The sequence below is a fragment of the Triticum aestivum genome, chromosome 5A (genome assembly GCF_018294505.1).
Source record: "Triticum aestivum cultivar Chinese Spring chromosome 5A, IWGSC CS RefSeq v2.1, whole genome shotgun sequence".
NCBI classification, from domain to species: Eukaryota; Viridiplantae; Streptophyta; class Magnoliopsida; order Poales; family Poaceae; genus Triticum; species Triticum aestivum.
This window is the reverse complement of record NC_057806.1, coordinates 468,640,079-468,712,167: the sequence shown is the minus strand read 5'-3', so window position 1 is coordinate 468,712,167 and position 72,089 is coordinate 468,640,079.

The window sequence follows — 72,089 nt, the reverse complement described above, 5'->3', positions numbered from 1 at the left end:
AGAACTACTCCCTCCTTGTCATGGAGAGCACCAGAATGATGAAGATGGCCACCGGAGAGGGATTGCCCCCTCCGGCAGGGTGCCGAAACGGGTCTAGATTGGCTTTCGGTGGCTACGGAGGCTTCTGGCAGCGGAACTCCCGATCTATTGTGCTCTCGGATGTTTTTAGGGTACGTGGGTATATATGGGTGAAAGAGATACGTCAGGGGAGCCACGAGGGGCCCACGAGGGTGGAGGGCGCGCCCCCTACCTCGTGGCTCCCTCGTTTCTTTCCTGACATGCACTCCAAGTCCATCAAGTTGCTTTCCTTCCAAAAATAAGTTCCGTGAAGTTTCAGGTCAATTGGACTCTGTTTGATTTTCCTTTTCTTCGATACTCTAAAACAAGGAAAAAACAGAAACTGGCACTAGGCTCTGGGTTAATAGGTTAGTCCCAAAAATAATATAAAAGTGCATAATAAAGCCCATAAACATCCAAAGTTGATAATATAATAGCATGGAACAATCAAAAATTATAGATACGTTGGAGATGTATCAGACACTATCCTTGTGTTCAAAATCTCCTATGGAGTATTCGAAGGAAGAACCCGCCTTGCAATGCCGAAGAAAAATCTACGTGCTGGACTCATCATCATTGAAAGCCTAGTTTAGGGGCTACTGAGGGAGTCCTGGATTAGGGGGTCTCTGGACAGCCGGACTATATCCTTTGGCCGGACTGTTGGACTATGAACATACAAGATTGAAGACTTCGTCCCATGTCCGGATGGGACTCTTCTTGGCGTGGAAGGCAAGCTTGGCAATACGGATATGTAGATCTCCTCCCTTGTAACCGACTTTATGTAACCCTAGCCCCCTCCGGTGTATATATAAACCGGAGGGTTTAGTCCATAGGACAATAGACAATCATACCATAGGCTAGCTTCTAGGGCTTAGCCTCTTCGATATCGTGGTAGATCAACTCTTGTAATACTCATATCATCAAGATCAATCAAGCAGGACATAGGGTATTACCTCCATCGAGAGAGCCCGAACCTGGGTAAACATTGTGTCCCCTGCCTCATGTTACCATCCACCTTAGACGCACAGTTCGGGACCCCCTACCCGAGATCCGCCGGTTTTGACACCGACAACGGGGCAACACCGCCGGCCACCTCTCCGAGCAGAGCCGCCGGACCAGCAGCCAAGCCATGGCCACCGCGACTCGCTCAAGCCCCCTCTGTTTGCCGCTTGGATGCTGCCAAGCCGTGGAGCCATCGTCGTTCCTCCTTTGCCGCCTGGATTCGGTGCCCTTCGTCCGTGCTCGCCGGAGTCGCGCCAACTTTCCCTGCATTGCGTGTGCGTTGACCGCGTCTCTCTATGTCTACATTGCGTTTGCTCCCTCCAAACTCCTCCCTTTACCTTCATGTGTTTTACATTCCGCTGCTATACTCTTAGACTTGCATGTGTAGGTTGATTACTTGACTAGTGCTAAGTTGCTAAAATCTGCCAAGACTTAAAATTGGGAAAAGGCTAGATTTTTATTTGGTCAAGTAGTCTAATCACCCCCTAGACATACTTTCGATCCTACAAGTGGTATCAGAGCTTTGATCTCCATTTGCCTTGATTTCCATAGCGTTTGGTGATCACAACCTTGGTTTCACAACCTAGGAGAGTATGGAGTCTAGTGAGGGGAAATTACTACCGTAGAGGTCCTTACTTTGATGGTACTAATTTTGCTAGTTGGAAGCATAAGATGAAAATCCATATTCTTGGACATAACCCTGTCGTTTGGGCTATTGTGTGTATTGGCATGCAAGGTGAATTCTTTGATGGGAGAGAACCAAACCGTGAAGATACCGCAGAAGAGTTGAAGATGCTGCAATACAATGCTCAAGCTTGCGATATCCTCTTCAATGGATTGTGCCCCGAAGAATTCAACAAAATCAGCTGTCTTGAGAATGCAAAGTAAATTTGGGATACTTTGATTGATATGCATGAAGGTACCGACTCCGTCAAGGAATCCAAATTGGATGTGCTTCAAAGTCAACTTGACAAGTTCAAAATGAAGGATGGTGAAGGTGTCGCTGAAATGTACTCTAGGCTTGCTCTCATCACAAATGAGATTGCCGGCTTAGGAAGTGAAGAGATGACCGATAGATTCATCATCAAGAAGATCCTAAGAGCCTTGAATGGAAAATATGATACCATGTGTACATTGATTTAAATGATGCCCAATTACAAAGATCTCAAGCCAACGGAAGTCATTGGAAGAATTGTTGCTCGTGAGATGTCACTCAAGGATAAGGAAGAGCTTCACAACAAGTCAAGTGGTGCTTACAAAAGCCTTATGTGATGCTCCTACATCATCAAGTGAGAAACAAGCCTTCAATGAAGAATTGAGCCTAATGGTGAAGAACTTCAACAAGTTCTACAAGAGTAGAAGCAAGGAAAGAAGTTCCAAGTCAAGGTCCTACAATGACAAAAGATCTTCAAGCCGTGAACGTAATTTTTACAATTGTGGAAGACCCGGACACTACTCTAATGAGTGTATGGCTCCCTACAAATGAAGAGAAGATTCACCCAAAAGGAGTAGTAGAAGAGAAGAATCACCACCTAGAGAGAGAAGGAGTAGAGATGACTATTATGAACGAAGAACAGCACGGAGAAGCAAGGATTTGGGAAGGAAGGACAAATCATCAAGGAGCTACACAAAATGAAGACATCAAGCTCATGTTGGTGAATGGGTATCCGGCTCCGACTCCGATAATCACTCTGAGAGAAGTTATCACTCCGACTCCGAATATACTCAAGATGAAGGTGTTGCCGGTCTAGCACTTGTGTCAACCAACTCCTACGACATATTTGACTCACCAAATGAAGGAATTGGAAGATGCTTCATGGCTAAAGGCCCAAAGGTATCACACTGTAACACCCCAAGACCGATTCTCCAGATGCCTTCCTTTTATCTCGTTGTCGTTGTGTGTTTGAACTATTTGTTGCCATGATCGGATGAGTGCCATTGTCATATTTTGCTTCTTGCATCATGTTCATCATTTGGTTATATTACATTGCCATGCCCATCGTTGTCATGTTGCATTTGTGCCTCTTGTCATTTTGCATTATCATAATCATCATGTGCATTGTCATATTCATGCATGTTACATTGTTGGATGCTCCATGTATGATCATGCATCATCACCTCCTCCTTCCTTCTTCTTTCTTTCATTTTGGCAAGTGGCCTTTTCCCCTCCTCCATAAATGCTCATTCTTTTCCTGATGCTAGTTCACCATGCCTAAACCCTCTCTGTCAATTTTCAGCTCATTTGAAGATGTTTTGGTTGGGTTCAAAAATGCGTCAAGTTTGAATTTAATTCAAACTTGGATTATTTTTCTACCTCTAAAAATTGCTAGAGCAATTTATTCAAATAGTGCATAAAACCAGGAGTTCATAGATATGTTTATATCTCTCGTATTCCTTCCCATAACCCCTGGCATTTCTCTTAAATTCTGTTTATTTTGTTTATTTGAATAAACAAAAATTTAAAGAGAAGAGAATGGCTTACCTGGAGCCCAGCCGAGGCCCAGCTCCCGCGCAGCGCCGCAGCCCACCATCGCCCCCTGGTAATTTCCACCTCCACGCAGCACAATTTCACCCTGGGCCCGCCTGTCAACCTCTCTCCCCTCACCTTTTGTTCCTTGTCTCGGTTGCTCTCTTTCTCACAGTAAAAGAGAGAGGCAGCATGCGCAAGGCCACCGTGGCCACCCCAGCACCCATGCTTCCCCTATAAATCCACCCCGTGTCTCCCTAGGGTTTCCCCTTCCTCTTCCCTTCCTGCTCCGCCCCGCCAGCTAGGTAAGGGTAGCTCCACCTCGGCCCATCGCCGCCGCCTGACGCCATGGCCGGCTCGTGCTCAAGCTTTCCTCCGGCGTAGCAAGCTTGTCGCCGACCCCTTCTTCCTCCACGCGCATCGAGACACCGCCACGACCCCGTTCCCACTGCGATGCAAGGCCGGGGACGCCAAGTCCATCGGTGTCTCCCTCCCCTGCTTCCTCTGCTTCATGGAACCGAGGACGCTGCCCCGATCAGCGCATCTTCTCGACGTCCCAGGCCACCGTCGACCTCTTAAAAACTCAAGCAGCACCCCCTCGGTGAGCAGCCGCTCCTCCCATCCCCTCTCTGATTCGTTTCCATCGCTGTAGTCCTCTTCCCGAGCAAGCTGACGTCATGTCCGCCATGGACGAGCTCCTGGAGCTCGCGCCGCTTGTGTACGCGTGCTCACACACACGCATCACAACCTATCGCCTTATACATTCCATCCAGGGAGCAGCAGCTCCATGCCGCTCCTTGACATGGTCGGCCCTTGCTTCCCGAGCACGTCGGAAGGCAAGTCCGGTGAGGTGACTCTGCCTCCTCTATTTCTTTGCACGCACGTGTGTCCTTTGCACACATGCTGCCCCTTTGCTGCCACACCTCCACGCACACGCATATGCACGCCCGCATGCCCGCAGCGCCCGCTTGTCTCACCCAGTACCTGCACGTACATCTCCGAGGCAACCATGCCATGGTCGCGAGTTCGCCAGTCTCCAACACCACGCCACCCCTTGCTGCATGCCCGTGCACGCCCCACCGCAGCCTCCCTCGAAGGATTCTGTAGCCCCGCTGGTCCTTTGTGACCACAGCAGCTGTTGATGTTGGCTCCCATCATCGGCGAGTCACCGTCCGTGCGTACGCTTCAGTTTTGGTCCTGGTCGTGATGCGTACATGGTATTTCTCCATCGGTCTCCCTTTGCACCATAAGCACACAGCTAGCTCAGTGGCTAGCACAGCCACTATCCATTCGAGGGGTCTGGGGTTCGGATCCCAGCAGCACCCATTTTGGTTTATTTTTCTTGTTATTTTGCACACCCACGTCTGCTTCGGGCTAGCTCTACTGCTGGGCTTGCCCAGTGCGTTGCATTCAGCCCGGATATATTTTTTTCCCTACTGACGATTTTTCCTAATATCCAGTGCATGCATAATTACATCAATTTGCCACTATTATGCAATGTTAATAACTAAAGATCCATGCATCCAAATAAAATATGTCATATATGCATCTTGCTCAGATTTTCATGTACTTTTATTATTTGCAACTTTCATCCATGGTTAAAAATGTTTAAACTTGTTGTTTGCATTAATTTGTGTGCATGTCATATTAAAATGGTTTATTTCATAACTAAATAATCGTAGCTCGGAAGTAAATAAACATTATATGTAAATGGGGTACAAAAATGCATAGTTTAACTTGGTGCACTTTATTTTCCTATTTAACAACTCTAAATTTGTGTAATAGGCAGAACAGTACCAAATTCGCAAACATGCATATGGGGATTTTCTGGAATTATTGTTTGATATTTCCAGCCTCATTTAAACTTGCCTAGATAGTTAGTTTACTTATGCTTCTCCTCTTGCCATGTTTAATAAAATTTAATATTGATGACTACTTAACCGAGCGAGAACTAAATAAGTCATGTGGTGTTTATAGTATTGTTTGTGCACTTTGCCATGCCATGCCTCTTTAAACCGGACATGCATCATACTTGGTTGTGCATCGTGCCATGTTTATGTAATGGTTGTTCACCATGATGTTTGCTCCTTTCCAGTGTTGCTTCTTCATGTTAGTTCCAGTAACATTGCGTTTGTGAGGATCCGTTCGACCACGCCCGTTTGTCTTCTTCATGGACTCGTTCTTCTTCCTTGCGGGGTCTCAGGCAAGATGACCATACCCTTGAAATCACTTCTATATTTGCTTGCTAGTTGTTCGTTCTATCGCTATGTCGCGCTACCTACCACTTGTTATATCATGTCTCCCATATTGCCATGTCAAGCCTCTAACCCACCTTCCTAGCAAACCGTTGTTTGGCTATGTTACCGCTTTTGCTCAGCCCCTCTTATAGCGTTGCTAGTTGCAGGTGAAGCTGAAGTTTGTTCCATGTTCGAACATGGATATGTTGGGATATCACAATATCTCTTATTTTAATTAATGCATCTATATACTTGGTAAAGGGTGGAAGGCTCGGCCTTATGCCTGGTTTTTGGTTCCACTCTTGCCGCCCTAGTTTCCGTCATACCAGTGTTATGTTCCTTGATTTTGCGTTCCTTACGCGGTTGCGTGTTATGGGAACCCCTTGACAGTTCACTTTGAATAAAACTCCTCCAGCAACGCCCACCCCTGGTTTTACATTTTCCTAACAACCTATAACCTTCCCTTGGGTTTTCCCGAGCCAGTGCTCCTCTGTGTGTTGGTCCGAACCGAGCCGCCTGCGGGGCCATCTCGGGGAAACTCGAGGGTTGGTTTTACTCATAGCCTGTCTCATCCGGTGTTGCCCTGAGAAAGAGATACGTGCGACTCCTATCGGGATTTGTCGGCACATCGGGTGGCTTTGCTGGTCTTGTTTTACCATTGTCAAAATGTCTTGTAACCGGGATTCTGAGACTGATCGGGCCTTCCCGGGAGAAGGAATATCCTTCATTGACCGTGAGAGCTTGTGATGGGCTAAGTTGGGACACCCCTGCAGGGTATAAACTTTCGAGAGTTGTGCCCGCGCTTATGTGGCAGATGGGAATTTGTTAATATCCGGTTGTAGAGAACTTGACATGTGACTTAATTAAAATGCATCAACCGCGTGTGTAGTCGTGATGGTCTCTTTTTGGCGGAGTCCGGGAAGGGAACACGGTTTTGGAGTTATGTTTGAACGTAAGTAGCTTCAGGATCACTTCTTGATCACTTCTAGTTTCTCGACCGTTGTGTTGCTTCTCTTCTCGCTCTCTTTTGCGTATGTTAGCCACCATATATGCTTAGTGCTTGCTGCAGCTCCACCTCACTACCCCTTTCCTACCCATAAGCTTAAATTGTCTTTATCGCACGGGTGTGAGATTGCTGTGTCCTCGTGACTCACAGATACTTCCAAACAGATGTAGGTGCCGATGATGCCAGTACAAGGGACGCTACCGAACTCAAATGGGAGTTCGACGAGGATTCAGGCCATTCCTATGTTTCTTTTCCGGATGATCAGTAGAGGAGCCCAGTTGGGACGATCGGGGATCTAGCATGTGGGGTTGTCTTCTTTTATTTTGGTTCCGTAGTCGGACCTTGATTGTATTCTGGATGATGTATGTTTAACTTGTTATTTGTGTGAGGTGGCGATTGTAAGCCAACTCTTTATCCCTTTCTCATTCAGTACTTGGGATTGTGTGAAGATTACCCCACTTGCGACTAAACCACCATGCGGTTATGCCTCTAAGTCGTGCATCAACACATGGGAGATATAGCCGCATTGTGGGTGTTACAAGTTGGTAATCAGAGCCATCCCTGACTTAGGAGCCCCCTGCTTGATTGAATCGCTGATGTTGTTGAGTCTAGAACAAAATGTTTTGAGTCTTAGGATTATATATATCGGAGAGTATGATTCTTTTTACTCCTCAATCCCTTCGTCGCTCTAGTGAGGCCTCATGATGTAGAAGTTTTGACTTTTCTCTCCTCAAATTTCACGAATTTTTTTAGGATCACGCAGGTATCTTGGAATCGTTCCGATAGTCTTGTGACGAGAACATTGTTCTTGGTGCCTCCTGACATTTAGCGGTTGTGGCAGTGTCTCGGGGAGTTGAGCTCTGAGGTGTTGTCGTCACAATTTTATTGTTGCAGTTCTGGAATACCTGAGTTCACCGACATCGAAAATCTATTTTATGCAGTTGTTGGTGAGATAACCTCGACGCCACCCAGTACTGGGGCGGGAGTTCGGGAGTATTGCCATAACTCATATAACGGATGCTTTTCGAAGGTTGAGGTACATGATTTCCGAAGGTTTCTTGGTTATGTGTTGAAGGATGGATACAACTGGATGTAGGGATTGTTAGTTTGGGTGAGATATTATGCTTCCCATGTATCCCCAACACCTGATTGCATAACCAGAAAGTTTCGGGAGTTCATAAGTGGGAATTCAAGTAGCTCCTAGAATATCTTTCCAACAGACACACGATATGATATGGGATCTATCATATGTTTGTTTCCGGTTTATTCTGCAAGCCAAATCCTTTGTTTTGTTTTGAGTTTTGGTATTCGAGTTGCTTCAATGTCAAGTGTTGATTCCATACCTCGCCTAAGTGGTGTTCTCACACTTCTATGTGAATACCAATCCTTCTTGATTATCGAGTTTGTCATCTCAATTTCTTCTCAACCGGTGTGCTCCTCTTCAAGTGGATCCGGTCATTTTTGACATCTGCAAGATCAACTCTAAGTCTTCTCAATGTTGTTTGTTTCATCCATCCCAAGTTGCCTTTGTTTTCCCGCCGTCCCACCCTTTTTCTTCAAGGACTCAGATTTCTTAATCAAGTACCCTTTTATTCATGTGAAGTCTCTTCATTCTTTTCAATCAATGTTCTTACCCGGTGTTTCTCATGAAGATGCTCTACTAGTCCATCATTCTTCTTCATTTTCTTTTCCGCTGTATTCAATTCAAGCTTTGGTATTGAGCATAGTCCTTTCATTTGTACAATGCTTTCTCATGCCGGTGCACCTCATAATCATTCCCCGCTTGCTAATCAATTGTTCCGGAGTGCTGATATGAGCAACAGAACCAGTATCAAATACCCAGGCGCTACTACGAGCATTAGTAAGGTACACATCAATAACATGTATATCAAATATACCTTTGTTCACTTTGCCATCCTTCTTATCCGCCAAATACTTGGGAAAGTTCCGCTTCCAGTGACCAGTCCCTTTGTAGTAGAAGCACTCAGTTTCAAGCTTGGGTCCAGACTTGGGCTTCTTTCGGGGAGTGACAACTTGCTTGTGAAGGAAATATGCCCTAGAGGCAATAATAATGTTATTATTTTATTTCCTTATATCATGATAAATGTTTATTATTCATGCTAGAATTGTATTATCCGGAAACATAATACTTGTGTGAATACATAGACAAACCAAACGTCACTAGTATGCCTCTACTTGTCTAGCTCGTTAATCGAAGATGGTTATGTTTCCTAACCATAGACATGTGTTGTCATTGGATTAATGGGATCACATCATTAGGAGAATGATATGATTGACATGACCCATTCCATTAGCTTAGCACCCGATCATTTAGTATGTTGCTATTGCTTTCTTCATGACTTATAAATGTTCATATAACTATGAGATTATGCAACTCCCGTTTGTCGGAGGAACACTTTGTGTGCTACCAAATGTCACAACGTAACTGGGTGATTATAAAGGAGCTCTACAGGTGTCTCCAAAGGTACATGTTGGGTTGGCGTATTTCGAGATTAGGATTTGTCACTCCGATTGTAGGAGAGGTATCTCTGGGCCCTCTCGGTAATGCACATCACATAAGCCTTGCAATCATTACAACTAATGAGTTAGTTGCAAGATGATGTATTACGAAACAAGTAAAGAGACTTGCCGGTAACGAGATTGAACTAGGTATTGAGATACCAACGATCAAATCTCGGGCAAGTAACATACCGATGACAAAGGGAACAACGTATGTTGTTATGCGGCCTGACCGATAAAGATCTTCGTATAATATGTGGGAGCCAATATGAGCATCTAGGTTCCGCTATTGGTTATTGATCGGAGACGTGTCTCGGTCATGTCTACATTGTTCTCGAACCCGTAGGGTCCGCACGCTTAAGGTTTTGATGACAGTTATATTATGAGTTTATGCATTTTGATGTACCGAAGTTTGTTCGGAGTCCCGGATGTGATCACGGACATGACGAGGAGTCTCGAAATGGTCAAGACATAAAGATTGATATATTGGAAGCCTATATTTGGATATCAGAAGTGTTCCGAGTGAAATCGGGATTTTACCGGAGTACCGGGAGGTTACCGGAACCCCCCAGGAGGTATATGGGCCTTAGTGGGCTTTAGAGGAAGAGAGGAGAGGTGGCCAGGGCTGGGCCGCACGCCCCTCCCCCTTAGTCCGAATAGGACAAGGAGAGGAGGGCGGCGCCCCCCCCCTTCCTTCTCTCTCTCCTCTTTCCCCCTCCCGAACCCTATTCCAACTAGGAAAGGGGGGAATCCTACTCCCGGTGGGAGTAGGACTCCTCCTAGCGCGCCCTCCTCCTGGCCGGCCGCACCTCCCCCTGCTCCTTTATATACGGGGGCAGGGGGCACCCCTAGACACACAAGTTTATCCACGTGATCATATTCTTAGCCGTGTGCAGTGCCCCCTTCCACCATAATCCTCGATAATATTGTAGCGGTGCTTAGGCGAAGCCCTGCGACGGTAGTACATCAAGATCATCACCACGCCGTCGTGCTAACGAAACTCTTCCTCGACACTTTGCTGGATCGTAGTCCAGGGATCGTCATCGAGCTGAACGTGTGCTAGAACTCGGAGGTGCCGTAGTTTCGGTGCTTGATCGGTTGGGCCGTGAAGACGTACGACTACATCAACCGCGTTGTGCTAACGCTTCCGCTGTCGATCTACAAGGGTACGTAGATCACACTCTCCCCTCTCGTTGCTATGCATCACCATGATCTTGCGTGTGCGTAGGAATTTTTTTGAAATTACTACATTCCCCAACAACTTGCCATTCTTTTTGAAGTTCCCCTTCTTTCCCTTGCCCTTTTTCTTGAAACTAGTGATCTTGTTAACCATCAACACTTGCTGCTCTTTCTTGATTTCTACCTCCACAGCTTTGAGAAGAGCAAAGAGCTCAGGAATTGTCTTATCCATCCCTTGCATATTATAGTTCATCACACTATGAAAAAAGACACATCCATGACATTTTGGGCCGAACGAAAAAAATTCTGTCATACATATGACACTTCTATGACGATAAATGTGACAAAACCCGGTATCATCATAGATGTGGTGGGCCCCTACTTCTATGACAAAAAATCATGACAGAAAATGGGCTTTTCATCCTGGGCGGGCCGGAGACGCAGCTGCATGACATTCTTTGGGCCATCCATGACAGAAAAAACCGTGGTAGAAGCGAGGGCGAGGAAAATTTCGGGGAGTTCCCGGTTACGGTGGGAGGTCGGGGGCCGAGCGATGCGTGTTTCTCTCATACACGTATGCGCGTGTGTGCAAGGCGTTGGCTCTAACTGAACCCGAGCGAGGCGTTGGGCTCTAACTGAACCCAAGCGATTGCACTGCAGGCTACGCGTTACTGAACCCGAGCGATCGATCGATGGCTGTTAACTGAACCTGATCGAGCGATTCCTTTGCTACTGCTGCTAACTGAAGCCGATCGATGCTGCCTCTGGGATGAACAGTGAGCATTGCGGGGGTTTTTGGATGAACAGTGAGTGGTGGCATTGCCTCTGGATGAACAGGACCCCATGGTGTGGAGGGCTGGATGAATAGTAGACGATGGAGGGGTGCCTGTGGAGGGGTGGTTGAACAGGACCCAGTGGTGTGGAGGGCTGGATGAACAGTAGACGGTGGAGGGGTGGTTGAACAGTAGCCAGTGGAGTAACGCGTGGTGGAGGCTGGATGAACAGGAGCCGGTGGAGGCTGGAGGAGGTCGACGGTGGAGATGAACAGTATCCTGTGGAGTCCCGTTTTGCGGTACGCCATACCCCTCCCGATGAACAGGACCCCCGTTTCGACCATAGGAGGTCTGTTTCGTCCGTTTTGCGGTATGCCACACCCCTCCCGATCAACAGGACCCCCGTTTCGACCGTAGGAGGTCTGTTTCCTCCGTTTTGTGGTACGCCACACCCCTCCCGATCAACATGACCCCCGTTTCGACCGTAGGAGGTCCGTTTCCTCCATTCTACGGTACGCCAGGCCTCGTTTCCATCGCCTGTTCCGCCCAAGCCCTCCCGATGAACACGACCACGCATTCCATTCTGACCCAACCGGTTGGCTCCCACGCGTTCTGTTGCCTCCCGATGAACACGACGCATTCTGTTGCCTCCCGATGAACACGACGCATTCCGTTGCCTCCCCACGATCACAACACATTCCGTTGCCTCCCCATGAACATGACGCATCCGTTGCCTCCCCATGAACACGACGACGACGCTATTTCTCTGTTCTGACCCAGCCATGTACATGAGCCATGGCCGTACGTATGCGCGAGTAGGCGTTTGAGACCCTGCCCATATGTACACATACGTGGCCGTATTTCTTTCTTGCACCCTGGCCGTTGTACGTACGTGTACATGCTACATGCGTGCCTCTACATCGACCAGTATGTACGTACACCTTCGCGACCAGAATGACAATGCTACGTACGCTTCGACCAGGTGGGTCCCGACTGTCAGGCACTTCCTTGCCTGCAAAGATGTAGCTGGTGGGTCCCAGCAGTCAGGGGGGCAAATTGTTTTGTTTTTGTTTTTTTGCCCATACATACTTCCTTGCGTGCGAAGGTGTAGCTACTGGGTCCCAGCCGTCAGGGGGTGAATCGTTTTTTTTGCCCAAACGCACTTCCTTGCGTGCGAAGGTGTAGCTGGTGGGTCCCAGCAGTCGGGGGGCGAATCGTTTTTTTCGGACGCACTTCCTTGCGTGTGAAGATGTAGCTGGTGGGTCCCAGCAGTCAGGGGGGCGAATCTTTTTTTCCGGGATGCACTTCCTTGCGTGCGAAGATGTAGCTTGTGGGTCCCAGCAGTCAGGGGGCGAATCATTTTTTTCGTGAAATACGATTGCTCATCTGGTGGGTCCCCGCTATCAGGTGGAGGAATAATTATTTTGCGCATAATAAGGAGGCACTTCCTTGCGGCTGTCGTGGACCCAGCTGTCAGCCTCTCCACGTACAGTCCACGTCCGATGAAAGTCGTTCCTTGACCACGTTGACCACGCCGCGCCGAGAGCACCGGGGCGGTGGACGACGGCGAGGCCTAGGAAGGGGACGACGCGGAGCCGGGGAAGACGCGGTAGTGGATGCACACACGGAGAGGAGTACGAGGGTTCAGTGGTTCGGCTGCACTGTCGTCGCCGCAGAATAACAGGGGGTGTGGGTGAGTGGAGGGATGGCCTGGCCAGCGATGGGAGTAGTAGGGGCGGTGAGGCCTCCGCGGCAGCACAGCCGGCCACAGGAGGGAGGAGCTGGTGGCATGACATGCGCTGCTTTGGGCGGCTGGAGCAAGAAGACCAGAGGTTGAAGAAGCACGACAGCCGTTGGATGGACATCGTACGGTCACTGCAGCTAGAATCGTTTATATTGACTAAGTTGACAAAGCCCTTGGTACGTCAACTTAGTAGGCCCACAGGTCAGCTTCCGAAACTGTGCGCCCCAGATGTCAGGGGGAGGAATCATTTTTTGGGCGGGTGAAGCTAGAATATCCGAGATTGAAGAAGAAGCACGGCATCCGTTGGATGGACATCCAACGGCCACTGCTGCTAGAACCGTGTGTTGACTATAAGTTAACAAAGCCTTGCATACACGTCAACTCTATATTTTTTTAGGGGACGCGTCAACTTAGTAAGGCCAGAAGTGTGTGGCAGAGAACTTATAGCCCATTTGAGATTTGTAAGAATGTGTAGCCCATTTTTGAATTCTAATGGAATTTACTACAGCCCATTTACAGTTTGTTAAAAGTACAGTCCATTTCAACCAACCGTTCAAAACAGAATTCAATAAAATTTCCCATATTTTGATGGGATCCGAAATATTTTTATCCCGAAATTTCTAGTCAGATTAAATACAATTTCAATATAAATTTATATTACATAAAAATCCAACGAAACATTGCGCTCACAACAATTAATGAAATTAAAATTTTCAATATCCAAAAATAATATTTTATAAAGTAATCGCGTGTTTGGTGCATTTTTTTATAGTTACTGCCCACTTTTTATAATTATATCCAATTTATTATTTCTTAAAGCCCATTTTCTTGTTAAGCCTAATGCATCCCACCTAGGAAAGATTTGCAGCCCAGTGGGGCGGAGAATAACAACTTGACCTCGCCTGGGTATTCCTAAAAAAAGTATAGCTGGGCTAGCCATTTTCAGCTTGAAAAGAATTAATATCTGGGCTGGATATCTGGCCTGGGCTAGACGGGCCACAGCCCGCCTAGTTAATACCTGCAGCGATGTTTTCGTTGTTGTTCAGAGGAGAAAAATTAATATCTGGGCTAAACATCGAAAAACTCTGCCGTGCTCACAACTCAAAAACACAAATACTGCTCGAGCTGCTTGGTCCCAGCTGTCGGCCGCTTCTTGTGCAATTCTCTCGTTTATTGACTACTACATAGGTTGACAATGGTGTGGGACCGTGATGCCAGGAAACCAGGATGAAGAAAAATAAATTATAGTTATATATATAATAAGGAGGCACTTGCATACGTGAGGCTATGGACCTGGTGGGTCCCCATTGTCATCCTCTCCAAGTAAAGTCATCTCCTCGCCCGCGCGCGCTTTCCGCCCGAAACAGTAAGCGCCGCCCGCCCCGCTTCTCGATGCAGGCGATGGCTTCGCCTTCAAATGACACAAGTGCCATCCGTCTGTCCATCTGCCGCCCACATTAATGATACGCAGTTGCCGAGGCGGCTACTCTGGCGCCACACGTCCGTCCCTCCGCCCGCCCACCATTGCTATATAAACTATTGAGCCGGCCATAGCCGCAGTCATCCGCATTCGTTCCCTTTCTCCTGTCCACACCACTACTGCCCACCATGGCTTCCTCGCGCTCCAGTGCTCTTCGGGACGGGCGGACGACAGACCACAAGGAGATGGCAGCCATTGCTGCCGACCGGCTGGCCGGCAGGCAGCCGGAGGACGACGACGTCCCAATGGAGAACATGGTAGTCGATGATCCGGCGCCAACCCCCTCCTCCGCGCCATCCTCACCGGTGCATTGCACCATGACCATCAGCGAGGCCCGTGCCCAATATATAGACAGGGTGAGGCAGATGCGTGAGGAGCAGTTCCGGGAGGCGCAGGCCGATGCCTCCTACAACCACCATCTCCTCCGGGAGCACCTACAGGCGGAGGAGCAGATCGCCACGGAGCGGGCGGAGCAGGAGGCGCTGCTCGACTCGTACCGCTCTGCCCGCAAGGTCCGCCTCGAGCGCTGGCGGTACCGCATGCGGGTGGCGGAGGCTGCAGCCACCTACAAAGAGGCTAGTAAAGAGGGTGATGAAGCGGGCGAGGTGCTGTTTGGCGAGACCGAGGACGAGGCAGAGTACAATGCCGGCTCCGACGAGTCTCCGCTCCGCTGGCGTCGATGAGGCCCTGCTCCGCCGAGGCCCCGTGGCACCAACAACGGGGCAGAGGACACCGCTAGCTCCACCGAGGCCCCGCCCCGCCAACAATGAGGCAAAGGACATCGCCAGCTCAGCCGAGGCCCCACCCTGCCGGCAACATGGGGGAGGATTTCCACCGCTCCGCTGAGGCGCCGCCCACCGACAACGAGACAGAGGACATCGCTAGCTCCGCCGAGGCCCCGCCCCGCTGCCAACGAAGCCGCGCCACACAGAAAACGAGGAAGAGTAGAACACGGTAGGTCGCCGCCGCTCGGGTTCAAGTAAGGCCACCGCTGCTACCCTCCAGTTGAAGCCAAGCTAGGCGGGTTGACCATTGATGGCCGGTTAGCTTCTTGGCTGCGACGTGGAGTCGGAGAGCTGCGCTGGAGAAGAACACTGCTTCTACTTAACTGCTGGTGCAGTTGGCTGACTGACACGTGGGCCCAACAGGCCACATGTCAGTTACGCAACTGCACCTGCAGTTAAGTCACTAAAGCTTCTGTTCGGCTCAGCGGGACACAGGTGGGTAGCTTCGGTTAATTAACTATACCTCCAGCGCACCCTTTTTAGTTGAAGAATGTATGAAATGTAATGAAATCCGGCATGTTTATATGAAATCCGATCGTGTATGAATGAATTTATTTCGATTAGTTCGAATTCCTGTATCACTGGCATTGGATGAACATGCAAAACAATACGTACTAGCATTATTCCCAGGGTGATCACCTCGTTTGCAGCAGTTTCACATGTACTCCCTCCGGTCCTTTCTAGTCTGCATAAAAGTTTTGTCTGCAGTCAAAGTATCTCTACTTTGACCAATCTTATACAAAAAAGTATGCACTTTCACAATGTGCGAAGTAAAAAGGAACAGAAGGAGTACAAAGAGTTTGAGCAGATTTTTAGCATTTTTGTACATTGCAATCAAACACACAGGCCTGGCAATTCATAGAGGACATTCAAAACAATCGATGATCATGCATCTCAGCGACTTACATGTCAGAGGCAATATTTACTTCACAACTAAAGAATAAAGAAAAAAATTGATCGACGCTGCTGATAGCAAAGGGCGTCCCATTCGAAAATATCAAACGCATGTCTTGCTAAAATCAATGAGCAAAATTTTACAAGGTTGTCCCATTCCAAAATATCAAATGCCTACAATTGTGGAATGGGCAGGGTTTGCCATCAGTTCGGACATTGACATGGCACCTCGTGCTAAATAAACCAGCTGTTCTTTTTGTGCAGTTCCACCAAAATCAACCAAATTCGCGCGTAGCTTGTATGATTTTGCCCTTATATGTTGCAACGCCTTGAACTTATCGACACCTCCTTTCTTCTGGTGGAAATGAATGATTCGATGTATTCATGAACATTTTGTACAGTTCCCATTGAAATCAACCTGAGCACCTCTGTTTGCACAAATACAAAAAAGTGATTAGTATAAAGCAAATTGTACTATGAACTGACAGTTTCAACAGGCACATACATGGTCCATGTAGAGCACAATTTTAGAAAAATGGAACTCACCAGAAAGAATCCTAGAACAACATTGTACTCGCGTGGCTTATGTGGCAAGTAATTAATGAGTGGGCAGCTTCGATGGCTCTCCACCCACCCACCCACCCCTCCCACCTCCGGCCTAGGTTTTCCGGCGATCTCCTCTTCTAGCCAGTGAATTTTGCTTCTAATCCACCCATCTTCTCCGGCGGCATCTGATCTACACGTCTATACCCATTTCATATGGGTCCTTCTGGTGGATCGACGTTGGATCTGGATTTCTCGGTGGGCGCCATCTTTGAGGACAAGGTTTTCAAGCATTGTGGGAGATCTATACATTCCACGGATGGAATGGGCCATTTCATTATGGTGGTGTCTTTTAGCAGACATATATTCCATCTTAATGATGATTCTGTGGCGGCTGCTTTGGAATCAGCGATTGGGGGTTCGACAATTGAATTTTCGGTACAACTCATCCGAGACAAGGTATTCTTCTTTTTTGTCTCATGCAAGCAAGTTGGCCTATGCATTCTCCAGTTGCGATCGTTTGCATGTCCACAATTCAAATGCTATTTTCATCTTTGGGGGAATGGTGGCCCTAATTGGACTCGTGAGTTTAAGATCTGGAAAAAGGAGTGTGACGCTGAGTGGATTCTTGTGAGTCCCTCTAAGAAGCGTGCCACTTTGGGGTTGCTAGCTATGCATAGACCTCCGGCTAAATCTTCTTTAAGATCGCGTTCGTCAATCAGGAAGAATATTTCTTTCGTGACGTTCCAGCAATATCCTGCTTGCAAGGGTTATAGGTACCCTACCTCACAATCTGAGCTGGATGTGCTCTCTGAGGCCGGCTACGTCGTGAACCCCCAAGAGAAAGTGATCTTGCCCCCACCGCCGGTGACCAACCTCCAGCGGACGATGGCCACGCTGTCCATCTCTTTCGGGACGATCAACGTCCTTGCCAAGAACACCGCCGTCATATCCCGATCTGGACCCAAACATCTAATTCAAAATGAGAATCTTCCACAAGACACAATAATACGTGATCTGGTTGCATCGGATTCAGCCCAACATGGCTGCATGGCCCAACATGGTTTGAGAGCCCACAATGGATCTACTGCTCGTGGAGGGGCTGTCACGGCCCAATCTGTTACGGCCCAGCCATCTCAGGATATTTCGGATTATTCTGTGGCCACAGTTGGAATATCTGCTCAGGCTGTTATAGATGACCAACCACCGGTTTTTTCAGATAATGCTGCTGAACTTAATGATCTCATTGATGATATTCTTTCAAGGTTTGGAAATGCGAGAATTTTTTATCTATGCTGCATTTCTCCAATTCGTGCACCAGTCCAATTTGTTGCCGTAGATGCTTTTGGCTGGGACACCGAGCCAAGGGATGCTCCGATGCTGCACATTCCCCGACCTACAAATGGGTCCCGCAGGTCAATCCTACTTCCCCGGGCCGGTCAGCTGAGATTTTCTCGCCCGACGCCTCGGTTTCCCATGCAACTAGCCAAGTTGGGGCTTCGCCCAGTCCCATCACGCCTGCAACATCATCACTTCCGCCATTGCCTGCCGAGCCACCGCCCATCACACCATCGCCACCCACCTCGCCATCATCGCCCATCCTAGCCGCGCCATTATCCACCGCGGCTCCTGCGCTGCCATCAGCTTCTCCTCTGCAGACAGCAATGGCTACCTTCGCCCTTGACCCTGTGCCTTTCGTCCCGCCGGGCTTCGAGATAATCGACGATGGACCACGGCGGCTTCCGCGAACCTTCTACTCCCCTGCAGTGGCTCCTGACCATCAGCATGAGGAGTACGCCATTGCCATCGTCGAGCCCACACCTCTGCCTGAGGAAGTTGCAATCTTCAGAAATATGGTCAGTGATTTCATTGTCAATGATCTTGGCTGTGCTATTCTTTATGCCCAGCCTTGGATCCAAGGAGTTGGACTTTTCCACTTTCGTAGTCCAGTTGCTAGGCAGGCGCTGGTAAATCATCCTCCATTTCAGGTGGATATTGATCAATTTGTTAGATTTGTGCCACATGATGAGGGTATCAACTTCAGAGCTATTCAGGGTTTTCGCAGGGGTTGGGTTATGATAGTTGGCATACCCCTGGACTATAGGTGTACGCAGTACATTGCAGATGCAATCAGTACCTTTGGCCGCTTCCACCACTGGCACTAGGATGATCCGCTGCTCGTGCGTACATTGGCGTATGTCTCTTTCCCGGCAACCACTCTTGTGCCGTGTGATGTTGTTTATCGGGAGTTTGCGAACTTTGGAGGTTCACGCATTTCTTGTTCTGCTCCCATCTACATTTTCTCTGCGGATTTTGCTGATATACTGCCACCTGATGAGGATCCGATGCCCTTCGATGGCAATCCTCACCCACTCCCTGGACATCTGCAGTTTAATAACCACAATTGGGTTATGCCTGAGTTCCCTGAAATTGGTTGGGATGAACTGCCACCTCCAGCGCAGGAGAATGGCCCAAATTTCCAAGAGGCCCCTCACGATGATCTGAATATTCAGCATGAGGTTGTGGAGGAAAACCAGGTTGATGTGAACCACTCCCAGGAATCTATCATCTTGCAGGTTTTAGACGACTCTGTTAATGCTCAGCTAGTTGAAGACTTAGCTATCTTGCAACAACCAGCAGTTCAATTACACCCTCCTCTTCATGTTGGCAGAGTTCTCACAGTTTTTGGCCCTGTCTTGCCACCTGTGATGCAATGGGAGAGAGCATTCCAGAAGTTAATGTCGACTTTTTTCTCTGCTGACATCCCAAAGTGTGTGTACAGGGTTGATTTTGGAAATTTGCTGCTGTCTAAGAGCTCTTGGGATATTTGTTTTCAGGGGGCAGATGTTAGTCTCTCTTTACAGCCTCTGACGGAGCCCTCATCCTGCATTCCTCACCAGGTTTCTCCAGCTAAGAGGCCAGTTGCAAGGGCACTCTGTTTTGATGATATCTTTGAACCTGTCAGTGAGTCATTTGAGTTCTCTGCTATACCTGAAGTTACTACCAAGCGTGGCCGCAAACCTAGAGCTGTTAAGGTTGTGGTTGATACAGAGGTGCGTCACAGCGCATGCTTAAGTGCGCTACGCAATGGCTATCATAGATCTCCAAGCAGAGTTTCTTAGCAAGCTAAAACCCAGAGCTCCTTCAAGAGGCATCGAACCAGATCATCTCAGTCGGAGGAGAATCAGTCAGTGCCTCCACCAAAGCCTGTTTCTAATCTTCGGCGCATTGGGGCACGTTTGTGCATTGCTCCCGAGTTGATCTCCAAGGAAAATCTTGAGGCTGATCCTTCTACCTCCACCAGCAGCAAGGGTTCTGATGAATAGTTGCATCGGACGGCTTTATGGTCCATGGCGTACCATTTCAAATGCCATTTATCTGCTCTTATGTTTTCTGTTGGGGTCCTATCCAAACTGTTTAGTTCGTTAGTGTAGGTCATTACATGATCTACTTTTGTTGCTTTCTATTATGGTTTGTAATGAATCCGTCCGGGTTTAGAGACTGGAAGGTATTATGTTGGAACGTGCGTGGTCTTAATTCTGAAGCACGGCAGTTAGCGGTAAAACAAAAGATTGATGAAAGTGGTTGTTCAGTCGTTTGTTTGCAAGAAACGAAGTGCATGCATATTGATCATAGGTTTATTAGGAAATTCTGTCCTTGGCGCTTTGATAATTTCTCCTATGTGCCTTCGGTAGGGGCCTCGGCTGGTATGATCATCATTTGGAATTCTTCTTTCTTTGAAGGACAATTAATTGAGGCAAGACATTATGGTATTATTATGGAATTCCGTTCTAAACATACTTCTGAAGTTTGGAACGTAGTGTCAGTATATGGTCCATGCCAGGGTCCGGCCAGTGATGATTTTGTCCAATGGTTATATAACCTAAATATCAACTCTGATGATAATTGGCTGCTTTTAGGGGACTTCAATTTTATGCGGTCGTTGGAAAATCGAAACCTGCCAAGGGGTAATGTTAACGATATCTTTCTGTTTAATGAAGTGATTGGCCATCTGGGCCTCGTTGAGCTACCAATTAAAGGAAGGCAATTCACTTGGTCGAATATGCAAACTAAACCTCTACTTGAATAGATCGATTGGTTCTTTACTTCAGTTGCATGGACTACAGACCATCCAAACACGCTGGTCTTGCCCCTTGCACGCATGACTTCCGATCCTATTCCGTGTGTGGTCTCAATTGCTACTGCTATCCCAAAGGCTAAATCTTCCGTTTTGAAAACTATTGGGTTGACTTACCTGGCTTTTATGATTGTGTGGCACAGGTTTGGAACAAATCTGTGGACAGACCATCGGCTGCCCTAACCATTTCCTCTAAATTCAAGGCATTACGTTATGCACTCAAGAAATGGCACATGAATTTGTCCACAATTAAAGCACTCATTTCTGATTGCAACAAAGTAATTCTCTTCTTCGATGGTCTGGAAGAGATTAGACCTTTGTCTAGGCTAGAATTTAATTTCAGGCGAATTGTGAAATTGCATCTGGAGGGTATTTTGCACTGGCATTTGTATATTGGAAGTAGCGTTGTACTATACGCAGCATTAAAGTTGGTGAGGAAAATTTGAAGTTTTTCCATGCAATGGCCACGGAGAGGTATAGGAGAAACACAATTTCATCAATTAAAAATGTTGATGGTGAAGTTGTCTCAGATCACCAACAACTTGCGAGCATGTTTTGGTCTGATTTTAATCAATGAATGGGCAATGCAAAAGGAATTCACATGGGTTTTGACTTGGACACATTAATTCCGAGAGTTGATGGCCTTGAGGAGTTGTCCCAACCTTTTACGGATTCCGAGGTTGATGCTGTCATTAAGCACATGCCGCCGGACCGGGCCCCTGGTCCCGATGGTTTCTCTAGTCTATTCTTAAAGAGGTGCTGGCCAATCCTAAAATAGGATTTCATGCAACTGGTGAAGGAGTTTTATGAAGGAAGGTGCAGCCTGGAATGTCTTAATACTTCCCTAATTTCCCTTATACCGAAAAAACTGAGCCCTGAAGTTGTTGGAGATTTTCGGCCAATCTCACTGACCAACATGTGCTTGAAATTTTTAACTAAGTTGCTCACTAATCGTCTCCAGAACATGATCCTAAGATGCATCCACCGCAATCAGTATGGTTTTCTTTGGTCTCGTTCAATCCAAGACTGTCTAGCGTGGTGTTTTGAGTATATACACCAACGCAAGGCCTCGAAGCGCCCCATTGTCCTCTTAAAGCTGGATTTCACTAAAGCCGTCGACACAATTGAACATGACCTAATCCTCATAATTCTGCATTGTAAGGGTTTTGACTCCTGTGGACTGGTTGGATCAATTCTATCTTGTCTACTGGATCTTCTTCTGTGCTTCTCAACGGTGTGCCAGGAAAACACTTTGTCTGCAAAACGGGTGTGCGTCAGGGGATCCTCTCTCACCGTTGCTTTTTGTGATCGTGGTGGATTTATTACAATCTGTTGTCAATGAAATGTGCTCCAGGAATATTCTAACTCTGCCAATCCCAACCAACTCCAATGATTATCCGATAGTACAATATGTTGATGACACATTAATTGTTCAGCCTGCGATCGATGAACAACTCATTGCCTTCAAGGAAATGCTGGTCACTTTTGCTGAGTCCACTGGTTTGCGGGTCAACTTTACTAAATCCTCTCTCATTCCTATAAACATGTCTCATGAGGAAGGTGCTAGAGTGGCCTCTCTGCTTGGATGTGACGTCGGGACGATGTCGTTCACGTACCTAGGTTTGCCAATGGGAACTTCTAGGCCTACAATCTATGATCTTCTGCCTCTGGTCGATCGAGTTAGCGCCGTTTATCTGCCTCATCATGCTTACTAAACCAAGTGAGCCGACTGCAGCTTCTATAGTCAGTGTTGTGCTCCATGCCAATTTATTTTTTGTGCACATTATCTCTCCCGAAGGGCATTTTGCAACAGTTAGAACGAATCATGAGACAGTGTCTGTGGAGAGGCAACACAGATAATCCACGTTAATCATTGGCTGCTTGGGATTTAGTCTGTCGCCCTAACAATTTTGGGGGTTTGGGCGTTCTTAACTTGGCCATCCAAAATGAGGCCCTACTACTAAAGCATCTATTCAAGTTCTTCAATAAAATGGATGTGCCTTGGGTATCTTTAATTTGGGACACTTATTACGCAGCATCACCGCCCCAAAGCACACAGTGCTGTGGTTCATTTTGGTGGCGTGATATCATGTGCTTATATCCCAAGTTCTGCAAGCTTGCTGTTCTGCAAGTTCTTGCTGGTGACATAGTGCTTTTTTGGCTTGACCGTTGGCAGCTGGGAAATCGTGTTGTTCTCTTGCAGGACTGTTTCCCGAGGCTACATTCATTTGTGGTGGATGGTGAAATCACAGTCAAGGACTTTATCGAGCAGACCGATATTTTGGATCATTTCCATTTGCCTCTATCGCAGGAGGCCTTCTCTGAACTCACACAATTAGAGGCCTTCCTGCCTTTGATCAATATGGATGCTGAGCGCAAGGATATTTGGAAGTGGCCCTCAAAGTCTGGAGTCTTTATGTCAAAGATATATTATGACTCTTGCTTCACACACCTAATGGTTGATCCAATACTACGCTGGATTTGGAAGTGTGCATGCACGTTAAAGCTCAAAGTTTTTGGTTGGCTTCTGTTAATGCATCTCTTGAATACTAGGGATATGATGCAACGTCGGCATTGGATCATCCAGGATAACACATGCGTGTTATGCAACCTTGCACACCATGAGGATCGGGCTCATCTTTTCTTTGCTTGCAACTATAGCCAAAGGGTTTGGAACTATCTTGGGATTTCTTGGACAGTTCAACCGAACCAAACCACATATGAAATGGCACAAGCAGTTAGGAAGAATTTTGGTCTCCCTTTTTTCTCTGAGGTTGTATTCACTGCTACCTGGAATATTTGGATACAACGGAATGGGAAGATTTTCAGAAATGAGCAACCATCATTTAGAGCTTCGAGAAGAAACTTTATTCATGACATCACCCTCCTATCTCATAGGATTAAATGTAAATATAGAGATAGTTTTTTGTCTTGGATAGCTAACCTTTCTTAGCTTTTTCTTGTAAGTATCCTTCTCTCCTTTGTAAATTCTTAACTTGTAACCTATTCCCTTTTTATGTTTTAATAAAGGACTGTGAGGCTGTTGCCTTGTAGTAAATAGTCAATAAAAACATTGTACTCGCGCATCACAGCAAAAAAATGGAGATTTGTCAGTCCTTCTGAGCTGAAGTTAGTTTGGTCTTGTGGGGAGTAATGTAACCATCCTTCAACTGCTCCTTCTGATGAGAAGATAGATAGGGCTTCTTCATCCTGGCATAATCGGAACTAGTCACTTCACGTACTCCATATTCTTCTTCAGAGGAAGATGATCCTGTTGTGCAAAGACAAGAGGACTACTAAATGCTAGCATCCCTGTTTGCTCGAAAAAAGGAAAGGAAATATTTAAAAAAGCATAGATGAAACACTTCTCAAGGACAGTACCAATTTTTCATGACGGTATCTAAATAGTAGCACAACACCAATAGAGATGACAAAGCTCAATCATATGGATGAAATCAGTGGGGGAGTACCAACCTTTGTCAGGAGGCTTATTGTGTAGAGCATACAGATGAAGCACTTCTCCGGAACCATCTGTTGCTATCTACGGTGGTGGCCATGCTTACTATATACTCCTCGATTAGTTTAATGTTTCCAACATCTTCTTATGCAGTTCCACTAAAATATATGGTATCTTCAAAGAAGATCCCTGTTCAAGTAGAGATAATTACATATTACATTAAGAGTGGCATCAAATCAGTGGCAAAACAATTGCTTGTTCCAGCCATAGCAATAAATTAAGATGCAAAACTATATCATTACTTGTGTCATCACAGTTCCAGTGCTTTATTACAGAACCGGGAGTTGATTTTGTTTTTCTTCCGCTTGTTCTTCCCCTTCATCACTTGGTTCAATAACAGACAAGCTTCTCCTTCAATGTAAGATTTGGCATGTCAATTAGGGAGCACAAGTATAGTACTAAACTTAATTTTCTGATGAAAGTGGCAAAATACAGGCCAACAATTGTGAAATATACTTATCTTACCTCAATGGGATATTATCGTGCACATACAGATTGGAAGTCTTGTCTCCATTTGTGCAGTTCACTAAAATCAAGCAACATTATCGTACAAGTAGCACAACATATGAAAGCACACTGCAGAATCATGTGAAAGGAGGCTAGTACTAACCTCTCATGATGCGGAATTCAAACAACTCACAAGAAGAAGATCTGAACCAAACTCGCCTTAATGGATAGGAAGTAAGATCTCCTCTTGTGCAGTTCCACTAAGATCAAGCAATCAAGCAACGTTCTCGGTGTGACATTTTGGTTGAACTTCATAAAACACTCTTAAAACAAAAGTGTTTTGTGAAGTGCAACAAAAGGTCACAATGGCAACAAGGTGAAGTAGATAACCCTGTTTACGCAGAGGTGCAAAGGAAACAATTAGTGGTCAATAACGGTGGATGACACAGAAGCCAACAAAAAGAAGCATCTACCTTATCTAAATGGGAAAGAAAGCAAGACAGTAGCATTTCTCAAACAGTGGCATTGATTAATATTAGCATAGAGATTATGTTAACAATAAAATTCGTTAAACATGTAATTTGATTTTAACTATGGCATTGCATCAATTTTCCAGCGGCATTATTAGAGGGTGTTTGTTTATAGGGACATTTTGGTGTAGGGACTAAAAAAACTCCGTGTCAGTCCCATCTAAACCAAACAGGAGGGACTTTTAGGGACTAAAAGTGGGCATTTGGGACTAAAGAAAGAAAACCCCGAGGGAGTCTTTTTGGGACTTTTTCCAACAGTTGCCCCTGCCACGCATCACACCTTGTCTCTATTAGTTCATTACTAGGGGTAACATGGTCTTTTAGCATGTCATTTAATAACCTCTAGTCCATGTTTAGTCCCTGGAACCAAGCAGGTAGGGACTAGGGAGTTTTTAACCAAACAGGGCCTTAGATTAACAACAGCTAATGAGTTGCACGGGACAGTGGACGCACCAGCACCATTTGCATCTACCGATGTACTGTGGTCCCAGTTTTGTTATCTTTAGACACCTTTCCCTATCCGAGCGCAGCAAATCTAGTCCTGCTCAAACTCTACAACAGTGTCCCTTCCTTTCCTTTTTGAACTAGTACTTTCGCCCCTTCCTTTCCTCTTTGAACCACGTCCTAGATTTATGCGATACAACTTTCCCCACTACTTTCCCCATTCCTTTCCTCTTTGAACCATGTCCTAGATTCATGCTATACAACTTTCCCCCTTCATTTCCTCTTTGAACCACGTCCTAGATTCATGCTATATACAACTTTTCCAACTACTTTCCCCCACTCCTTTCCTCTTTGAACCACATCCTAGATTCATGGTATACATGCAGATAGAGCAATGCATGTGGAGTAAGTAAATTATACCTTAAGGTTCTTGGGGTGTGGTTCGGTGGGCGACAGGACGACGGCGAAGAAGAAGGGGTCAGAGGCCCTCCCGCGCTGCCGCTGGGTGGAAAGTGAACAGCTGCGTCGGTAGTCCCTCGCCGATAGCGACAGTGTTAAGCCTCCTTCCCTTCCCGGCTGACGGATCCTGCCGGCTCTTTGAGCAATAGTGAGGGGAGAGAGAGGCCAACGAAGTCTTGTTTAGATCTGGAGAGGGCGAGAGAGTGTGAAGAGAGCAACTACAAGCGTTGAGGCTCCAGCGGGAGAGGGCGAGAGAGTGTGAAGAGAGCAACTACAAGCGCTGAGGCTCCAGCGTGTATATATATACTAGAGAGAGAGTGTGAAGTGTGCAAACCCTAGAAAACATTTTGACCAGTCAGGCACAAATTATGCTCAAGTGTAGTTATTGAACCCAAGACCTCAAGTTTGATGAGCGAACAGGCTAACCAGCTACACATCCCTCCCGTTATGTTCAACAAGAGGGAAATAACCTTTTATACATTCCTGCATTCGTGTGACAAGCATGCCGTGTTTTGTGTGTGTGTGTGGGAGTCATTGGGATTTCAATCATAATCATGTCATGTGGCTTTGGTGGTAAGACTATCCACAGTGGTGCAGAAATAATGCAGCCTTAGTCACCTTACCTCTCACCGCGTAGTACGTTGGGTCCCACCAGTCAGAGGGTGAAACAAACAAATTAATAAGAAAAATTAAAAGCGCCAGCGGTGTATCTTACCTCACACATCTCGCTACTGCTCGGGAACACTGTCCAATTGATCCCTCTGTTTGCTCACGTACTATTTTAAGTGAATCCTTATTATAACATGCACACCAATTTTGGGCACTTGTATTCGACTTAAGTCAGTGTGCCACTGTATCTCGTATACTTACTACTCCCTCCGTCTAGGTGTAATAAGTCACGTTAGAAGGTGCAACGGGACCAAGGTTCGTGCGTGTGTGTGTGTGTGTGTGTGTGTGCGTGTTTAACAGCATGTGTGTGTTAGAGAGAGCGACAGATCGACCTACTCCTACAGAGAGATGTTGTGTAGTGTACAATTTTAGCCGTGAGAGTCGGTGCATCCTCTCGTTTCCGGGCGTGTCCGGTAGGGACATGCGGACAGCTGCCATGCCCGCTCCTGACCAGCCTGGCCCACCCAAAGCCCCTCCATCGCCCGCCCGCGCTTCCCGCCCGAAACGGTCAGCACCGCTCCACAGAATCGGTGCCGCATTCATGCCCGGGCAGAGTGGACGCGACCTCTCACTGGCGCAAGAGTGATGGTTGCTTCGTCCGTCCAACTTACTGATGGGTCTATGTGATTTGACAGTTCATTGGTCTTTATTACTGAGGTGGTAGGACTGCTGGATGTCCCACGCTTTCGGCGAAAGGAGGTACTACTACTAGATTACAATTTTCTCCATTCTTACAGCGGAGGCGTGTAAGAGCAGTGAAAACATGCAGGCTCAGTGATTACATGGCCCACCTCACACTATCACTGTGCGACACCTAACTCTTTACATAGTACTCCCTCCGTTCCTAAATATTACTAGATGAGTCCGCGCGCGTTGGCGCGGAACAGCGGCATATCTCTCTGCGCAAAATTATCGATTTCATAGAACAAAAAAACTCTATAACCGCATGAAAAATGTGGTAGCCAAACTAAATAAACTCCCATCATCATTTAGATCATCCCACATAAGGAAAAAAGATCAGCCAACTCCTACTGCATACTGGGATTATATTTTTCTTTTTGACATGTTAATGGGACTTAAAAGCTCACTTACATGCATGCTACCGGTGCATGCTTGCATACAGACATGTTGATGTGATTTAAAACCTAGTCACATGCATGTTCCACGGTATTTCTGCATGCTTGCATGTGGCTTAGTGCGGAGCCTCTCAACATCTAGATCAGACGGCTATTATGGACTGATTTACTTCATCTAACGGCTACATCAATTTGGTTGATGTGGCTCAAGGAGAGGATAGAGAATTCCTAGTAATGGGGGGTAGCTATTACTAGTAGATAAGTCTTTGTAGAGATTCCACTACATACGGAACAAAGTTAATGAATCTACACTTAAAATGCATCTATATATATCCGCATGTGGTTCATGGTGAAATATCTACAAAGACTTATATTTAGGAATGGAGGAAGTACTAGTATAGTACATACTATAATTTATCAGCGAGATAAATTTGTACAATGCTATGAAGCTTCCATCTTCTGTTACATGTATCTTGCGTCCAAGGTTGCCCGTTGTAACATTTCATCAAATACAAAGGAGACTAACATGCATGCTATTGCATCTCAATGATTGACAGATCATAGCAAATATGTACTCCCTCTATTCCAAAATAAGTGTCTCAACTTTGTGCAAACTTTAGTACAAAGTTGTACTAGTACTAAAGTTGACACTTATTTTGGAACAGAGGCAACTAAATAAAAAAATGATCCATGCAGTTCCTAGCCCTTGAACCATGAATCCTGACCAGGCTTCAATTTGCTGGCCACGTCCGAGCTTCCTAATAAATGAAGTTTGCAACCTTTTGACCATCAGATCATTTTGTGCAGTTACCAAAATCGAGATGAGCATCCATGTGGCAAAGAAATTGAAGAAGCGTGATTAGAATAAGATTACTGGGACTAGTTGATGAGACATAAACTCATCACAAATGCAGTACGTAGAAGCCAATAGAGGTATGTGCGGGGCAAAGAAGTAGAGAAATATCCACAGGGAGTGATGTGGGCAGCTTGAGCAGTGGTGCAAGCCAGCTGTAAAGGGAGTTGTACCTGAGGGACGTAGCTCAACCTTGAGGAGGGCGGCGGGAGGCGGCAACTGCCCACATCGCGGCAGTGAGCAAGGGACGAAGGCAACCTCACCGGCTTTGTGAGAGAGAACGGCGGGGACCCCTAATCGGGACATGCCGACAGTGGGTTTTTGCCGTCGGCGACGGCCACCGCATCTACACTAAGCATCCACCCCTTCGCCAAGCGGACGTGATCCGCCGGGATGTTAGATATGTGGCCACAGTCGTTTTGTGCGAGAGAGTGTGAAGAGAGAAACCCCAACAAGCAACCGTGTAGGCTGGTGTCGGTGTCAAAACCGGCGGATCTCGGGTAGGGGGTCCCGAACTGTGCGTCTAGGCCGAATGGTAACAGGAGGCAAGGGACACGAAGTTTTACCCAGGTTCGGGCCCTCTCGATGGAGGTAAAACCCTACGTCCTGCTTGATTGATATTGATGATATGGGTAGTACAAGAGTAGATCTACCACGAGATCGGAGAGGCTAAACCCTAGAAGCTAGCCTATGGTATGATTGTTGTTTTGTATGTTGTCCTACGGACTAAAACCCTCCGGTTTATATAGACAACGGAGAGGGTTAGGGTTACACAAAGTCGGTTACAATGGTAGGAGATCTACATATCCATATCGCCAAGCTTGCCTTCCACGCCAAGGAAAGTCCCTTACGGACACGGGACGAAGTCTTCAATCTTGTATCTTCATAGTCCAGGAGTTCGGCTTAAGGTATAGTCCGGCCATCTGGACACCCCCTAATCCAGGACTCCCTCAGTAGCCCCTGAACCAGGCTTCAATGAGGATGAGTCCGGCGCGCAAATTGTCTTCGGCATTGCAAGGTGGGTTCCTCCTCCAAGTACTTCATAGAAGACTTTGAACACAAAGATAGTGTCCGGCTCTGCAAAATAAGTTTCCACATATTGCCATAGAAAGAATAATATTTACACAAATCTAATCTGCTACGTATTCTGTAGTGTGACACACCACGGCCAAGCCTTTATCCGAGTCGTTTCATTATCCCACCTCAGCGCGTCATGCGAGGTGGTTTCCTTGGCACGTCTTGTTAAAGCAGAGATCGTGTCCCCTTATTCCAGGATCAATATGGGCGTGGGTAACCCAACCGCTTCTAGGACTCCTAGATTATAGGCAAGTCCAAACGGACACGGAGAGGACGCTTGATATTCACCCTCTTTATAAAGGGACAAGGTTTTTATTTTTCCCTCCCATGCTCAATCGAATCCTTCCCCCGCCTCAAGCTCAAACGCCCAAAGTTCAGGTCAGGTGCTCCGCACCTTCAGTCATGTCTGGATCTAGCCTTCAAGGCCGATGGGTGCCTTCCTCCGTCATGGAAGAAGACATCAAAAAGTTGAGGGAGGCCAGATAACTGACCGCCGAGATTTTGCATCGGCTGCCTCCCCGGGGGCAGGCCGTCCCCTCCCCCGAACCCAATGAGAGCGTCGTGTTCGTCTCCCACTTCCTCCGAGGTCTAGGCCTTGCTCTGGATCCTTTCGTCAGGGGCTTGATGTTTTATTACGGGCTAGATTTCCATGATCTAGCTCTGGACTCCTTTCTTCATATCACGACATTTATTGTCGTGTGCGAGGCCTTCCTCCGGGTTACCCCTCACTTTGGCCTATGGCTCAAGACCTTTGAAGTAAAGCCGAAGATGATCGAGGGGCAACATGCGGCGTGTGGAGGTGCCTCAATACACAAGATGACGGGAGCTTCATGGCCCAACGGTTCCATTCCAGAGGTGTCTGAATTGTGGCAACAGGAGTGGTTCTACATCACGGCTCCTAGAAGTGCCAAGTGGGCGGCCGCCCCCATTTTCCGCTCGGGCCCTCCACCACAACTGATGTCATGGATTAGCCGAGGACTGAGCCGGGGTCCAGCCAAGGACGTGCCTATACTGGAAAGCCGCATTCGAGATCTCTTTAATGGAGATTTCAGTTTGGTTGCGGTAATACAAGTTATGCTGGTCCGTCAAGTCCAGCCTTGCAAACGCCGGCCCCTTCGCTTGTGGGAGTTCAATCCCGAGGGACCGCGTGTCATTCAAAATTTCCTCGGCCTGACGCACGAGGAGATGTACAAGTCATTCTTCGGACCTCAGGTGGAGTGTCCGGAAATCACCGAGGACGTGAGCCTGAGTAGTAACCGCGCCGCCGAACAGGTAAGGCATCTTCCGGTCGAACATACTATCTCTCCTTTGTTACGAAGTTATTTCTGAGAGTTTGCTTTTTGACCAGGACTGGCTAACAAAGGCGAAGTTGATTCGGTGTTCGACCCCCCTCCTTGAGGGTTTGGAAAATCTGGTATTGGAAAAGATGCTCCAAACCGCACCTTGCCCGGAGCCCTTGAAAGAAGATACTGTGGAGGATAATACGGGTGGGCACGGGCCCCCAACGCTGCCCATTCTAACCGAGGGAGCGAGCGTCTCCATGAAGGAAGACGGCCATAAGAGGAAAAGGACTGCGCCCAGGGATTTGGAAGCCAAAGCTTCCAAATGGGAGAAGAAGTCTCCCACAGAGGGTCCTACCTTGGGGGGTGCTATTGCCGCACAAAGTCCGCGGCGGGATCAATTCTCCCGTGAGTCGTAAGTGACCCGAAATACTTTAATAGTATAGATATGCGATCTTTTTCTTCTGAGAAAATAACCACCGCATATATTTTTGCAGTTCGGGCCTTAGCCCCTCTCAAATGAGCTCGTCTTCGGGGGATCTTCTTCCAGAGATGATGGAGAGTGAAACGCCTCCTCCAGACTCCTCCACTCCGGAATCGGGCGACCCTGAAGTGTCGTCGCGGAGGGCCTCTCCGAGTCCGGTGAGGCCGGAAGATAATCCCATTGACCCCCGAAGCTCCCAGTGTCCGGCTCCCGAAGAGAGCAGACAAAGGAGTCCGGCACCGTCTAGTGTGCGATCGGATGTTCTGAGGGAGTTGGTGGGGCGAGCGGCCATCTCAGATGAACACCGTGTGCTGATGAATACGGTGATGGAGAGAATCTCATCCGTCGAAAGTGGATTGCATGAAGCTTTTATGAGTCTACTGACAGGCTTTAAGGTACGTAAAAGAATGTATGATAGTCCTGCACATGCTATGTGTGCCCTGTGTAGATAGTAGCCCCCGAGACTCTGGTTGTCGTCGGAAACGACGACGAACAGAGGATCATATTCCCAGGTAATAACCATACTGCCTCTATGTGCAGGTGATGGAAGCTCCGGTGGCTAGCGGGACTAGCGAGTTTGCCCATTTAGAACGGCAGTTGGATGCGGCAGACGCCGACATCGAGCTTGTTAACAAAAGGCTTGATGAGGCACAGGGTAATAGTCATTATCTGGTAAACGCCACATAGGAAGAGCAGCATGATGCCAGTATCTTTAATATGTTGTGACTGCAGATGGAGCTGCCACTATTGAGGCCTTGCGGGCAGAACTTGCCCGAGCCAAGGAACAAGCGAGGTTGGGTAATGCGGCTGCTTTGAAGGCGGTCGAAGAGTTGCAAGCCGAGAAGGCCGCGCATGGCGAGAGCCAAGACAAGATGGCCAAGATGGCCATAGAATTAAAAGCCGCCGCTGACCGTTGCCGGGTTCTTGAAAAGGAAAACCAAGCGAAGGCATCTAACCTTGAGAAGGCTGCTGCGACGAGAAAAGACCTTCGCTCTGCTATGAGGGCAAAGAAGGAGGAGCTGCGGGAAGCCAGGGATATTGTGGCTGGGAAATCCTTTATGTTGCAGAGGAAGTTCGGAGATCCGCGGTATGCCCCTCTGGATCGGCTGTGGAGTTTGGAGGACGTGTATATGGATTTGGCGGCGAGCGCTACCGATGCGGCCAAGTACTTCCAGGGTCGGACAGACCGTGAAGTAGACCAGCTGTTTTGGAGATAATTCTGTTCTCCCGAGCGTCCGCTTTCATTGACTGACCAATTAGCCGAATGGGCCGAACTAAATAGGTTGTCCGGACTCTCCATGAGGTCTGTTGTGGATCAGCTATGGCCGGAAAGGTCAAAACCGAACAGCTATTTAAGCTTGGTGCAGCAGTTCCTTGACGTGGTGCCGCGCATTAATGCGATGAAGAGGTTGGCGTGCATAGAGGGCGCCCAGATGGCCTTTGCCCGTGTTAAAGCATACTGGGCGGAGATGGATGCTACCACTGTTGCAGCGCGGGATCCGGCCATAGGTCGAAGGGATGCTAAGCACTACTTTGAAGAAGTTCTTGAGGGTGCTCGTTTGATAGAGACCCAGTGCTCAAAAAGTATTATGTTTGAGTGATATGTAATCTCATTGTAAGCGAAATGCTTTTATAAATTTTCATAAGGCTATTTTTATACTTTTGCCTGAAAGTAATATGATGCCTCCTGGGCGGCCGTTTATGTATACATGTGTATAACCTGAAAGATTGCAGTCGTCGGCTTCAACCCCCACGCATATAATGCGGAGGTGCTCACAAAAACATGCGTTCACACTTAACCCAACGTCTTGGTCCTATTAAGGAGGTGATAGCGGAGCGAGCGAGGCGACCGGACTATAATGCTTTAGCACTTTCACTTAGCCATAGGAGTTTGATAGTGGGGCTACTAGATAGCCCCTGGTGGCTCCGCACTCTCCCGATCTCGGGGTGCGTACATGCCTGGCTGGAAAATGGCCCTTCGTTAAGGCGGAGGAATTATAACATTCCCACAAGTCATCGAGTGGTTGACCAGTCTCACGCTATATCATGACAGTCAGTTTTCGGCTTTCTCTACTGAGGTGCTCGTCTGGATGAACCAGGGCACAATCGCAGTAGTTCTCCTGGTGCTACCTTAGCCGGTAAAGCGGAACGTAAGGCACCAAAACACAGGAGCCGGGCAAACCCAACATTTGACCAAAGACAATGATTCAGACCTGATGCATATAGGGCCAAACTCGCGACGCCGAACACTCCCTAAGGTATTCGGTCTTTGTGGTATAAACCGGGCCTAAATAATGGCCTTTGTAAGAAGCCCCTTGTGTCCAGGTACGTGCATTGTTCTGGCGTGGCCACATGCCAAGACGTCAGCATCCTTCTCAATGGTGGATATGTATCAACAAGAGACACTAAAAAAGGTTTACGCAGGGTCTTAATCTAAAAAGATTCCTTGGAGCGGGTCCCTGCTGCACGTCTGTGCCTGTGTCTCCATTATGCTGTATCCTGGACGGGTGTAGCACAATGATCGTCTGTAAAAGAGAGGAATTTAGGTGAAAAAGTTGTCGTGCAAAAAGATAGTTTTTTAAAGAAACCATGTATAATTCAAGATGAGAAGAAATTGCCACTTGTCTGCGCGTGTTGAGCCCCTTCTATTGACAAATAGGCGTGTGACCATTTATTCGGTATAAGTAGCGGCGCCGGACTCGATTAGTTGTGTCTGAGGTCTTGACGACCTATTGGATGCTTTCGCTGGTCTGGGCGCCTTTAGTGTGCGGCTGCCAAGGCAGCCTCACTCTCTTCGGCGCGCAGAGATCGCTTGATATTTCCATGCACTATAATGATGCCACGTGGACTGGGCATCTTGAGTGTGAGGGAGGCATAGTGTGGTATTGCATTAAAGCGAGCGAAAGCTTCGCGTTCGAGCAGTGCTTGATAGCCACTTTGAAACGGAGCGATGTGGAAAGTTAAGTGCTCGCGATGGAAGTTATCGAGGGAGCCGAATATAACTTGTAGTAGGAGGGAGCCAGTACAACGAGCCCCTGGGCCTGGCGTTACTCCTTTAAAGGTAGTATTGCTATGGCGAATTTGTGTTGGGTCTAACCCCATCCCACGGATTGTATCCTAATATATTAGGTTTAGGCTACTGCCGCCATCCATAAAGACTCGTGTGAAGTGATATCCGCCAATTACTGGGTCTAATACCAGGGCAGCCCATCCTGCGTGTCAGATACTTGTTGAGTAATTGCGATGGTCGAAAGTGATCGGTTGAGACGACCAGTGGCAGGACTTCGCGGTGACAGGCACTTGGGTATATTTTTCGGGAGTCCCGCGTTGTTTTTTCCCTTGATCACATGTAACACGTTTACTGTTTTGACTTCTGGTGGAAATTTCTTTTGTTCCCCCGTGTCTTGCTTGGGGGGATCGTCCTCGTCTTCACTTGGTGTATCCTCCCCCTTGTGTACGGCGTTGAGATTGCTGGACTGCTTGAAGACCCAACATTCTCTGTGGGTATGATTAGCAGGTTTACCAGGGGTACTATGGATCTGACATACTTGGTCCAGAATTTTGTTGAGGCTGGATAGTTCATCCCTGGTGCCTTTAGGGGGCGGCTTTTGACCTGGCTGAGAGCTTTTGAATCCGGCATTTACTGTCGTGCCCTTCGTGCTGTCTTCTTTATTCTGGCGTTTGTTATTGCTGTTGCGTCGTGATTTCCCGTTTCCATCTCTAACTTCAGATGTATTGGGGTCGCTGGTGCTGCATCTGGCTAGCCAGCTGTCCTCACCAGCGCAAACACGGGTCATGAGGTTTGTTAATGCGGCCATCGTTCTCGGCTTATTTTGGCCGAGGTGTCTGGCGAGCCATTCATCACGGACGCTATGCTTGAAAGCTGCCAAGGCTTCAGCGTCCGGACAGTCGACAATCTGGTTCTTTTTAGTAAGTAACATGTTCCAAAGCTTTCGGGCTGACTCTCCGGGCTGTTGAGTTATATGACTCAAATCGTCCGCATCCAGAGGTCGGACATAAGTCCCTTGAAAATTTGCCCGAAAGGCGTCTTCGAGCTCTTCCCAACTTCCAATGGAGCTTTCGGGGAGGCCTTTGAGCCAGTGACGAGCTAGCCCTTTGAGCTTGAGGGGTAAGTACTTGATGGCATGGAGATCATCTCCTCGAGCCATATGGATATGAAGGATGTAGTCCTCAATCCAGACCCTAGGGTCTGTTGTTCCGTCGTATGCCTCTATGTTTATGGGCTTGAATCCCTCTGGAAATTCATGGTCCAGCACCTCATCGGTGAAACATAGGGGGTGTGCGGCACCCCTGTAGCTGGGTGTACCGCGTTGTTCGGATGTTTGTTGTGTTGCATTGTGTGATGGGGCGCGCTTGCGTGGTCCATAGATGGATCTTGTTGCGCCTTTTGGGTGCGAGCCCTCGCTTGGGTCGCGTGTTGTATTGTGAGCGGCGTTGTATGCCGCTCTGTGTTGGTAGAGGGGTCGTCTATCTGACCAGGTGGCTGCTTTGATATTTGGTTGTGGGGGGTCTGAGGCCTCCTCATCGAATTCGGGTAGCAGCTTCCGCTTTGGGTAGCTCTTGGAGGGGCGATTATCGCTGTACCTTGCTGCAGTGTTGAGTATTTTACTCCATCTGATTTGGAGTGTGTCTTGCGCGGCCTTGAGCCTTTGCTTCTGCTTTTTAAGACTCCTCGCGGTGGCAACAAGCCTTTTACGGGCATTCTGCTGCTCCGGGTGCCTGTCCGGCGTTATGTCGTCCGGACCATTATCCTTGATAGAATTTGTTTGTTCGGTTTGATTATCCGGATTGCCATTGTCCGGCAGCGGTTCGCCCTGCTCCAGCGCTGGGTCTGTGTGATCACTATTTCTGTTGAGGCGGGATTTGGGGCGGCGCTTGCGTCGCCGCTTTGACTACTTTTCGAGGGAACAAGCTTTCGGTGCGTCCTTCCGCTCCTTGTCGCCATCTTTTGGTGCGTCCACCATGTATACGTCATATGATGAGGTGGCATTCCAGGGCCCAATAGGCGCTGGTTCTTCATCGTCTCCTTCATCGGCGTCCATACCGTCGATGTCTTTGGAGTCGAAGTCGAGCATGTCGGTTAAATCGTCGACAGTGGCTACAAAGTGGGTGGTGGGTGGGCTTTGAATTTCTTCACCGTCCGTATCCCAATCTTGCTGACCGTAGTCCGGCCAGGGCTCTCCTGATAAAGAGAGAGACTTTAGTGATTTCATAATATCGCCGAAGGGCGAGTGCTGAAAGATGTCCGCGGCAGTAAACTCCATGATCGGCGCCCAATCGGATTCGATCGGCAGGGGCGCGGAGGGTTCGGAGTCCGGAGAGGAGTCCGGCTCCTTGGAGTCACGAGTCTCGTGGAGTGCGGGGCTGGTGTTCGGCTCGATCGTCGTTGGGATCGCAGCCCCGAGGCGGCGTCCAACCACCCATCCTCGATCAGCGCAGTTGGCTCTGAATTAAGGGTCGAAGCCGATGCGGGTGCGGCCTCCAGGGCACTGTTCGGCGGCAGAGCTAGATCATGCTCGTCGTGACTGTGCAGCGTGCTTGGCAGTGGCTCGAATCCGTCGAAGATCAAGTCCCCGCGGATGTCAGCCATGTAGTTTAAGCTTCCAAATCTGAGCTGACGGCCAGGGGCATAGCTTTCGATCTGCTCCAGATGGCCAAGTGAATTGGCCCGCAGTGCCAAGCCGCCGAAGACGAAGATTTGTCCGGGGAGGATGGTCTCACCCTGGACTGCATCGCTATTGATGATCGTAGGAGCCATCAAGCCTAACGGCGACGACACAGAGGAACTCTCAATGAAAGCACCAATGTCGGTGTCAAAACCGGCGGATCTCGGGTAGGTGGTCCCGAACTGTGCGTCTAGGCCGGATGGTAACAGGATGCAAGGGACACGAAGTTTTACCCAGGTTCAGGCCCTCTCGATGGAGGTAAAACCCTACGTCCTGCTTGATTAATATTGATGATATGGGTAGTACAAGAGTAGATCTACCATGAGATCAGAGAGGCTAAACCCTAGAAGCTAGCCTATGGTATGATTGTTGTTCTGTATGTTGTCCTACGAACTAAAACTCTCCGGTTTATATAGACACCAGAGAGGGTTAGGATTACACAAAGTCGGTTACAATGGTAGGAGATCTACATATCCGTATCGCCAAGCTTGCCTTCCACGCCAAGGAAAGTCCCTTCCAGACACGGGAGGAAGTCTTCAATCTTGTATCTTCATAGTCCAGGAGTCCGGCTGAAGGTATAGTCCGGCCATCCGGACACCCCCTAATCCAGGACTCCCTCAGCTGGCCCGTCCTGATTATGTATATAGTGGAGCAGTTTCCTTTTCTCTCCATATGAACCTATCAGGCCTGCTCCGGTGGGCTTTGGAAAGTATCAAACTGGATAAAAGGCCAAAGCCCAGGAAGATTTGGTCTCAAACAATTGCTCGCATAATGACCCTGCTCCCCGCATGCATAGCATGTCACGTATCTTTTGGTACATTGATGTTGAGTAATAACTTGGAGCTCATTGCACTACCCCTCTTCAAGTCACGCATTGGAATCAATCAAGGCACCCCTCTGATCACTCCTAATTTGAATAGGGCTTGAAAGACGTTCAAAAACTGATCTAGTATTCCGGTGAGCCGGAGCACCAGTCCGGCAATCGACGGAATCATGATTCACTACTTTACCATGCCTACCCACTAATGTCCATTCTCTATCCTGCTCAGCATAGAACGCTCTCTCTTCTCTAATCCAATTTGGACCACCAAAATTCCAGAGGTTAAATACCATCTCAAACTCTTTCTCAACAACTCTGCCTGCATTATAAATCTCAAAACCCACCGATTTAGATGCAACCGAAAACTTGAAAGATCTATCTTTGAGATGATGAACTCTAAAGCCTTGGGCATAACCACCAAACATAGCAAGAAGCGAAACACTAACCGTGTGTGTATCAAGCTTGAAAGATGCTCTACAAAAAGAAACCACCATGATGAACTCTCGTTGACGAAACCCCGATGAGAAAACCACTGGGTGCCCAAACTTTCTCCTCATGTCCGCTTGGAACTTCTTCCCACAATCAAAGTTGAGAGCAAAAGGAGCCATAGTGTAGCTGTTGTGGCCGGAGTGGCACACAACAGGGAGGGTGGCTGCCGGAGCCGGATTGGCTACCAGCAGGAGGGTGGGGGGTGGCCGCCGGGGCCGGAGTGGCCACCGGCGTAGGTCGCCTAGGAGTCGCCTAGGAGAGGAGAGCCTAGGTGGGGGTTGAACCAAATTTGCCTTAACGTGGACGATTCAGACTTATGAGTATATACATCAGTGTCACAAATCTAGAGAGGAGATGTTGGTGATCAAGTTAGATTTTGAAAAAGCTTTCGATACTATTGAACATCTGGCCATCATTGACATATTTAGAGCAAAAGGTTTTGGGGGAAAATGGATTTCTTGGATGAATCTTATATTCACATCTACTTCTTCTGCTGTTATGCTCAATGGAGTTCCTGGGAAGAAATTTTATTGCAAAAGAGGGGTCAGACAAGGTGATCCTTACTCACCTTTGATTTTTGTTCTGGCTGCTGACCTCCTTCAGTCCATCTTTAATAAGGCTATGAGATTGGGGATTATAACTCCCCCTCTTCAAGTTAATTCTTGCCCTGATTTTCTAATGGTGCAATATGGTGATGATACCCTGGTCTTTATGAAAGCTAATGCCAGAGAGCTCATTTGTAGTAAGGCACTCCTCAACACTTTTGCTGCAGCCACTGGTTTGAAGGTAAATTATGGTAAGTCAGTCATGGTGCCCATAAATGTTGCAGAGGACAGAGTGGATATATTCACAAACACATTGCAGTGCTCCAGAGGCCACTTTCCTTTCACATACTTGGGATTACCTCTAGGAATTTACAAACCAACTGTGGAGCAATGTTTGCCACTAGTTCAAAGAATTGCCAAAAGACTTGCTGGATTATCTAAATTCATGACACAAGCAGGAAAACTACTATTGGTAAAATCAGTGCTTGCTTCATTAACCATTTTCTTCATGTGCTGCCTAGATGTTCCTGTAACTATCAAGCAGCAGATCATTAAATATTTGAGACATTGCCTGTGGAGGAGCCCGGATTTGTGGGATCGTAGACCAGCACTTGTGGCATGGAAAACTGTTTGTATACCCAAGAGTCAAGGAGGTTTAGGAGTCATGGATATTTTCACTCACAACAAGACATTGCTCATGAAAAATCTTCATAAGTTTTTCAACAGACATGATATTCCCTGGGTAAATCTTGTTTGGGAGACATACTACAGTACTGGGAATTTTCCAGGCAACAGCAGGGAGGGATCCTTCTGGTGGAAGTCAAATTTAGCTCTTATTGTTCAATACAAAGCAATTGCTAGATGTAATGTAGGAGATGGTCAAAGTGCTCTGTTTTGGGTTGATTGTTGGCATGACTTTGTCATGAAACACAAATTTCACCACCTCATTACTTTTGCCAGAAATACCTCTATTACTGTCAATCAAGTCATCCATACTGAGTACCTCCAGGATTTATTTCACCTACCACTGACCACCCAAGCATATGAGGAATTCCTTGAAATGGAAACTATTTGCATCTCTTTGAGAAACTCAGAGCACCTGTAGTTGAGGGACACATGGAGCTACATATGGGGCAATGAATTTTACTCCTCAATCAAAGCATATAAGGTGTTAATTGGATATAAGATAACTCCACCTCATTTCAGTTGGATATGGAAAAGCGCATGTCAACCTAAACGCAAAATTTTCTTCTGGCAACTGTTGCATGACAGAGTTAATACTAGGAATCTACTAAGAAGAAATAACTTTGAGCTGGATGATTATAACTGTGCTGTTCGAAATTGTCATCAGGAGGAGACTTTACATCATCTCTTTTGGAGTTGCCCTTTTGCTGCACAATGTTGGGATTACATTTGCCCAACCAGAATAAGCAACCTATCAGTGCTGGAAGCATTTCAAGACCTTAAAGACAAATTGCAGCTTCCTTTCTTCATGGAGATCATTATACTAGGTTCTTGGGCTATCTGGATCTCTAGAAACAACAAGATCTTTGACCATATTAATCCCTCTTTTCAGGGTTGGAAACACATTTATTTCGAAGAGCTCAAGTTATTGAAATTCAGGATGAAGAATAAGTTTCTGCCACAATTTTCAGCTTGGTTAGAGTCCATCTTGTAATTTTAGGGGTAGTATAGTTTTTTTGATAGTTTCTCTTTTTTCTGTTTTTTTCTTCTTTCTCTTCTTTCTTTCTTTCTTTTTTCTAGGCTTACCTCAAGCCCTTAAGACTTTGTGTTCTTTTCCTTTCTTTTATTTAATAAAAGTTGCAGTGGGGTTTTACCCTACTGTTTATAGTCAAAAAAATATTGCGTACGTGCCACTAAAGAAAAAGAACTTTATTTATAAATGACGTGGCACCTACTACTCATTCTCCTATAACCTTGCGCTTGGCATCTCCAAAATATTAACCTTGCGATTGGCTCTTCGCCTCATCGGGAAGTCGAGCAATAATGGTAGTGTAGTATATATCGTTCTGGCTATATGAGACCGAATGAATTGATGCACGTCCACCACGTGGGCGAGGGTCGAGGGGCGAGGGAGAGTGCTACATACGGAGCAAAATGAGTGAATCTACACTCTAAAATACGTCTATATACATCAGTGTTTGGAGTATGTACTAGAAGTTCATATTGAAATCTACTAAAGGACATATATATTCCAAACAATATGATATAATCTCTATAACCAAGGTAGTAGGGACAAGGAGTAAACGGAGGGAGTAGTAAATTTTTCTCCTCGTCCTACGAGCCATCGCGCGCATGGGCAAGGGACCGGGCGTAAGGCGGAGCAAGCTTCACCTCATCCCGCGAGCCACCATGCCCGTGGGCGGGGGAGACGGCATACTAAGCAAGCTTCTCCTCATTCTGCGAGTTGACAGGACACATCAAAAGTACTCCAGTGTATAAAGCCTTGCCTCTAAGGTAGGCCCCACATGGTTTGCCTCTTTTTTTAACATAACACGTCAAGTCGCAATTTGTTTGTTCACCCGTGGTAGACGATCCTCCCTCCACGAAGTGGACAACCAGTACACGTGCCAAATTACCACATGGGCTGCCTTTTTCGTACAGAAATGAGCTCCACCGTGTACCCGCGCGTTTGTGGTTGGGAAAGAGACGGGAGTACGTGCATCGTGCATGCACCTCTTCTCTTCGTGCATGTCCCCCACCTACATGGGTGTGTGAGAGAGATACAAACCATGTTCGTGAGTGTTTCTTGTTTTGGGGTGGGGGTGGGGTGGGGGGTGATTTCATGAATTATTTGTGGGAATATGTGTCGATGACATCTCAAACAAAATTTTGCATGCAATGTGTGTGAAATGGAGGCCTATCCATATCATACATAGAGGATCGGGCAATCCACGAGAAGAGAGGGAGGGGTCATAGCTATCGATAGAGTCGAAGAGAGGATCAAGTGGGTGGGTGCGAGATCGATGAAGAGAGCCATCGAAATTGTGTGTGTGTGCAAGTCAAAGATATAGGGCGACTGGCCTACCGGAACATTAGAGGGCACATGTCAAGTTTGTGTGTGGCAGGGAGACATGACTAGAGCGCTCGATGTATCGGTGTGTGTGGGGGGGAAGGGGTGGGGGAGGGGTAGGCAGAGGCCTAACTATAGATGTAGAATGACTCGTATATGTGTTGAGAAGGAGAGACCCAGCTATGTCTTGAGCGAGATCGGTCGACATCCATACATAACTGAAGGACGGGAAATATGATGGGACAGAAAGAGAGAGAGGAGAGAGAAAGAGGGGGGAGAGGGAGGGAGAGGGAGGGAGAGGGGTAGAGTGCTGGATGGGTGATGGAGTTGCTTCTCGAAGATGGTGGGAGAGGCCTACTAGACAAACTGAGGGTGGAACTGCAATGTTATCAATAAGAGTGGGGATGTGTTTCTGTGTGTGCCTGTGCGTGATAGATCTATCAGGACGCATCCATGGATGATGAAGGGAACCATGTGTTTGGTAAGCAAACCTAACTAGATCGGTAGATCAGTTGTTGTTTGTCGGAGGAAGGGAGAGACGCAACTAATGAGGTAGATCGATTGATGTGTGGGTAAAAACGAGTTATAACGACCTAGCTAGCTATATGTATAGCGAGAGATTGGTCGGTGTACGTCCATTTGTTAGAGGCAAATAAGGCCTAGCGAGACGGATAGACAGAGAGAATGGAGCTAGGAGGTGGTGCGAGAGGCCCAACTACTAGCTAGATAGGGGGAGGAGTGTGCGGTTGTGAGATCGATGAAAAGAGGGGCGAGAGTTTACACGTGTGTCTGGCCGTATGAGAGACACGAGGCAAGGACACATAAAGGAGGAGATTGAAGGTGTGTGTGTATGTTGTAGGCAGGCATCGCTGGAGAGGTTTATCAATCGGTGTGTGTCGGAAAGGAGTTGTGGAGACTCTGGGAGAACGACCTAAAGAAAAAAATGAATGTGCCCGGTGGATAGAATGCTGAGGGAGGGGGAGGGCAAGGAGGGCGTGTGCATGGATGAGAGAAAGTTAGTGGTAGCTACAAAGGTTAGAGGATTGTGTGGGTGTAAGAGATTAACAAAGATCATAATTTGATATGAAAGCGGATTCATATATTTGAATAGGAGATCATAGTGTTTCAAACAATGCATGCATGAATATAGCGGTGATACACGTGCTGTGCACATGTTATACCATAATGTGATAGTGCATGGCATTTGCAACTCACAGCTAAATGCCGAACAATCTAAACCATACTATACATCAAACAATCTCACATTTTATTTGAATTTGTGATAATGTGTGGCGTTTGCAGCTTACAACTAAATATCGAACAATCTAAACAATGCTATATATCGAACATTCTCACATTTTATTTGAATTTGTGGTAATGTGTGGTGTTTGCAACTCACATCTAAATACTGGTAGGCATAGGGGGAGGGGCGCCATACATAATGTGATAAACGCATTATACATATGAGACATGGTTTAGATTATGAAGATCTAGCTAGAGCTAGAAATGTAATGTGATTTGAAATCAAAATAAAGTGGATTCAAAAAAACTAGTTTGAGTTCATATAGTACACATAGTTCATATGTAACTCGAGACTAATCATGTGGTTTGCTGTGAAGATAATACACAAATGATGGTTTAACTTGACAATAATGATGATTGTAGATCTTATTAAAACAAAGAAACAAATTCAAATGCTTTGACTTCACAACAATCATTACTGTAGATCTTATTCAAATAGAGAAATGAATTCAAATTTAGTTCATATTGAAGCGGTAGTATATACGTTAGGAATGCACTAAAACGTTCATTTGAGTAGTAGGTTGCATGCATTATACACGTAGCGAAATATTGTAATTGAACATAACATGAATTCAAAGTTTTGAATGACATTTGTAGTGCACATTGATTCAGTACAGTACACGTTAGGCTTGTCCAGAAATTTCAACCCGCGCCTTGTTAGCCCGAAATATTTAATATATATCTTTGTCTCGTTGTGCTCTGACAACTCCCTCCATCTCAACCCGCGCCTTGCTATTCCGGAATTACAACACGCGCGAAAACTCCCACCTCCTGTGAAATCCCGACACGCGAAATGCCCATGGTACCCCTGAACCGAAAGAACCGCCTCAAATCGGTGGGGTACTTTCGTAACTTACCCCACATTTCGGACAAGAGCGTCTCTAAGCCATGGTCCCCACTGCCATCCCATCCGCCCACCCATTCGTACACCGAGGCCGCGAAAACCCGTGACGAAACCCCACACCCTGCTCCATCCGCCACCCAGCCGGAGCCTCTTCCCCGACGATGTCGTCCACAGCAACACCTCGACGTCCCTCATCCACCGTACCGGATGAGGATCCGTTGTCGATCTCATCGTCCCGCCGGTTCAGCCACCCCGTCCTCCTCCTCCAAGGAGCTGCCCCGACGTTCCCCTCGTCTTTCACGCCACCTCCATTCCCACACTGCCGTCTTCACCTACACCACCGGAAGAGCATCATCATCACTGTTTCCTCGGATGAAGTTGCGGCCTAATCGGCGCCACCAAAGAGGTTGTACACTAATCGCCGCATTTTCTTCTTGAGTCGATCTCACGGTGCTGCCGGCGCTCGGTCCTGAGCCGACACAGCGCGACTCCATCCACGGCGGCGTCGCCGGCCACTTCCTCCACGGCGTCGCTCCCTCGGCGGTGACGTCCACATCAGTAGGAGCTGCTACTGCTTTAGCTCTCGCTCGCGCTGCTGCTCTGCTCTTGCTCTCGGCCCCCTGCTTGGTATGCTCTTGCTATTGCTCTTGCTCGCGCTGCTGCTCTCGCTCTTGCTCTTGCTTGCGATGCTGCTCTGATTTAGCTACACTTCAGTCAACTGAATCGACTTTTGGGTCAGTCAATTTTCAGGGGGCTGGGGAGGGGCTCGCCGGGGTGAAGGAAGAACCAGCCGCAGCGGGGAGGGGGGCTCGCCGGAGAGGTACCCCACTATCTATCTTAGGGTCCAGGATGGGCGCGGTGGTCACCGGTGATGGCGGGGCGGTGGCGTGGGGATTGCCGGAGAAAAAGCTCGACACGGGGGGGGGGCTAGAGGGATGGCCGGGGCAGCGGTGGGGAGTGTTTTAGGGGCGGGCGAGACGGCGCACTACCGGCCGTGGGCGGCGGGGGGCTGCTGTTTGGCCGGTGGTGGCTGGCGGCTCAAGGGGGTGGAGGTTGAAGATGAACCGCAGGCCCTTGATTTCGTATCCAACGGCTGCAAAATTGACTGACCAGAGATGAAAAAGTCAGTCGACCGACGTGTAGGCTCACCTTGCTAGTGCGTTCAGTTTCGACAGCAAAATTCAGTTTCGACAGTTAAGTTTAGTTTCGACAGTTAAGTTAAGTTTCGACAGTTAAGTTCAGCTTCGACAGTTAAGTTCAGAGATGAGCGGCTGATGTATTTTATATCTAGCACTTTGTGGTTATGTATTTTACATCATGTATTGGAGATGCTATTAGAATTCCACTCACGTTAACGTTGTTCGTTGTCTCTCTTGTCCTGCTTCAGCCTCGGCGTCGTACAACTCACCAGAGCTGCTCCAATGACGAAACCCTCCATCACAGCGGAGCAATACCTCGGGCTCCACATCCAGACGCCTAAGATCTTCTTCCCCTCCTCCGACAGCAAAGTCAGCCGGAGCATCCTCACCGGCCAACCCAATCATGCTGAGATCGACATGGCTTCGCCAAAGAGGTTGTACACTTGTTGCATCTCTTTCTTACTCTACATGTTATATATATTGTCCACTAAGCACACGGATTTGTTCCTTTAGTGTATACTTGAAAGAAAAAACGTAGGAATTTTAATTTTCACTTGTCCTCCTTTTCAAATTCCTATTCATGAAGCACAAGTGAGGGAGTCCTGGATTAGGGGGTCTCCGGACCGCCGGACTATATCCTTTGGCCGGACTGTTGGACTATGAAGATACAAGATTGAAGACTTCGTCTCGTGTTCGGATGGGACTTTTACTTGGTGTAGAAGGAAAGCTAGGCAATATGGATATGTATATCTCCTCCTTTGTAACCAACCTTGTGTAACCCTAGCCCCCTCCGATGTCTATATAAACCGGAGGGTTTTAGTCCGTAGGACAACAACAATCATACCATAGGCTATCTTCTAGGGTTTAGCCTCTTCGATCTCGTGGTAGATCAACTCTTGTACTACTCATATTATCAAGAATAATCAAGCAGGACGTAGGGTATTACCTCCATCAAGAGGGCCCGAACCTGGGTACACATCGTGTCCCCTGCCTCCTGTCACCATCCGCCTTAGACGCACAGTTCGGGACCCCCTACCTGAAATCCGCCGGTTTTGACCCCGACATTGGTGCTTTCATTGAGAGTTCCATTGTGCCGTCGCCGTAAGGAAGGATGTCTCGTCTCGTTGTTAAAAACAACATTACCGCCGGGGGAGCCCTGGCTGTCGGCCAAACTCTCCGGCTTGGCAGTTTCATCATGACCGCCCGTTCGGCTGCTGCACCGACGATGACTTCTCGGGTCATCGAAAACAGCCTCCACGTCGGCTCGGAATTTGCCGAGCAGATGGATCCAATGGAGCTCTCATCCCTAAATGAGCTCTTGGATCGCATCGCCGCCTTGGGAGTCGCTACGGACTATGATCGGATTGGGCTTAAACCCGATCAAAGGGATATTAACTCTCCACCGGTCACCCATCATATTGCGATGGTGGAGGAACAATGCAGCGATTCTTCCTCTATCTTGAGGACTAACTATGTCCGGATTCCTGAGCTCTCCGAGCCGGATACCCGTTTACGGGAGGACTTCACCCAAGCCCTGAACCTAGAGTCAGGCGGCGGGCCAGACTTATCGGGCAACATCCCGAAACCCGAACTTCCAAGATTGGAAACTCCTCGGCCCCTAGGTCTCAGATCAAGTAAGGGTTCGGACTCAAAGCCACCCACCCACCCAAGCATAAACGATCTTTCCCACATCAGGCAAACGCCCCAGGAAATAGTACATCATTATTGGGCCAGATTCCTCCTTGTGATGAACAAGGTTAAGGACTGTCGCGACGAAGACGCAGTCTCATTTTTCTGCAATAATTGCACGGGCAAGGGAATCCTTAACGCCATAAGTCACCGTGACATATCACGCTTCGCTGACTTGGCGTCCATAGTATGAAAGTACTGTGCGATGCAAAGCGCCTGGAAAACCAAAACAAAATTTTGGGATAATCCGGCTCCGAATATACACCCAGTCCAAAGTAAAAGGGTGCACTATCATAAGACACCCGAGTAAATTACAAAGAAGCAAAGACCCTCTACAGGGCGTGGAACCGTATTGGAGGGATGGCTCAACGGACCCTGCAAAATTCATAGTACAGCGGATACCATACCAATACACAGCCTTAGAGCATGTTGGGTACTTCGGCAGGTGGCCAAAAGTGGTGAGGATCTTCTCATCCCAGATGCCACAGAGCACCATCCTGGGGATAACAACACAGTATTAACAGTCTTTGAAACCTTCGCATCAAATAATAGGCGCAAGCGAACACTCCGCAGCCTTGCCGAAATCTGCCATGTGGCAGCAATAAATCCATGGAGTGACACGGCTATTACCTTCAATGCCAGTGACGAACCTAAATTCCGAACAGCTCGATCACCAGCTGCACTGGTCCTCAGTCCAATTGTGGACGGCTTTCGACTCACCAAAGTACTCATGGACGGCGGCAGTGGATTAAACCTCATCTATGAGGAAACTCTTCAAAAATGGAAATAGACTGGAACCGCATTGAGCAAAGCAGCACAACCTTCAGAGGAATCATCCCCAGTCGGGAAGCATGCTGTGCTAGGAAAATCACACTAGATGTGGTATTCGGCACGCCGGAGAACTATAGGTCCGAAGAAATTACATTCCAAGTGGCCCCGTTCAGTAGCGGATACCACACCCTTTTAGGTTGCTTGTAATGGGTAGTATCATAAGTTAGTATCATGCATATGATACTAGTGTATGATACTACCTCTCTAATGCATAGTATCATATAGTAGTATCATAGATGACTTTATTTATTACCATGCATAACACATAGTAGTGTAGCATTTATTATGATACGATATCATAATATGATACTCAACCTTCTCTTTCTTCATTTAATTCTATGCCACATCATCTAAATTGCCTAGTTGGCATGCATGATACTAGTTATGATAATCCCATTACGACCAGCCTTAGGGCGGGAGGCATTCACGATCTTCCAAGCTATACCCCATTACGGGTACATGAAGCTCAAAATGCCCGGGCCCAACGGAATCATCACTCTCGCTAGTGATTCGGACACAGCACTCCATGCTGAAAAAAAACAGCCGCATTGGCCCTCGAGGCATTATCCGAAGCCCTTGCGGCCGAGGAGTTAACTGCGCAGCGCTCCACAGTGGACAGGGACAACGTGATACTTGACAAGAGATCCAAGTCCACCTCTTTTAAACCATCGGATGAAATAGTCAAATTCCAAGTCCACCCAACAGACCCTACAAAAACAGCCTCCATCGGGGCACAGTTAAACCCCGCTGTGGACGCCGCACTACGAGAGTTCCTGCGCAAGAATTGGGACATATTCGCCTGGCACCCCTTAGACATGCCAGGAATCCCACGTAGGCTGGCCGAGCACAGCCTCAATATTCTAAAGGGATTCAAGCCGGTCAAGCAGACTCGTCGGCGTTTCTTTGAACCTAAGAGACAAGCTATGGGAGAGGAACTAGCCAAGTTATTGGAGGCCGGATTCATTAGAGAAATAAAACACCCGGACTGGCTAGCAAACCTGGTGATGGTACCAAAGAAGGACAAATACTGGCGCCTATGTGTCGATTTCAAGGACCTCAACAAGGCTTGCCCAAAGGATCCCTTCCCCCTCCCCCGAATTGATCAAATTATCGATGCTACCGCAGGACACGATTCATTGTGTTTCCTCGACGCATACTCCGGCTACCACCAAATCAAGATGGCGGAGTCCGACCAAGCCGCAACGGCATTTATCACACCATACGGCCCCTTCTGTTTCAACACAATGCCTTTTGGGCTCAAAAACGCCGACACAACATATCAGCGCATGATTCAGACATGTCTGGAGAAACAGATCGGCAAAACAGTAGAGGCATACGTAGACGATGTGGTCGTCAAAACCAAACACGTCGACTCTCTAATAGACGACTTGAGGATCACATTCGACAACCTCCGAACATACGACATCAAGCTCAATCCGGAAAAATGCGTTTTCAGCGTACCAGCCGGAAAGCTCCTGGGTTTCATTGTCTCCAGTAGAGGAATTGAAGCAAATCCAGCCAAAATCCGAGCTCTGTCACAGTTGGCTATCCCAACGGACCTCAAACAAATCCAGATATTAACCGGATGTGTGGCGGCTCTAAGCTGCTTTATCTCCCGCTTAGGAGAAAAGGCATTACCCTTTATCGCCTCCTTCGGCACACCGAACACCTCGAGTGGACGGACGCTGCCACAGCCCGATTGGAAGAAATAAAAGCCATACTGGCAACCAACCCAATCCTGGCCGTGCCAAACATCAGCAAACCAATGATGTTATACATTGCAGCAACTCATCAGGTTGTAAGCGCAGTGTTCATCATCGAACGAGAAGCGGACGGACATAAATCCCCCTTCAAAAGCCGGTATATTATGTATCCACTGTCCTCACTCCATGCAAATCACAGGTCCCACATTATCGAAAGATAGCCTATGCGGTATTCATGGCATCCCGGAAGCCGCGACACTACTTTCAAGAGTGTTCAATTACAGTAGCCTCAGAAGTGCCACTTAATGATATTATAAACAACCACGACGCCATGGGCCGGATTGCCAAATGGGCCATTGAGCTCCTCCCATTCGACATAACATACAAACCCCGACGAGCCATTAAATCGCAAGTATTGGCCAACTTTGTCGCCGAATGGACGGAAGCTGAACTCCCTGAAGAGTACGGCGCATACTCCAATTGGATCATGCACTTCGACGGCTCCAAAATACTGGCTGGTCTGGGGGCTGGCGTCGTCCTGACGTCCCCAACCGGAGATACAGTCCAATACGTACTACAGATACTGTATACAGACTCCAACAAGGCAGCCGAATAAGAAGCCCTGTTACATGGTCTTCGGATGGCAGTTTCCATGGGCATTCAACGCCTGGAGGTGCATGGGGATTTGAACCTAGCAATATCCCAAATAAATGGAGACTTTGATGCCAAAGATCCAAAGGTGGCGGCCTATCGCAACACCGTCCTAAAGATGTCAGCTCGGTTCGAGGGGCTCGAATTTCACCATGTGGCTCAGGAAAACAATTAGGCGGCGGATATCCTCGCCCGCATCGGCCCAAAACACGATGCGGTCCCCCCCAACATCTTTTTGTAGAGGTTGTTTAAGCCATCCGTGGTGTGGGAAGGGGACACCGGTAACAATAGTCCGGACCCGACCAAAATGCCCGATACCAAACACTCTGACATAATCGGAGGCCCTGCCACCGAAATAACACCTTCAGCCCATGTAATAATGGCCATCATCGCCCCGTGGACAGAACCATTCCTGGCCTACCTAACTAGGCAGGAACTTCCCGAGGACCAAAATGAGGCACGCTGCATAGTGCGGCGATCTAAAGCCTACAGGGTCCACGAGGGAGAGCTGTATAAAAAAAGCACTACCAGAGTCCTTCAAAGGTGCATCTCCGAAGAGGAAGGGCGGAAGCTTTTGGCAGAAATTCACGCCGGACTCGGCGGCCACCACGCCGCAGCCCGGGCCCTTGTAAGCAAGGCCTTCCGTACAGGTTTTTATTGGCCGACGACCCGGGTAGATGCACAGGACTTGGTCCAACGATGCGTCGGTTGCCAGCTTTTTGCAAACCAAAGCCACATGCCACCCATCGCCCTCCAAACAATCCCCATTACCTGGCCCTTCGCGGTCTGGGGGCTTGACATGGTTGCACCCCTTAAAGGGGGAACCCATAAGAAAAAATACTTACTGGTCATGGTGGATAAATTCACCAAATGGATAGAAGCCAAACCTGTTAAAACGGCCGAATCCGGACCAGTGATAGACTTCATATCCGGGGTTGTACACCATTATGGCGTCCCCCACAACATCATCACTGACAACGGCACGAACTTCATGGCTGACGAGGTAAAACACTGGTGCAGCAACATGGGCATTAAGCTCGATTATGCCTCTGTCTATCACCCACAAACTAACAGCCAAGTTGAGAGAGCAAATGGTCTTATCATGAGCGGCATCAAACCCAGATTAGCACGGTCCTTAAAGGAGTCTAACACGCACTGGGTAGAGGATCTCAACTCCATACTCTGGGGGCTGCGGACCATGCCGAATCGTACTACCGGATACACACCCTTCTTTATGGTGTACGACGTAGAGGCGGTTCTGCCCTGCGACATAATTCATGACTCACCTCGAGTGCGCATGTACGAAGAAAGAGAAGCCAAGCTCGATCGACAGGATAGTCTGGACACCCTGGAGGAGGAGCGTGACGTGACAAAAGCCCGTTCCGCATTCTATCTGCAACAGGCTCGCACATACCAAAGCAGAGAAGTACGGGTCAAAACTTATAACATTGGCGAGCTAGTTCTATGCCTGTCGGAGAAGAAAAAGACCAAGCTCGAGCCCAAATGGGAAGGTCCCTTCATTATTGACCAAGTTCTGACCGGTGGAGCGTACCGTCTGCGGGATGCATCGAATAATCGACTTGAGCCGAACCCATGGAACGCAGCCAGGCTCCGAAGATTCTACGCCTAGTGCCGGAGTCTATGTGCGTCTCGTTCCTCTGTCCATTTTTTCATATACATTATCTGTCTTCTTTCTCTTCCTTTCTTTTATTCTTTCTCAAGGCCTTCAAGGGCCAACTTGTGCCTTGCTTGCACATTATTGACGCGCTAATCGCGCTCATTATACCTGGGGGCTTCTTACACAGAAGCTTAATTATTCATCTGGGCTTCATGCCCTGCACATGTGTTATTCTTCTGCATGTACCTTTTCTTCGCCATTATATGCATCGATATGACTTAAGTTTTGGCCAAGCTGGGTTGCCTGGCTCTTGTATTTATGCCCTATGTTCCCGTTAATTCGGCTAGGGCATAAGGGGAGCACCTCTACAATTGTTACTGTCGGGTCAGCCGGATGTGTACCTTAGACTGGGTGAAGCCGAAAGCTAGCGTTCTTAAGGGAATATTCGGTCGGTGAACAAAAGATGATTTTTATTTATTTTCCATATGTGCCCCCAGATGTTTTCAAGTGCCATACAAAGGGAATATTCGATAGCCTTCAAGTGCCATACGATCAGCTCCAGCCTACCAAGCCTCTCTCAGGAGTGACTGACGGCTCTACCACCCCGATAGGGCAAGTTCGTATCCCTGTCACCTTCGGTCAGCGCGACAACTACCACACCGAGCTCATCGACTTCGACGTCAGCCACGTCCGCCTGTCGTACAATGCCATCCTCGGGTACCCAGTGCTGGCCAAATTCATGGCAGTCGTCCACCACGCCTACAGCATCCTCAAGATGCCCGGAAGCGGCGGAATCATCACCATCCCCTGCGAAGAAGGAGACGCGGTGTGCTCCGTCGAGCGCGCCTTCCAAGCTACATCACTCGAAAACCTCGACAGTAACGCAGCGCAGTACCCTCCTAAGACCAATCCCAATAAGAAGAAGCAGTTGCTCCACACTGGACCTCAAGGGAGCGGCACCTCCAGTGGCACCACTTCAGGATCTACGCCCGCTCCTGGGGCACCTCTCTCCCTCGCATAGGGAGGCACGCCAGGCGCCGTCCTCCGGCAGGGCTCGGGGGCTTTCTACTGGAGGGCCTCAGACCTGGCCGGCATCACGAGGGAGGCGCTCGGGCACCATGTGGAGGCGTGCTTCGCGGCACGTTTCCCTCAGGAGGGCACCAGGTGAAGATCACCTGGCGCTTAGGAGTTCATCGACGAGGCCACTCAGGAGCTTCAGGAAGCAAGAGCAATACGCGGCGACCGCCGCCCACCTGGCGTTGCTCCCCACCCAGGCGAGGGTGGTGAGCTGCGCGTCTGCATCGACATGCCAGGGCTCAACCGGGTCGCATCCCAGGAGCGCTTCTGGCCTTCGCGTGTTGGACGTTGCGAGGGTCCACCTCACAGCTACATTCACATGCCGTTCGGCCTGCTGAGCGTGGATGCTGCCTTCCAGCGCAACCCGTGGAGCGTCATGGCAGGTCAGGAGGACAGGCATCACGCAGTCCTGACGGAGATGGAGACGGTCCTCCGAAGGCCTCCCGATGCTCAGGGCCCCTGCGGCTCGTGAGGGGCGACTTCTTCGCTACGCGTCTTCAGCTACCCCGACACCCCTTCGGCAACCAAACCAGGTGACATCTTTCCAAGTTCATTTAGCTGGGAGCGCCCCCTGGGCTGCATCATCCCTAGGCCGCATGGGTCCGTCCCTGCGGCATGTATCTTCTTTCATCTTCAGTTCACTCTGCTGGGAGCGCCCCTCGGGCAGCATCATCCCCAAGCTGCTCGGGTCTAACCTAGTGGCATGTCTCGTTCCTGCGTTTACCTAAGCCAGTTTGCTTCTCATGCATAATCTATCTATGGTTATCACATGCTTGATTGTCACCTACCATGGGAGCCGCGCGCCAATTGTATTTCTTCAGGATCCTTCACATTAGAAGGCTAGGCACGGCATCTGTGCTCCGGCCCATCCCTGCAGCGTCGATAAATCCAACGGCTGAGCTCTGTCTGGCGGGTCGGCCCCGTTCATGTCACCTCCTGGGGTCATTGGTGCTTGGCCTTCTCGTGCGATAGCCTTAGGAAATCCTTTCGGCGCAGGTTGTCTAACCATCTTGCAGGACCGCCACAGCCACCAGGAACCAAGACCAGGCGCAACCCGCCTTGAGGTAGGGCCTCGTGAGTCCCGTGCTGGCTCACGAGTGCCCAGATACACCTCCTCCGGCCCTGCCGTGCAAGCCACGTGCCAAGGCGGGGCTGTACATGCCCCGGCGGCTTCCGCAGTAGGGGGTCACCTTCCACAAGCCAGCAACGAATAGGCGATCACGGTGGTGATTTGTTCCCCTCCTCGCGCTGACCTGCAGGAACTTCCTAAGGGCTACAGCGGGCGGTACCGTGGACTCTCTCTCTTCTCCCATGCGATTCACTTGCACGTTAAAGGGGGGCTCCTGAGCATCATGACTCCGGTGCTCTTATTAGCTCTCCAGCCCTCACCCCTTGGCCTTGACCACGGCATCGTGACCTGGCATACCAGCGGTGGCTGAGCTCGCTCGAGGGCCGGGACCTGAGGACGCAGAGCACCAGGAAGAACATGGAGAAGAGGGGAGGCCCGCACAGGCCTAACCTAGCTACCCAGCAGCGGCCAACACCCAAGTCTGGTGTGGCACCGGAAGCCGGCTCCGGAACGCCAAGATAAGTCTTGTACCTGGACCAACCCAACACTACGACATAAGATTCTCACCTTTTCGCTGCCCTACTACGGCGACATCGCCTCCCTTTCCCATCCTCAGGTAGCTGCTTGCGCACTAAAGGGGACCTCTTGAGCATCGTGCCTCAAGATCTCTTACTAGACCTTGGGCTGCTCACCTCCTGGCCTTGACCACGGCATCGCGACCTGGCATACCAGCGACGGCTACAACCTGCCTAGGGACCGGGACCTGTCAGCGTAGAGCATGAAGCTGCTGCGGGATTGGAAAGGGGGAGACCGAGCCTTAGCAGGACATGTGCTTGCAAATTTTCACAATAAGGGCAATATCAACAAAAGGCATTACAAACGCTTTACACACCCCCGCGGGGTCTGTTTCGATTCCTCGCAGGGAACGAAAGGAAGAGAATTCCTAGGAGCTCTATCTACATGCACCGGACGTCACAGACGCCATCATCAACAGTGGGCCACGGAAGGCCGACGCCAACGGCATCCAGATCAATGGCGGCGGCGGCCAGACACGGCAACCTTGCTCCGGGCCCGACGAGAGCTCGGGGCACGTAGCTATTGTCGCTTGTGTCCGGAGACTCCACGAGCTCGGGAGAGTCGCTGCACCACTTGGAGTCACCGCTGTCGCCAGAGGAGCTGCGGGCGAGGCCAGCGGCAGGCCCGGCGCCCGCGGCTGCGCTGTCCTGGCAACCCCCTTCAGGGCAGCACTCCAAGCGGCGGCCTTCCTCATTGTAGGATCGAAAGTATGTCTAGAGGGGGGTGATTAGACTACTTGACCAAATAAAAATCTATCCTTTTCCCAATTTTAGTCTTTAGCAGATTTTAGCTAACTTAGCATAAGTCAAGCAATCTTAACATAATTCAAGCAAGCATGCAAAGAGTCTATGAGCATCGGAAAGTAAAGCATGCAACTTGCAAGAATGTGAAGGGAAGGGTTTGGAGAATTCAAACGCAATTGGAGACACGGATGTTTTGTCGTGGTTCCGATTGGTGGTGCTATCGTACATCCACGTTGATGGAGACTTCAACTCACGGAGGGAAACGGTTGCGCGAGTCCATGTAGGGCTCCACCCACGAAGGGTCCACGAAGAAGCAACCTTGTCTATCCCATCATGGCCATCGCCCATGAAGGACTTGCCTCACTAGCGGTAGATCTTCACGAAGTAGGCCATCTCCTTGCCCTTACAAACTCCTTGGTTCAACTCCACAATCTTTGTCGGAGGCTCCCAAGTGACACCTAGCCAATCTAGGAGACACCACTCTCCAAGAAGTAACAAATGGTGTGTTGATGATGAACTCCTTGCTCTTGTGCTTCAAATGATAGTCTCCCCAACACTCAACTCCCCCTCACAGGATTTGGATTTGGTGGAAAGATGATTTGAGTGGAAAGCAACTTGGGGAAGGCTAGAGATCAAGATTCATATGGTAGGAATGGAATATCTTGGTCTCAACACAAGTGTAGGTGGTTCTCTCTCAGAAAATATAGGTTGGAAGTGTAGGTATGTTCTGATGGCTCTCTCCATGAATGAAGAGTGGGTGGAGGGGTATATATAGCCTCCACACAAAAACTAACCGTTACACACAATTTACCAATCTCGGTGAGACCGAAGTGAAAGACTCGGTCAGACCGATTCAGCAAACCTAGTGATCGTTAGGGTTTTCGGTGGGACTGAGATGCAACTCGGTAGGACCGATATGGTTAGGGTTAGGGCATAACGTAATCTCGGTGTGACCGATTACACAAACTCAGTGGGACCGATTTTGGTAATAAGCTAACTAGAGAGTTGGTCAGGTAAACTCGGTGGGACCGGTCGCTCATTTTGGTGGGACCGAAATGTTATGAAAGAGAAACAGAGAGTTTACATTGCAATCTCGGTGGGACCGATTGCTCATCTTGGTAGGACCGAAACGTTACAAAGGAAAACAGAGAGATTACAACCCCATCTCGGTGTGACCGAAATCCCTATCGGTGAGACCGATTTGCCTAGGGTTTGTGGCAGTGGCTATGAAATTTGAAACTCGGTGGCGCCGGTTAGAAAGAATTAGTAGGGCCGAGTTTGACTTTTGGTTTAGGTCATATGTGGATGTGGGAAGGTAGTTGAGGGTTTTGGAGCATATCACTAAGCACTATGAAGCAAGAACCTCATTAAACAACACCTCATCCCTCCTTTATAGTATTGGCTTTTCCTATAGACTCAATGTGATCTTGGATCACTAAAATATAAAATGTAGGAGTTGAGCTTGGAGCTTGGGCCAATCTTTTTGTCCTTAATATTTTGAGGGGTCCACATTCCTCATCCATGCCATGCCATTCATTGAGCTTTTCCTGAAATATTAATCTTGGAATAGCATTAGCTCAATGAGCTATATGTTGTTAGGAATTGCCAAAACCACCTAGGGATAGTTGCACTTTCACTCGTCGAAGACCTTGAAGAACAACATGGAGGCATCGTCGTACTTCAAGTGGATGGCGAGGGCGCCGTTCGTGCGGCAGGCTCGGGCAACCTCGCCCCAGCCTCAAATCATGAAGATCTTCCCGTAGGTGACGGCTTCAACTTCTGCTCCAGTCACCGGGGCGTCGCAGTCGGCGTGCTGCAACCAAAGCTCGAGAGGGCCCCTCGGCGGCATCTCGGCGGTGAACAACTGTGGAAGGTGAATCCAAGTGCTCGGCGGCATCGCCGCCCATAGCACGAACTCACGCGAGGAGTCCGCAGCAAGGACCCCTGGGGCGACGGCGTGCACCTCCGCGGTATGGCGTCCACGGCCCTGGTGCGGGCGGCGGCGCTCATCGCTCATCCCTCTGGAATCGTTAGCGTGAGCATACAAGGGCAACGGGTACCCAGGAGGTGGCCTTTCGTACCACCATCGCGACACTACCGGCCTCACAACCATCTCGCGACTGTGGGACCTCCTCTTCTTTGGCGGGAGCAAGTCGGGATCGTTGAGGGGAGTCTTGCCCTTCTCTGAGGCCGAGAACCTCCGAATCGACGCCATGCCTACACCAGCAAGGAAGGAGAAGAAGCAGGAGAAGCAAGGAAGAGACGGCCGATGGGGGCTCCGCCCTCCACGTCCCATTTATAGCCAAGGGGAGGCCAACCGCCAGCCTCCACGATCGAAGGTAATAATGATCTCTTTTTTGCATGCAGCAAGGACCCGTCAAGTCAGGCAGTTGCCGAGGCTGTGTGGGGAAGAGGAGACGCCCACATCCAACCAGTCTCCACGCGTCGACCAAGGCCGCAGGCTGTTGGGGCCCGCGTCGCTCCACACTTGCCCTTTGGCTTCGCCTCGAAGCCAAGCCCGAGCGCGCCTTGGGCTCGGGGGCTACTATCGGCGTTCTGGGAACGGGGGTCCCTAGACTTGCCTGCCTGCGGCCCGCAGCGTGGCTCAACCAGCCGCCCCGTACGGCCCAGCTTCACCAGCAAAACATTCAAGACCCTCGCGAGGGGCCAAGCCTCGCGAGGCAGACGACGCAAGACCTCCTTAGGGGTGGCCTCACCAGGCTGGCCCGTGAGGGGCGGAGAGATCAAGGCAAGGCGAACCTCGCGAGGTTCCAATGATGCAAGCTATGACGATGAAGACCCAGTGGGCGCCAGCGCACACAGTGTCCTTGTTTCCTCTTTGTTGTTAAGGAGGCAAGCGCAGGCGAGGAGTTCCAAGGCATCAGGCAAAGGTTTCCATATCGGTGCAACAAGACCAAGACCAGCAGGACGGCAAGACGGAGGTCATCGTGGAGCCCAAGACGGCGTCACCACCAAAGCCTTTGGCAGGAGAAGACCAGTTTTGTCAGGATAGCTTGTACTTGTTGTCTTCCTTCAAATTTGGCCGTTGTGGGATCCCTTCAGGCTCAATATTTGGGAAGAGGACCAGGGCCTCTATAAGTAGGACTAGGCACCACCAAGGGAGGCAGAGCGGAGGGCGGAGAGAGATCAAGATCATCCTCAACCACACAAGCTCGCCAAGCACAAGAACACCTCTCCTCAAGAGGCTGTTCTTACCTTGTAACTATTCATCCTCGGCCCAAGAGGCAATCCACCACACCACACTAGAGTAGGGTATTACACCACAATGGTGGCCCGAACCAGTATAAATCTTGTGTCTCGTGTTCTTTGGGTCCGTCGAGTTAGACCCTGAGATCATTGAGTGTGCGAGCTAGAGAGGGGGAGATCTTCGTGCGCACCCTAGTGTTCGAACATCAAGGGTTTTGCCGGAACCCGAAATCCGACAGACTCAATGTGATCTTGGATCACTAAAAGTAAAATGTAGAGCATTGAGCTTTAGAGCTTGAGCCAATCTTTTGTCCTTAGCATTTTGAGGGGTCCACATTTATAATCCATGCCATGCCAATCATTGAGCTTTCCTGAAATATTTATCTTGAGATATCATTAGCTCAATGAGCTATATGTTGTTAGGAATTACCAAAACCACCCAGGGATAGTTGCACTTTCAGGGTTGCATGCTGGAGTCTGAGGTGGCCTGGAATATCTTGGCGTGTGCATCCTCGATCTTGCCATGGATGGCCTCGACCCGGGCCAGGGCGACATCAGCAGCACGGACGGCAGCTCGAGCGCTCTTGGCGTTTGCAGCTGCCCTGTCGGCTGCCGCAGACGCCCTCTTGGCGTAGGCGGCCGCGCTCTCAGTGCAGGAAGAGGCGCTCAGGGGGGAGGGACGCGGCCATTGTACGGGCCTTCACGAAGCGTTTCCACGGTGTCATCTTTGCAAGAAGGGGGTGCGGGAATGGGGATCGGGATTCGTGGATTCGGGGGTTGCCGGCACTAGAGAAGACGAGCCGGTGAAGCTTAAGGAGGAAGACTTAAATAGACCTATTTTCATCGCAAACGGTTCCTACAAAACAACTGTGTGTGATGTTGTAGATATTTTTTTATTAGTTGTGAAAGACGAATTTGGAATAAAGTGCCAACAGATGGTGTTTTAAATGAATGAGAAATTTGGTAGTACTAATACAACTGGCATATCAAATTTTGGAAAATTTTAGGTGTCATTTGACCTTCTAAGACATTTAAGTGATTTTCTAGCCATTTAATGACCGTAATTGAAATTTGAACAACATGTACATGCAACAGCTAACCATAACTATTTGAAAACTCATATTTCATGTACTTATGTGTGATTTAATTCCATGAGCGGTAAATTGGAATGAATTTTCAAACATATTGGTCTAACGGCTATGACACAATTAAGCATGGAGTGACATGGCATTTTAATTCCAAAATAATAAAAAAAATCAGAAACACATGAAACCTTGGTTTATGTAATGTCATGCCACCAAGATGATGTGATAAAAAAATTGGCATGTTTGAGCAAAGTTTTGAGACACACCCCTCACAAACTGGAGCAACTCACTAGAAGGCTCGTGGTTCCGAGGGGAACAATGCATGTTTGATGATGAATGGGAGATAGCTTCCTCTTACGGCCTTGAATTTTTTTTTCTACATCTAACGTGCACTACTACAATTTTAATGTGAAATTTTTGAAAATTCTAGGGGTCATTTGACCTTTTAAAGACATTTAAGTGATTTTCTAGCCATTTAATGACCCTAATTCAAATTTGAACTACATCTACATGCAACGCCTAACCAAAACCATTTGAAAAATCATATTTCTATACTTTTGTGCAAGTTAATTCCATGTGCAGTAAACTAGAAGGAATTTTCAAACATATTTGTATCCCGACATGGACACATATGCATGAATACGTATGCATGGAGTGGCATCGCATTTTAATTCCAAAAAAATCAGAAACACACGAAACCTTGGTTGATGTAATGTCATGCCACCAAGATGATGTGGTAAAGAAATTGGCATGTTTGACGAAAGTTTGGACACACACCCCTCACAAACCGGTGCAACTCGCTAGAAGGTTCGTGGTTCCGAGAGGGAACAATGCATGTTTGATGACGATCGGGAGATAGCTTCCTCTTACGGCCTTCAAAAATTTTCTACGTCTAACGTGCACTACTACAACTGTAATGTGAAATTTTGGAAAATTCTAGGGGTCATTTGACTTTTTAAAGACATTTAAGTGATTTTCTAGCCATTTAATAACCGTAATTCAAATTTGAACTACATCTACATGCAATGCCTAATCAAAACGGTTTGAAAAATCATATATGTGTACTTGTGTGCGAGTTAATTCCATGTGCAGTAAATTAGAAAGACTTTTCAAACATATTGATCTCATGACATGGACACATGCATACGTATGCATGGAGTGACATGGAATTTTAATTCAAAAAAATAGAATAATGATCAGAAACACATGAAACCTTGGTTGATGTAATGTCATGCCACCAAGATGATGTGGTAAAGAAATTGGCATGTTTGACGAACGTTTGGACACACACCCCTCACAAACCGGAGCAACTCGCTTGAAGGTTCGTGGTTCCGAGAGGGAACAATGCATGTTTGATGACAAACGGGAGATAGCTTCCTCTTATGGCCTTCAATTTTTTTCCTATGTTTAACGTGCACTAATACAACTTTCATGTGAAAATTTGGTAAATTTCAGGGGTCATTTGACCTTTTAAAGACATTAAAGTGATTTTATAACCATTTAATGACCGTAATTCAAATTTGAACTACATTTACATGCAACGTCTAACCATAACGGTTTGAAAAATCATATTTTTGTGTACTTGTGCGTGATTTAATTCTATGTGCAGTAAATTAGAAGGAATTTTCAAACATATTGGTGTCAAGGTATGGGCACATGCATGGAGTGCATGCCATGGCATTTTAATTCCAAAACATTAAAAAATGATCAGAAAAACATGAAACCTTGCTTGATTTAACATCATCCAGCAAGATGATGTGGTAAAGAAATTGGCATGTTTGACGAAAGTTTGGACACACACCCCTCACAAATCGGAGTAACTCGCTAGAAGGTTCGTGGTTCCGAGAGGGAACCATGCATGTTTGATGACGAACGGGAGATAGCTTCCTCTTACGGCCTTCAAATTTTTCTACGTCTAACGTGCACTACTGCAACTGTAATGTGAAATTTGGGAAAATTCTAGGGGTCATTTGACCTTTTAAAGACATTCAAGTGATTTTCTAACCATTTAATGACTATAATTCAAATTTGAACTACATCTACACACAACGCCTAACCAAAATGGTTTGAAAAATCATATCTGTGTACTTGTGTGCAAGTTAATTCCATGTGCAGTAAATTAGAAGGAATTTTCAAACATATTGGTCTCACGACATGGACACATGCATACGTATGCATGGAGTGACATGGCATTTTAATTCAAAAAAATAGAAAAATGATCAGAAACATATGAAACCTTGGTTGATGTAATGTCATACCACCAAGATGATGTGGTAAAGAAATTGGCATGATTGACGAACGTTTGGACACATGCCCCTCACAAACCGGGGCAACTCGCTAGAAGGTTCGTGGTTCTGAGAGGGAACAATGCATGTTTGATGACGAACGGGAGATAGCTTCCTCTTACGACCTTCAATTTTTTTTCCTATGTTTAACGTGCAACTGTCATGTGAAAATTTGGTAAATTTCAGGGGTCATTTGACCTTCTAAAGACATTTAAGTGATTTTATAACCATTTAATGACCATAATTCAAATTTGAACTACATCTACATGCAAGGCCTAACCAAAAAGGTTTGAAAAATCATATTTCGTGTACTTGTGTGCAAATTACTTCCATGTGCAGTAAATTATAAGGAAATTTCAAAGATAGTGGTGTCAAGGCATGGGCACATGCATGGAGTGCATGCCATGGCATTTTAATTCCAAAAAATAAAAAAATAACCAGAAAAACATGAAACCTTGCTTGATTTAATGTCATGCCACCAAGATGATGTGGTAAAAAAATTGGCCCGTTTGACGAAAGTTTGGACACACACCTCTCACAAACCGGAGCAACTCACTAGAAGGTTCATGGTTCCGAGAGGGAATAATGCATGTTTGCTGAAGGATGGGAGATAGCTTCCTCGTACGGCCTTTAAATTTTATCCTATGTTTAACGTGCACTAGTACAAATGTCATGTGAAAATTTGGAAATTTTCAGAGGTCATTTGACCTTTTAAAGACATTTAAGTGATTTTCTAACCATTTAATGACCGTAATTCAAATTTGAACTACATCTACATGCAACGCCTAACCAAAACGGTTTGAAAATCATATTTTTGTGTACTTGTTTGCGAGTTAGAAAATCATCAGACGATGTAAATATCTGGTGTTCGAAAAAGAAAATGTAAAGATTTGGCAACACAACCGGCCCCCACATGATTGGCACTCTATCTCGCGGCTTGAGGTTTGGTAGGTGATTGGCGGGGATCATTAATCAGACACGGTTTTGTATTATTGGAAACCGTTAGCTATTATGTTCACACATGGATTTGCTGCGGGAATTGTGTGTAATTCAAACTACAGTACTCGTAAATTCTGGCGACCGGCGTGTGTACTGTCCCTGTCGATCAAGATTCCAGCCACCAATAAATACTACCTTGCTCATGTTGTCCCGCCTGCATTCTCATCTACATCCTCCCCTTGCTCGCCTCTCTCTCTCTCTCAAATCTCTGCCATGGCGCCGCCAGTTTGCCCACGCGCCGACAAGGAGTTGCCGCCCCCGAGGACGCTCACTCGATTAGCAACGACGAGGACCCCTACGCGCCGCCTGACGAGGTTGCACCGGACCCCCCAACATTGGATTGGTTTTGCAGCCACAACAATCTTTGTCTGTGGAAGTTGCTACCGCCGGCTGAGAAAGCCAGGCAAGTGGCGTTCAAGAAGGGGATGGTGGAGGAGGAAGCTAGGTACCAGGCGGCCTGTGAAGCCCGTGATGCCACCTGGAAAAAGGAGGTGGTAGAGCTTTGGGGGCGGGCGCGTAGTCGTGCCGAGGAGGTGTATGAAGACGGGTACTTCGTGAGGAAGGTCATAGGCGCTGGGCGCCTCGTCGCTGCGTGGAGGTGGGCCGATAAGCTCCATCATGCCACCGACGAGGAGCTCCGGTGGGCACCCAACGCAATGGCAAGATCGGCCGCGCGCGTCCGCCGGCAAGAGGCAAATCGGTACGTCAAGCGCTACGAAGCGGAGGAGTCGGAGTACTGCCTCCGCACAGGGAAGACGCCATGCACCAGGGAGCTGCTGGCGAGGGCCTGCCGGAATACTGGCCTCGGGAGGGATTATTAGTTTTAGTATTGACCGTTTTCAATTTTATGCATTGTACCTAGTAGTTAAGTATCATCATGTATATGTGATGATATTTTATATATATACATCGAAACAACTTTTCAAAATAAAACACGTCCATGAGACCATGACCAGCAGCCCTTGCCTAGGGTAGCTCTTGGCTCTGCCTGAACTCGTGCAGGCGTTCGTCCAAGCAGTCGACACGCTCGCGGTACATCTGGAGCGCGATCTCAACCTCCGATTTGGCTATTCCATCGGAGATCACTAGCTCAAGGATGCGACGGTCATGTTCCTCTACTGCACCTAGGTGGACACCTGGGCCAAGGAGGCGGTCGACCTACGGACCAGCGCATTGGCATCTAGCGGGCCGCGGACAAGGCGAACGGTGGCACCCATGCGAATGGCGCAGCTGGTGTCCGGTGCAAGTACAGTGCGGCGAGCCTCTGGTGCAAGTACGCGCTGAGGGCCTCTGCCCACTCCTGGTGAGGAATGGGGGTACTGACGGGACATGTACCTAGCTATGACGTCGTGTTGACAGCAGGCAAGCACCGCTTGATCCACTCTTGCTGTGCGGCGCGTCGCGCCTCTCGCTCCCACCGAGTTTACATGTACGGCGAGCCTCTGGTGCAAGTACGGCACTGAGGGCCTCTGCCCACCGAGTTTATAATGAGTGTTTTGACTGGATAGAATGATCTCAATCGTGGCAAGATACATGGCAAAGCAATGTGCTAGGGAATCGGAGATAGAACAGCATAGTTATCGAGTTCATACCCTAGTTCAGCGGAGAACTCGCTACGGCGGCAACGGCGGGGTTGATTCCCGTTGACGGCGGCGGAGACCAGCGGCATGAGGCGGCTGGCGATGAGGAAGATGATCCGGAGACCCTAGAGGTAGAGCGGGCTAAGCGCGGGTCGAGGAGGTTCGGAAAGTTTTCCAAAATTTGACACGTGGGTATATATAGCCCGACCTTGTCGGTGTGACCAAGTGGAAAACCTAGATCGACTTAGTGATCTCGGTATGACCGAAATGGGTGAATCGGTCAGACCGAAACGCACAAAGAAGTTTTGGAAGTTTAAGTCTATGACGAATCGGGGACTCCGAGTGCTCCTCACACAGAGTGGTTCGAATCTGACTTGATCAAATTTTGTGATGCAGCATGAATAGAGTTTGAGACGAGAAAAGCATAGATAGCTAGAGAAGGTTCTTGGGCATTCTTGTCCATCCACTTGGCCAAAAGAAAAGGAAACCAATCAATCAAAATAACAAGTGGATGTCCTCGAATGAGTAAATTATGCAACCAACATGCTCACACAATAAAATGGCAAATGAAATATGTGGCAAAGCATGCACAAACAATTCTAGCATCTATCAAGCAATTGGCGATGACTAGGTCATCTATATATGATTATATTGACTTAGGAGTCAAATGAGAACATTTGATCATAGGTCATACTCATCGTTTAAGCACAAGTGGGGTTACCACTTTTACATAAAGCGTTGTTTTGTTCACACCATTAGAGTTGCTTTAACTCAATTGTTAGAGTAAAGCTCCCCCTAGATGTGAGATCCCCCCTAAGAGGGATGAACTAACCTTGGGTTTTGTCGATGATGACTTCATGTAGGTGTTGAAGATGTGGATGCTCTATGTCGATGTAGATCATTTGAAGCTATCCTTTGGAGTGAGTTGCACTTTCAATACCTACACGGGTTAGTCCCACAAGGAACAAATAAGGATATCAATAGGCATAGAGTGATGCACACACAAGATGATGTCTATGAAAGTTTTAGATTACCTTGTCCCTTGTCTTACCAACAAGAGGGTTTGTGACTCCTTGAACTAGTGCAAGATGTGGAAGTCGATTGCACTTGTTCTTGCCAAAATGATAAGAGTGAAGTATATTGGCGAAGTCACCCTCAAGGACTCTCTAGTTCTTCTTCTTCGGGATACACACCATCTTGATGGGAATCCTCGGGGTTGTAGTTGTACTTGATGAAGTGGAACTTGATGTAGTCTTGGGAACCCACTTGACCAAGGCCTTAGGAGCTTCTTCAAATGCATCAATTTCCTCTTGAAGCTTGTCCTTGCCTTTTTGCTTGTGGTCTTGTGGTGGAAGATCATCTTGAGCTTGTGTCCCTTTGGATGAAGTAGGATCATACTTATCTTGTTGAGGAACAAACTTCGTCTTGGGGAATTGATCTTCTTCCCACTCAACTCCATTGGCATTGAACTTTCGTTCAAAACCAATACCTTGATTCTTCCGGTGCCTTCCTTGCTTGCGTACAATTTCCTCGAATTGCTTACCCCCGGCAAGGCTCTTGTAAACACCTTTATCTATAATTCCCTTCAATAAGCTATTTTCTTGCTCAAGTGTAACTTGGCTAAGAGAATCATTAGTGGAATCAAGAGAACTACTAGAAGCAACAACATTGGATTTAGCATGATTATTGTTACTACTAGAGGAAGAATCTTTCTTGTTCTTGTTACTAGACTTAACTTGAGGCATGTAAATGGATAAGAGTAAATGCATGGAAATGTAAGAAGAACTTTTCTTGCGAAGATCATCATTGATTTCCTTTAAGAACTCATGCTCTTGCTCAAGATTGATCTTCTCAAAACGTAATTTCTCATGAGTACTTAAAAGTTCTCGATGATCTCCTAAGATAGTTTCATGAGCTAACTTAAGAGTGTTTAGTTCTTTAGTTAGAGACTCAATCTTCTCCTTATCATTGTCATTCGTTTCATTATAGTATTCATCACTATAGTTGTCAACAAGTAACTCATCATCACCTAACAAGTCATCTTCATCACTATTGAAATCAACATACTCGGGGTGTGATACCTTTGGACCTTTGGCCATGAAGCATCTTCCAATTCCTTCATTTGGTGAATCAAATATGTCATGGGAGTTTGTTGACACAAGTGCTAGTCTGGCAACACCTTCACCTTGAGTATATTCAGAGTCAGAGTGATAGCTTCTCTCGGAGTCATTGTCGGAGTCAGAGCCGGATACCCATTCACCAACATGAGCTTGATGTCTTCGCTTTGTGTAGCTCCTTGATGACTTGTCCTTCCTTTCCGAATCCTTGCTTCTCCGAGGGTGTCTTCGTTCATATCGATCATCCCTACTCCTTCTCTCCCTTGATGGTGATTCTTCTCTTCTACTTCTTCTTTTGGGAGAATCTTCTCTTCTCTTGTGGGGAGCCGTACACTCATTGGAGTAGTGTCCGGGTATTCCACAATTGTAGCAGTTTCTCTCTCGACTAGAAGATCTTTTGTCATTGTAGGACCTTGACTTGGAATTTCTCTCTTTGCTTCTATTCTTGTAGAACTTGTTGAAGTTCTTCACCATTAGGCTCAATTCTTCATTGAAGGTTTGTTTCTCACTTGATGATGTGAGGGCTTCACATGAGGCTTTGTAAGCACCACTTGACTTGTTATGGAGCTCCTCCTTATCCTTGAGTGACATCTCATGAGAAACAATTCTTCCAATGACTTCCGTTGGCTTGAGATCTTTGTAATTTGGCATCATTTGGATCAATGTGCATATGGTATCGTATTTTGCATCCAAGGCTCTTAGGATCTTCTCGATGATGAATTTGTCGGTCATCTCCTCACTTCCTAGGCCGGCAATCTCATTTGTGATAAGAGCAAGCCTAGAGTACATTTCAGCGACACCTTCACCATCCTTCATTTTGAACTTGTCAAGTTCACTTTGAAGCACATCCAACTTGGATTCCTTGACGGAGTCGGTACCTTCATGCATATCAATCAAAGTATCCCAAATTTCCTTTGCATTCTCAAGACGGCTGATTTTGTTGAATTCCTCGGGGCACAATCCGTTGAAGAGGATATCACAAGCATGATCATTGTATTGTAGCATCTCCAACTCATCCGCGGTAGCTTCACGATTCGGTTCTCTCCCATCAAAGAATTCACCTTGCAAGCCAACACACACAATAGCCCAAATGACGGGGTTATGTCCAAGAATATGCATTTTCATCTTATGCTTCCAACTAGCAAAATTTGTACCATCAAAGTAAGGACCTCTACGGTGATAATTTCCCTCGCTAGACGCCATACTCTCCTAGGTTGTGAAACCAAGGATATGACCACCAAAAGCTATGGAAATCGAAGCAAATGGAGACCAAAGCTCTGATACCACTTGTAGGATCGAAAATATGTCTAAGGGGGGTGATTAGACTACTTGACCAAATAAAAATCTATCATATTCCCAATTTTAGTCTTTAGCAAATTTTAGCTAACTTAGCACAAGTCAAGCAATCTTAACACAATTCAAGCAAGCATGCAAAGAGTCTATGAGCAGCGGAAAGTAAAGCATGCAACTTGCAAGAATGTAAAGGGAAGGGTTTGGAGAATTCAAACGCAATTGGAGACATGAATGTTTTTGTCGTGGTTCCGATAGGTGGTGCTATCGTACATCCACGTTGATGGAGACTTCAACTCACGGAGGGAAACGGTTGCGCGAGTCCACGTAGGGCTCCACCCACGAAGGGTCCACAAAGAAGCAACCTTGTCTATCCCATCATGGCCATCGCCCATGAAGGACTTGCCTCACTAGCAGTAGATCTTCATGAAGTAGGCGATCTCCTTGCCCTTACAAACTCCTTGGTTCAACTCCACAATCTTTGTCGGAGGCTCCCAAGTGACACCTAGCCAATCTAGGAGACACCACTCTCCAAGAAGTAACAAATGGTGTGTTGATGATGAACTCCTTGCTCTTGTGCTTCAAATGATAGTCTCCCCAACACTCAACTCCCCCTCACAGGATTTGGATTTGGTGGAAAGATGATTTGAGTGGAAAGCAACTTGGGGAAGGCTAGAGATCAAGATTCATATGGTAGGAATGGAATATCTTGGTCTCAACACAAGTGTAGGTGGTTCTCTCTCAGAAAATATAGGTTGGAAGTGTAGGTATGTTCTGATGGCTCTCTCCACGAATGAAGAGTGGGTGGAGGGGTGGAGGGGTATATATAGCCTCCACACAAAAACTAACCATTAGACACAATTTACCAATCTCGGTGAGACCGAAGTGAAAGACTCGGTCAGACCGATTCAGCAAACCTAGTGACCGTTAGGGTTTTCGGTGGGACTGAGATGCAACTCGGTAGGACCGATATGGTTAGGGTTAGGGCATAACGTAATCTCGGTGTGACCGATTACACAAACTCAGTGGGACCGATTTTGGTAATAAGCTAACTAGAGAGTTGGTCAGGTAAACTCGGTGGGACCGGTCGCTCATTTCGGTGGGACCGAAATGTTACGAAAGAGAAACAGAGAGTTTACATTGCAATCTCGGTGGGACCGATCGCTCATCTCGGTAGGACCGAAACGTTACAAAGGAAAACAAAGAGATTACAACCCCATCTCAGTGTGACCGAAATCCCTATCGGTGAGACCGATTTGCCTAGGGTTTGTGGCAGTGGCTATGACATTTGAAACTAGGTGGAGCCGGATAGAAAGAATCGGTAGGGCCGAGTTTGACTTTTGGTTTAGGTCATATGTGGATGTGGGAAGGTAGTTGAGGGTTTTGGAGCATATCACTAAGCACTATGAAGCAAGAACCTCATTAAACAACACCTCATCCCTCCTTGATAGTATTGGCTTTTCCTATAGACTCAATGTGATCTTGGATCACTAAAATATAAAATGTAGAGTCTTGAGCTTGGAGCTTGGGCCAATCTTTTTGTCCTTAATATTTTGAGGGGTCCACATTCCTCATCCATGCCATGCCATTCATTGATCTTTTCCTGAAATATTAATCTTGGAATGGCATTAGCTCAATGAGCTATATGTTGTTAGGAATTACCAAAACCACCTAGGGATAGTTGCACTTTCAATCTCCCCCTTTTTGGTAATAGATGACAACATATAGATCAAAGCTTCGACAAATGATAATAAGAGTGAAAAACATTGTCGCTTTGAGAAGATGTGAAAAGCAAGAGCTCCCCCTAAATTTGTGCATAGTTTACGATTTCCTTTGGACTTTAAATGCACAGAGAATTAGACTCATGGGTTACTCTTCCATGTCACATACATCTTGGTGGAGCACTCAAAATGATAATAATTAAATACATGCACTCATCACCAAGCAAAGTGAATGATCATATAGGGATAAAATGATAATATCATCCAACAAGCATTAAGGTAGCATATGATCAAACACATGATCATCCAAGTATCACACAGACAAAAAGTATCTCAAACAGGCAAAGCAAATAAAGTTCAACCACCAAAGCAAGAGAGAATAAAAAGCAACGCTCTCTCTCGAAGCCTATGATCTATACATTTTTATCCCCCTTCGGTAACAAGTTACCAAAAAAGTTCCTAGAAAATGCATAGCACTAAAGCGTCTCTCAGGCTTGGTCTTCAGGTGGTGGTGTCCGGATAACTCCAAGAACGAAGGCTGTAGTCGAAGTAGATGGAGCTGATGGAGTTGGTGCTGGAGCTGGTGGCACAGAAGCTGTAGCTGGTGCAGATGACGTGGCTCTGGTGTCTGGAACAGGCACTGCACTAGACCTCTGAGCTCTAGGTACTCTGGCAAATGCATCAGTGGTTGTCTTGCCCTTCCTCTCCTGCATATCATCTTGAAGTTGCTCCACAACAGACTGAATCTCAGTTACCTTCACATCCAAGTCATAGAATTTTTGCTCCATGATTCTTTCCAAGCTCTCCTGGTTTTGAGTCGGGGTGGCCAGTCCCTTCTGAATCCTCAGAGTGGATGCAATCAGGTAACCAAGCTGATTTTGCTTGCTCTTCACGAGATACTGAGATGCTTCTTCAGTAGTTGGCATCCTTGCAGCCTTTTCAGCTTTTGCCTTCTCCTTCTTGACTTGTGCGTGCACAGAAGATGGTTCATCCTCATTCATAACCACAGTGTTATCCTTGAAGTCTGGATAGATAGGCATGTGCTCCTTGTCTAGCAGATATGTACCAGTGCCCATCTTGGAGTTGATCAGCTCCTGGTTCTGTGGGGCATACCCACAACTCCTCTTCTGATCTGCAGCTGTCCTCTTGATAGTTTCAACTATTAGGCTCATGACTTTGAACTTCTGTGGGACATCAAAGATGTGAAGCAAGTTAATTGCATGGCCTCTGATCACCTTGTGATCACCTGGTTTTGGCAAGAGAGTGTGCCTGAGGATCCAGTTGATGGTTGGCAAGCCTGACAGAAGGTAATGTACAGATCCAAACTTATGTGTCTCAAGAGTAGCATCTGGGATCTCCTTGTACATGTGTGCCATTGTGTTGTGATCCTTCTTCCTGTTGGCATAGACATCCAAGTCATCTTCACTCTCTTTTGGGGCATTGATCAACTTCGCCCATTCAGCAACTGTGGACTGGTACCTCGTATCTTCAAACATCCAGACAATCCTTCCATCTAGGTAGAAATGAGTTGTGGAGTGGAACTACATGATGAGCTCATCATTCCATTTTGTGTGCTTCTGAGCCACAAACTCATCGACTCCACAAGCCTTGAAACTATCATGTACACCTGGATAGTGATCCTCATTCTCCTTGATGTAGTCCCAGTCGACCCATCTCATGTCACACACTATGGGCTTCTTGTCAAGCAAGATGGTCTCATAGAAGTCCTGCTGTTCCTTTGTATGGAACATGTAGTCCACAGCAGTCCTCCTCCTGGTGGCATATGGATCAGACTCACTCCATAGCCTCAGACCTGAGTCCTTCCTGATCTTCATGTTCTCGGCAACTGGATGAGCATCATTGTGATCTGGGATTTTTGGCTTCAGCTTCCTCAAGACATGTGACTCATCGTCTTCTTCTTCCATTTCAGCTTCAGGCACTGGGGCCTTGTTCTTTTCCTCAACATGGATGTTCCTAGTGCTCCTCTTCGGTTTTGGCTTTGGAGCTGGAGCAGCAGCCTTTGGAGCAGTCTTAGGCTTAGATGGAACAGCCCCTGCCCTGATGGCATCACCCATAAGCTTCTGAGCTTTAGGTGCTGGTGCAGCATCTTCTTCCTCTTCCTCTTCAGAATCTCTCATGATTGAGGATCTCCCAAGCACTCTAGCAGTGGTCTTTTTGACCCTCTCCTTCCTCTTCTTCCCTTCTGTAGTAGCCTCTTTGGGTTCAGATTCCAAAGGGACTTGAGTAGATGCTCTGGCCTTAGACATTGGAATTCTCTTTGCAGGAACCTTTTGCTTCATGCCTAGCTTGGTGGCTATAGCAGTGCT